Source organism: Manis pentadactyla, chromosome 11 (genome assembly GCF_030020395.1).
Source record: "Manis pentadactyla isolate mManPen7 chromosome 11, mManPen7.hap1, whole genome shotgun sequence".
Classification (NCBI taxonomy): domain Eukaryota; kingdom Metazoa; phylum Chordata; class Mammalia; order Pholidota; family Manidae; genus Manis; species Manis pentadactyla.
Genome location: NC_080029.1, coordinates 26,203 through 87,150, shown reverse-complemented (window position 1 = coordinate 87,150; position 60,948 = coordinate 26,203). Strand labels below are relative to the sequence as shown.

The 60,948-nt window shown below is 47.4% G+C and overlaps 1 long non-coding RNA gene across 1 annotated transcript; it reads right to left on the bottom strand.

Moving 5' to 3' along the window:
* Positions 1–11,143: 11,143 nt before the first annotated feature.
* Positions 11,144–15,285, bottom strand: LOC130679420 (uncharacterized). Its single transcript, XR_008992367.1, has 3 exons — positions 15,162–15,285; positions 11,699–11,786; positions 11,144–11,185 (listed from the first exon to the last, which is right to left on the bottom strand). It is a non-coding gene; the product is annotated as an uncharacterized LOC130679420 (long non-coding RNA).
* Positions 15,286–60,948: the final 45,663 nt, after the last annotated feature.

Genomic DNA, 60,948 nt, shown 5'->3' with positions numbered 1-60,948 from the left:
AAAACAACTAGTGGTGGTGAAAGGGATAAGAAGGAAAGTGAGCCTAGGGTCAGAGCCTAGGTTTATCTGTGCACTGTGGTCAGGGGGTGACTCAAAAGTGAGCCCAGGAGGGTCTGCAGCACCCGACGCTGGCCCAACCTGTGTGTGTTGCCACACACACACACACCCTGTGCTAGTCAGGGGCTCCTCCAGAGGGCTCTGCACTGACACTGATGGTAATGCCCACCATGGTCCCCTGAGCTTCCTCGGGATTCCTTCCCATCCTGATGACCACCCAGGGTCTTTTATGCCTCCTTGGGGGACACACTACATTTGGTGCAAAGGAGAGCATGAGCTCAAATCAACAGGAAAACAAGAAAACCTTCTGTCCTGCAAGATGTCAGGAGTGAGCAAAGGAACATAAATATGCAGAAGTTCCCTGGGGGAGCTGCCACGTGGAGAGGAAGCCCGGACCCTGACAGGAAGCCACCCTGAGCCTCCCTGTGCACCTGCTCCTGGGGCTGCGTCCCTCTGACGGTGGGTCCTCAGCGCCCCCTGGTGTCCTGAGCCCCTGCAGCCCAGCCACTACTGTGTCCTCCAGGGAGGTTGGTGTCTGGACTCTCAAGGACTTTGCCTCACTGTGTCTTTGGCACAGAAATAAAGGGCTGAATTCTCGTCTCCCAGGCGGTCCATTTGCAGATCCACTGTGTTCTTGGCATTGTCCCTGGAGATGGTGAACCGGCCTTTCACGGAGTCAGTGTAGTATTTGCTGCCTCCACCACTACTAATACCTGAAACCCACTGAAGCCCCTTCCCTGGAGCCTGGCGGACCCAGCTCATGTCATAGTTTCTGAAGGTGAATTAGGTGAATTCAGAGGCTAGACAGGTGAGTCTCAGCGACCGCCCAGGCTGCACCAAGCCTCCACCAGACTCCACCAGCTGCACCTCACACTGCACACCTGCAAACACAGAGACGTCCTGGACAGGCAACTGTCACAAGTTCACTGCTTCCCCCACTCACACGCAGGAACAAACACAATGTCTCCTGTTCCCCATCCATCACCTCCTAGAAGAGCAGCAAGGAGAACCCAGCTCAGCCTAGACCCCATGGTGAGCGTGTGTGTTGAGTCCTGATGACCGACCTGGGACACCTGGGACTCCCTGGGCTGGGGCTCCTCTCCCAGCACTGCAGGGTCAGGGCTGGTCTGCTTTTCATCAGCACAGGGAGGGCCCCATTTGCATGAGCTCTGACTCTGTAGCAGCCCTGGGGCTGGATATCTGCAGAGTGGGTAGAGACCCCATGCAGGGGTGTGTGTTAGAGATGCTTAACACATTAAAATGCTTTCATAGTATATGAATTTTCATTGTGTGTTAGTGTATTGATAGAAATGAGTGGCTATTATATACTTGTGCAAAAATTAGTGTCATTTGTGTGGACATTCGTATGGACATTAGAATGTACATTCATTTATTTAAATAAAAAAATTGCATAAAGACTGCAAATGGGTGCTGGAAGGTTTCCCTGAGACCGTGTCTGGTGGAATGACCCCCAGGGTGTGGGCCTGTGTTTCTCCCCAGTCGCTCAGGCTGCTCCCAAATCCACCTCCATGGAAGAGCTGCCACATTCCCAGTGATTTTCATGCCCTTCCTGCATGGGAATGCGGGATTTGCTGCATTGCAGTCCTACCAAGAACACCAAGGAAGCCAGGCTCACACACCTGTGCTCAGGGCTCTAACATTTCCCGGGTCCTTATCTACCACTCCAGCCCTCCTGGTCCACTGATAATCACGGTTCCCCACCCCACCTTGCTGAGGTGCAGTGCCCAGGAAATGCACATCATTACACTTACATCAATGTCTGTGATGAAGGTGTTCCTGTGCACCAACATCACTACAACTCGAGGAGAGAAAGGCTTCCCACAGAATGTGTCCTTGTGTCCCTGGGATTCCTCCCCACCCACCCCCCCGACCCCTTCCCTCCTCCTCACCCAGGTGACCAGGATCTTTATGGGGCTTCACAGGTGATCTCATTTTCAAGAATGCACATGAATGGATGCCCAGAGGGAGCTTTAATGCTGAGGGGCCAGTGAGCCTGGGCGAGGAGCTATCAGGGTAGTTTTCGCAATTCCTACAGGGGAAACCAAGACTGGGCTGTGAGTTTGAGGAAAGTGAAGGAATAAGGCATTTGGAATGAATGTTTGTAGACCTCAAGGCTGCCTGTGTTTCTCATCTAAGTGAGTAGAAAACCCATTTTTTCTCAAATAAACCCATGGATGCTGTGCTGGCCTGAGGCTGCCATGCACGTGGCTCCTGGTGGGACACACTGGCCATGCTCCCCACAGTGGTGCCCGGACACCCACCCTCTGCTCCTGCTGAAGCTGTCAGTGCTGCCATCTGTCCCTGGGAGTGATTGCACATTCTGGGAGATGAACGGTGGTCTCTGAAGGGACACTTTGGTCAAAGACAACCCCTTGAATTTATGGGACCTTCCCTGGACTGCAGGACAGTGTCAGAAAACCCCTCCCTTCACAGCCTCTGCCCATCCATCTGGGTCAGAGGAGCTGCCACCTCTCAGTACCACCCCTCTCCCTGCCCTCTTCCTTCACAAAGCTGATGCCCAAATTAAAAATCCAGGGAAGTTCAATCCAGTCATTATGACTGTTTTAGGGGACATGGAATAAAAGGGAAAAACAGCCCAGTGATTGATAGAGACCTGCTTCTATGGGCAGGTGTCATATAAACTGACCACAGCCGTGCTCAAAGCTGGGCCACCAAGCTGGCTTGTCCCCTCCAGTACTTGTCTCCAACAGTCACCCACAGTCCCTGTAAGGGGGTCTGCAGATGTCATGAAAGTCCACCACTTCATTGCCCTGAGACTTGGGGAGTGTCCTAGAAAATCGGTGTGTCCCAGGTTTGGTCAGAGCAGGGCTGAGGGACACAATGTGCTCAGGGGACAGAAACCTCTGCTGTGACTCAGGAGGGACAGTGTGGCCCTGTGGGGGCAGTGGTGCCCAGCCTGCCCGACGTCCCAGCCCCTGAGCCCTCAGTCACCACCCTTCCCCACCCTCCAATCCCACAGTGAGCGTGGCCTCTGCAGGACAGCTGAGCCTCATGGGACCTGCACCCACAACCCAGGTACTGATGCAGCCTCACCCCTGGGCCTCTAACACCAACTGTCTTTCCGCTGGGTCCACGTGTGGAGGGAGCAGGCACGTCCTGGGCAAGGGTGGTGAGGATGTCCCATAGGCCTTTTATAGTGCTGAGGGTATCCCAGCCTAAGTCACAGCTGAGGCTCATGTTCACCCCTGAAGCCACATCAGGGAGCAGGAGACAGAGATGTGTCACACAGTTTAGCAAAGAAAGACACTAATTACCCCCAAATGGGGCAATGTGAGCAGGGCTCAGCCTGACCCAGACACTTTCTGAAGAGGAGGGTCAGATGTCAACCCCACCAGGTCCTCAGGCCACAGGCCCCAGACTGGATGCCTTGTGCTCTCACCCCAATCCTCAGAATGCCCTTGGTGGTTTCGTATGATTTCTGCCCTGAGTCTGATTGGAAAACTACCCCCCACCAGGGCCCTTAGCATCCTCGAGCCTCTGCTTTGGGACCCCTGCATCCATTGCTGCCTCCATAGGTGAACCCCTGTGTTTGGTGCATGTGATAAAGTGACCACACATCACAACAAAATCTCCTAAGCCAGAAATGCCCAGTTCCCAAGGCATGAGGAGCACAGAGGGTTTCCATAGGAAGCAGTTAGATTCAGAAGAACCCACAAACTCTGGCAGGAAGCAGCCTCCCTGTGCACCTGCTCCTGGGGCTGCTCTCTGTGCTGTGGGTGGTCAGTGCCCTCTCTGGAGTCCCGATGTCCCCTAGTGCATCCTGCATGTCCCAGGGTGTCATGAACACATGCACAGGGTATATCCTGAGCACCCCTGGGTGTGATCGGTGCCCCAGAGTCCTGAGATTCCTCCAGTGGTCCTGAGAGCCCCTGAGAGCCACTGTGGGACCTGGGAATGTGGGCAGAGCTGCTCTGGGCTGAGGGGAAGAGGCCCCCACCCCCACATCCATGTGGGTCTGTAAGTGCCCAGGTGGTCCAGGGCCTTAGCTGGACAGACATACATGAAGGGCCCATCCTGCCTCCAGGAGGTGGGGGCACCTGGATGGACAGGTTTCATTGTACTCACAGAGGAGAGAATAGGGTAGATGTGCCTTTGTTCATGGGGGTGCTGTTGGGTTGTAAGTGTAGCTCAGCCCCAGGAAGGGAGAAACAGGTATGTGGGGCTCTGAGGTGCTTTTGACATTTGTGGACATTATTCATGGTGATTGTGGCTGGACACAAGGTCATGTTACAATAGTAAGATGATGAAAGAAGAAAAATTACATAGAAATAAAAAGACAAAGGGTAGCCTGGAAAAGAGATGACATTGAAGGTCCCCAGTGATGAGCACACTGAGGGGATCAGCCACCATGACCTGGGGTGACTTAGAGGGGCAGGTGGCTCTCATGCTGGGGAGATGGGACCCTCCCCCTGATGCCTTGTGTCCCCTGGAGAGGGCTCAGAGGATGGACTGGGAGCAGAGTCTGGTCTCAGCACAGGGGGGCCTCACGTCTGCAGAGCAGAGTCTGTGGCACTTTGTGAACAACCGTGTGACAATGTGCACAGGGAGATGGCACTGCTGCTTGTGTGTGTTTGCTTCAGGTGAGTTTCTGCTGCTGAATCAGTAAAAAAATTCACCATCACCATTTTTCTTTGTTTTAGTTTTATTATTCATGTATTCTTGGAAGTTCAGTTGCAGACACTGGAAATAAAGAAGAAACTTAACTATGATAATAAATTTTTGGCTTAGCATCCATATGCACTTGGAAGTAATTAAGGTTAGGTTAAGGGAATCTTGCTCATGACAACCTGGAGGCTGATCTCTAATGAGATGGACACAGGTTAACGGAAACCATCAGTGATGACGAGAGCCTCAGTTCTCTGAGCCATTTTTGGAAAACCACCGGATCAGGCAAATACCCCCATTAAAGGATCTGATGGCTCTAGCTGTACATGAACATAGGTCCACCTCACGGTGCAGCCTCACGACCCCCCAGGCACCTGTCCCCATGCACGTGTGACAGCTCTCAGTCTGGGGTCACACCCCTGGTTCTTCAGAAGCTCACTTTGGGGAAATCCCCTCCTTTCCCCTGTTCCTTCTCATGCCTGCATGTGACTTTCGGAACCATTTTGTCAGGTCCGTGCATGGTGGGGGTCAGAGCCCCTGAAGGTGACACAGACATTGAGTTGAATAAAGAGAATGGTGTCTTCCCACGTGGAGAATCTGCAATCTCACAGCTCTGTGGTGGCACCAGAGGGCTTCCAATGAATGTTAGATAAATGCCTCTGTTTCTCTGCACTATGTGGTGTGGACAAACTGGTTCCTAAATCCCATACTTGTGAGGACACTTTACAAAGACATCGGAGGTCATTCCTGATCATGTGACACCAGGAACATAAAAAACCTGGGAAATCTGTCCGGAGGGACATGGCCAGCACCTGGTTCTCAAGGGCCCTCTGCACACGTACATGCACTTTGTTCAGCATCCACCTGCTGTGAATTTGAATATGTTTTATTTGTTCTGTATTTTCTCCTTGTCCTGAAGCGACTCCTTGACAAAAATCTACATCCCTTCATGTCCCTAACGCCGTGCGTGAGTTCACGTTTCCAGCGTGCAGTGGACCTGCTGTTACATCCAGTAACGGAGGTGCACACCTTCCAGCCTCATCATACACCAGTCCTGCAAGGCGTCATTACGTCTCAAATGCCACTCTCCCCACATCCACAGTTTTCAGGGAATGTTGAGAAAATAATATTCTCTAACAAAACTATCCAAACTTTCACAGACCCTTGAGTTCTTGTGTGCTAAGGTGTTCCCATTGGGCATGAGGGCATCAGGTTCCTCTCCCTATGGACACACTCATGACCCCCTGTGACATGGTCCCAGGGACGACCATGCACTTAGGCATGATTGCTCCCTTAGCAGCCTTGGCCCTAATGTATTTGGACACTGTAAAATATTTTAAAGAATTCGTGTACTGTACCTGCTCACATCACCAACATATGATGGCTGCCTCCCACTCCATCATTCCCCAGACTCTTACAGGAGGCAACCCATTTATTCTATCTATTGGGAGAAACATCACATAAAATCATCCTTCAATCACACTGAAGGGATCTTAACAGGAACTTTTATAATAAATGTCACTGTACAACTCCAGAGAGTCAGTGTTTGGGTTCATGGCTCACCAATACCTCCCTCTCCTCTGGGTGCTGTAATGAAGGTCCATGGACTGGGTGGCTTATGAACGACAGGAATTTATTCCTCATGGCTGTGGGGTCTGGGAATCTGGGATCAGGTGCCAGCAGGTTGGGTGACTGGGAAGAACCTCCTCCCTGGGGGGCTGTCTCTCTTGTGACCTCCATAGAGAAAGGGGTAGGGGACCCTCCTCAGTGCTGCTTCATGAGGGTGCTGACCCTATCCCTGAGGCTCCCCCTCCTGACCTCAGTGCCCCCAGAGTGCCCTCCTTCTACTCCATTACAGTGGGTATGAGGTTTCAACATGTGAAATTCTTGGGGACACAAACCTTCAGCCCATATCAGTCACTAAAGCATCACGTTAACATTCCAAACAGCTGGACATCTGCTGCAGCAGAGCCCCTCAAGCTGAGGAATCCAAAGCCTCTAACCTTTGAATGAACATGGCTGATTCAGGACCTTGAGAACAAGCTCATGACCGTGAGTAATAGACAGCTTCCTCCTGAGACTGGGTCACACCCCTTGCTAATTCCATTATTTACATCATTTTGTTATTATAATTCCTTGATTACTTATGAACTTTGTTCTATATTCAGTAGACCCAGGTTGTTGTCTACACATAATGACCTCTTTTCTCCTCCCTATATTTTATACTTTTCAGTTTAATACATCCTCAGGCTCTGTTTTGATGTCTGTCTGCTGACACCTCAAGGCTCATTCCCTCCACCCTCTCTGCCCACACGTGGAAATACGATAGAAAGCACAGCTCCCCTCCCTGGATGCCAGTGGGAGACAGAAAGGACAGAAGCCCTCCTGGAGCAGGACCCTCAACCCTTCCCCCTGACCCACATTAACCCTCTGGGGAGTTTCCTTTCCCGTCATTCTCCATGTTTCCTGATCAGACTGGACGTCCCCCTGAAGCTCCTGTGGGTGCCCTGCCCTGCACGGTGCACACTCCAGCCAGCGATGCCCACATGGAGCCAAGACCATAAGCACCCTGCCAGGGTTTCTCCTTTGGCTTTGGGTTCATGAGGCTTCTGCAGCGTGATGCCTATCAGGCACTTCCTGAGCTGCTGGTATAGTGCAGGTCCCTGAGTATCTCTGGGCTGCACTGGGCAGGCCAGCTGACCTCTCTGATTTTGCAAGCTGACTGATATAAATTGGATAATTAACTGGTTTTCAGGGACATGAGAAGACTGCCTTTTGTGTATGTGAGTATGTTTCCTCCTATTACAGTGACCCCTGCTTATTCAAAGACTGAAGTGGGAAGTGCACAATCATGACTCCAGAGGGGTTCTTTGCAGAGAAAAAATATATGCACAGGAAGCCCCCGTGCTGACCGGAAGCCAGCCCTGAACTCCACCTGCATCAGCAGCAGGGACGGATCCTGCTCTGTGGCTCCTGGGCGCCCCCTGGTGTCCTGAGCCGCCTGTACCCGGCCTGCCCTGCCTCCCTGAAGGCAGGTTGGTGTCTTGGATCACATGAACCCCCCACTCTTTGTCGTGCACAGTGACGCCTGGCCAGGGGCGGCTCTGGGAGGAAGGGTGTCCCCACCTGGATCAAATCAAGTTCTCTATGAATGTGATGAGACCAAAGGAAAACAAGGGTGAGAGGATGTGGAAAAGTCTTTTATTTCTCATATCTCAGCCTCTCTACCAGTGCCCTCCACCCCCCTCACCCCTCCCTGCTCCCCAGCTCTCTCCCTTTCCCGCTGTAATGGGCTCCCTTCCCCCTGCTGACCCCTGCCTCACGGTGTAACCCCGTGGGCAGGTCCCTGGAGACTGGCAGGCTCCTAACCAATTACAGATCTGGAGCGGAAGGAGGAGAAATGGCTGCTACTTTCCATCCTTACTGCAGACCAGCTGTCGTGTGATGACTGGCAGCTCTGCCATGGGAATATTAATACGCAAACAGGGCCTTATATGCATATCACTATGAGGGCCAGACAGATATTCTGGTTGAAAACTTCCATTTACCCAACAACCCACCCTTCCAGAATTCTCACTTCAAAAACGACATGTCCCCAATCTTCTGCAATAGCCCCTGTGTGAGAATCCTAGACCGCTATAACCAGATCAACAATATACAAATAACAACAGAAACTATGATACAGAAACAGTAAAACCATGACAACCCGCATCCCTGACGACCCAGGGGTTCAAAATCGTACTCAGATTGAGCCCAGAACTCAAAGGTTCCATGGGAGGCCAGCAGCTGAACCAGCAGGGGTCAACAGGCATGCTCAGGGTGGAACAGCTGTTGCTAGAGGGAGTGCCTGACTCACAAAGACTGCAGAAGAGAAATCATTAAGGGCAATAAGACACATGTTTTGATGATAGCAACACAATAAAATCTTGTCCCTCAGGTAAGATGCATGCAAAAGAGTGGTACTGTGATAGGACAGTGGCAGGAATGGGGTTCCATCCTGGTCTCGGACACCAGACCTTCACCCCTCTCCCTTTGGGAGTGGCAGATGGGTTGATATGTAAGGCTGTGGGAGGTATACTCACTAGCTGCAGTGATAAGACAAAACTCCCCATAAAGTATTCTTATTTTCTGGCTGTTTTGGGTACACTTCCATGATTTTGGGGGGACACTCTGGTCTTATTCCAGGAAAACAGAGAAAGCCAGCTTCCAGGCCTTTTCCCCAAATGACAGAATGGCTAGCCATCACTGGTCCCTGTGTCAAAATGTCTGAGGCTATGCATTCTCCAGGTTGCTGTTGGAGTGAGTCACATGGTGTTTTCCTGCTGGGCTCTATTGACTTCTCCAAATGCTCCATGCAGACCTCACTGATGGGCTACAGCTCATATTGTCTTCTGCACTGGACCAAATTGTCTGCTTCATCATTCTCTTGGGATGCAAGAGAAAATGACATGCAAGCCACTGCCCCTCAGTCACAGCTGTCTCCAGGCACATGATCATCCAGCTCACAGGTCCTTGATGGGTTGGTCTCATGACCTCCATTGCCCTGACTGTTCATTTTGCAGCTGTGGAGGTAAATGTACATGTTTTACCCCAGCCCTACCTGATGCTCTTGCATGCCAAGAGGCATGAGAGTCTCAGAATTTGTGCCAAGTGTGGGATAAACACTCTCTAGTAACCTACAAAAGCCAAAATCTCTTGCAATAATGCCATATTTATATGCATGAGAATCAGAAGTGAGAATAATATTGTACACAATGTTAGATTCCCTATTCTCAAGGGAAATCAGGCTGGTTCGACTCTGACAGCTGTACCCCTGCAACCATTTATAACAGTGGGGTGCCAGGAAACCACTCAAGGTCACAATAAATCAGGGGGTATTCTGCTTCTGTGTTCACTAGAGCCAGGAAACACTACACATTCACTGGGGAGTAATAATTTACTAAATTACTCAACATGTGGCCTCTGGTGCAAGATGCCCAGTAAGTCCTCCATGGCAGGTGCCTTGATCCTCCCCTAAGTCAAAACATAATATTCAACCATCCTCCAGCAAGGGTCCAGGCACGGTCTGCATGTCCTCCCCCAGGAAGTCCTGCAGTCACGCTGGCCAGACATGCAGCTTTGCTTCTGAATTCCATTTCTTAGAACTCTGTGGCTTGAACAACTGTTCTGGCTTTATTGCCACAGCTCTAGCAAAATATTATTGGGATGTCCACCAAGTTTCACTTTTACTCCCCCCACCTTTATCAAATCAACTCACATGTGGGTTCTTAAGACCTTCATGGGGCCCTTGAAACCTCCACTCTCAGTGGCAGACCTTATCTCCTTCCATGCTCTCTTTGTCTCAACCGCTCCCAGCTCTGCTATAGTATGAGTAAAGTCTGGCCTGGTGTCCTCTGCCTAGCCCAGGGCTCCCACACCCACCTTCAGGGCTTGGAATGAGCCAATGCCATCCAGGTCTGTCAGGCCACAGCGAGCCAGCCACAGCACCTGCAAGTGGCCCAGGGAGGTGCCCAGGTCCTTGCAGAGGGCAGGGGCAGCTGGTCAATGCTGGCCTGGCAGAGTGGCCTTGAAGGCCTTTTCCATGCCCCATGCCCGGATGCCAGCCACTTCTGGCTCTCTCCATGTACAGGGGCAGATGAGACTGTGGCTGCTGGCAGCCTCCAAGGGGAGGAAGGGCCCCCAGCTCTCCCTGCCTTCCCTCTTTGCTGCAGCCCCCTGGTCTCCAGCATGGGCAGAATGTCCTCCACCTTCTCCATCTGCTGGAGGGCCTGGACCTGGCCTCTGGCAGCTGCCCTTGTGCTGGACCCCTCAGCACAGCCTCACCTGCTGCCCGCGGCCATGAAGCTAGGCCAGCCAGCGGCTCGCCCTCTCTCCCCTCTGCTCCCCGTTGCTGACTTCCAGAGTTACAGCCCCTATCACAGCCCAGCTGCATCTCTGAAGGCTCCCGCATCCTCTGCCAAGGGCCAATCCCAACCCAGGCCCTGGACTTGTCCCTGCCACCCTCCCTATGCAGATGGCCAGGCCAGCCCCCCCATCTGACAACTGTGGGGGCAATCCTTCTACTCCCTGACTTCTCTGGGCCCCACCTCTGCCAGTAGGGCCTTCTTGGCCTGGGTGCCCCACAAATCCTGACAGGGCATGGGACCACCACCCATAACCCTGTCAGTTGGCCTCTGCGATGTTCTTGATCTCATTTTGCTTGTATTTTCTCTCACCCTGTGCCAATCTGCAGCTCTACGACTGCCCTGTGTGTCCTCTGGACATGACTCTTGTTTTCTGCCTTCTCTCTCCCATTTCCATCTCTTTGTCTTTTCTCCTGCTTTCTGGGAGATTTCCTTATCAACCAACATTGCTGTTAGTGTTCTTACATTGACCATAACGTCTCATTCCTAACATTTGGCACTGTTCTCTCATCCTCAGTGCACAGAGCCCAGGCAGCTGCCATTCAGCTTCAGGTGCCTGAGATTGGGTAGGTGCACCCCTGTGGGGCCATGGGAGGGGAAGGTTGGCGGCAGGGCCCACCCTGGCCCAAATATGCACCATCCAGAGTCACCAGGGCCCCTCAGACACCATTGCCCATGGCTGCTCAGAGCCCCAGTGGTGACCTCAGAGCTACCATGGCTGCCACAAAGCCGCTGGACTCAAGGAGTCAGCCTGGAGGAGTGGAGTCTGGATGGCATGGGCAGGGCTGCCACAGCTCGGGTCCTGTCCCCAGCCACCTCCCACGGCCTGCCATGGGCACCCAAGGGATACCCAGACCACAGCCTCCATCAGCCTGCAGAACTGGTGCCAAAGGACAGGAATCCCAGCCAGTGTTCCTGTGCTACCCAAAGCCCCTGGGAAAGGGTCTCAGGGACTGACTCTCTCGAAGAACAGGCCACTGACCTTGCAAGACAGGTCACTGGTCCCTGAAAAGAAGGGTACAGGGAGAGCCTGTGGGATACAGGGCAGGTCTGCAGGGTGCAGTGTGGGGTGGACAGGTAGGGGCTCTCACCAAAGATCCCCAGGCTGTTGTCATGGATATTCACACACATCTCCAGCATGCTCACCAGTCAGAGGTCATCTACCTGGGCCAGGGCCTGCTGCAGGAACCATGGGGAGTCAGCCCTCGACTGGGCAGTGGTCACTCTCTCCCAGTGACACCCTTTTTTTGGCTTGGTACTAGAGCAAGTGGCAGACATCTGCCATGGGTGGCTTTGGCTGGTGGAGTATGAGGGAATGTGACATGGGCAGAGGTTACTGCTTGACTGGTGGGGCCCCTGCCAGAGAAGGGCCTGCGCTGATGAGTGTGGTCCCCAAGGAACAGACCCAAAATAGCCCAGAGTTTGAAGTCCCACTCTGCTGAACCACAGCCAGCCTTAAACCTGTGGACAAGTACATTTATGCTGCAAGCTGCTGAGTTTAGGGGTTCTGTGTTATACAGCATGACTGCAGCAATAGTTGACTCATACAAAACTTAGTGCCTAGATGCAGTTCCAATTGCTACCACAGCAAACACAACTAAATGATATGATGTTGGATTTGGGGTGTGAGTGTCACTGGATCTGGAAAGATGGAGACCTTTATCCCGTGACAATAGAATTTGGTAACATGGTCTCCTGTGGTCCCTGGCAGAAGGTTCATGCAATGAATTTGTGACACTGGGCAGAGAGGCCCACCCACATTGAAGGCAGTGAGCTGGCCCTGCACTTGACAAGCTACTGGGATAGGCACAATTCAGAGTGTGGGAAGAGAGGCCAGGCACTTTGAAACTTGTGGGCTTGAAAAATGAAATGGTGTCTCAACTCCAGTCAGGAAAAGATAAAGCTGAGGAGGGAATGGAGTGGTAATGACCCAGAAAGAGTCAGCCTTGGGGACACCCAGGCCACCTCGCGTCTACTGCAGCCTCCAGGAAGCCCAAGACCCCTGGGTCATGGTGACCGGGTCTGGGGGAAGGAGTCTGGAAGAAATCACAGGTGTGGCTTTTCATACCTAACATCACCCAGGCTCAGATGTGTTAGAAGCACAAAGGGCTTTGGACTGGCCTGGTCTGGGTTGGCTGTGACTGTCTGAAACAATGGTGCTCAGACCATGTGCACAAAGGCAGGTTCTCTCTCCAGCCAGGGGCCAAGTGAAGAAGGAAGAGGGCCCAGGGTGGACAGGAGCCAGGCCTGGGCCACAGGGCCTCAAGGCATGTCCCTGGCACAGGGGCCCTGCAAATATTCACCCAGAGCCCAGTGACCACCAGACAGCTCAGCTCCCTTCCTGCCTTATCCAGTGGGAGGAGCTGTTGAGTTCTCCCTCATGCCCCAACTCTGCAGGCTAGCTTTTGGTGTCCACAGTGGTCTTTTGCTGAATGGGGTCCCCAGGACCAGTCCTTTAGATGCAGGCAATGCAAACATTTCCTCCCAGGATGCTGGACCCCCTTGACATGTCATTAGTGTGGAGACTTGGAAGGGGAGGTTCTGAATGTGGAGCAGCTGGGTTACTGCTCCCCCTCATCACTCCCTCTCTGAATTAGAACTGTGCTCCCACTTGCCATCCAGAGACAATACAGACCCCAGAGCACATGGCCCATATATGCTGAACTTGACCAAGGGAGCTCTCAAGTGGGCACCTGTGGCTCACCCCCACTATTTATCATGAGAAGGGCAGCTCCATGTGTTCCCTTCCACCAGGGTCCTAGTGGGAGCCCAGTGAATGGCCTGGAGCAGAGTGGCCTACAGACCCCCAAGCCTCAGCAGAAGCTGGGTGCCTTGTGGTCAGCACCATGTGGCCATGGAAAGCAGATACAGAGACCTGCTGGGCCCAAGCTTCGGGGGAGCAAGCCCACCAGGGCTTCTGCAAGCACTTTATAGTCAACAAGACACACCCAGAAGATGTCTGAGGTGGGCAGGGCCCTGAGGATAAGTGTCCACGTGGGTCTGAGGACAGAGCTTCATGACACCATTTGCCAGTCTGCACCCCAACTGGGTCTGATTTTGGGAACCCCAGGCTGCACAAAGCCTTCTGTGTGGCTGGGACATCTCTCAGGGGAAGAGGACCCCACTGTTTATCTGAGTAGGATGCAGTGACTGCTGGCCTGAGTGCCCCTGTCTCATCCTGCCAAGTTCTCTGCTGGCCACTGTCCCTCACGAATGGACACAGACACTCCAGCAGGCGTCAGGGACACCTGAAGCTATGCCCTGAGCCTGGGTCTTGTCTCCTAAGCTTTGGCCTGTGTGAGCTCAACTCTAGCCCTGAGGGTTCCTGGGGAGGCCTTCCTCCATCTGCCCTGCCTGGCCTGGTGCATCAGGCTCCCAGTGCATGGTGCTGGGTGGGAGACGAGGACTGGACCAACCAGCATGTGGAGGAGGTCACTGCTTGCCAGTTATGGTCCTGGTGCTCTCTGGAGTGGTCGGGCTGGACCCAGTTCCACCCTGTCCTGTTGTCTGGGGCAGGGCCTGAGAAGGACAGGACCTCTGTGCCTGGGGCTCTACTCCAGGCCAGCTGCTCTGTCCGCCATGACTCCAGCCTGTGCAGAGCCCCATCAGAGTCAGGCTGTTTCAGTGCATTCTGGTCTCCCTGTGGCCACAGGAAGGCTTGAGGCAGGACCACCACCCAGGACCCCATGAACATCAGCTCCTTCAATGCCTCTCTCTACCTGCTGTCTGAGCACCCAGACTTCATAAGCACTGAGGGCTGCAGGACCCCAGAACTGGCCCATTTGAAGAGGCCTATAGCTGACAGGCTGTCTCTGTTACCTAGGGACTATCCAGGAACCACAGGTGGGACCCATCCTGATGTGACGGTTCCATGCTGGACCAGGGCACTGGGGAGCTGTGGGCACTGCAGGAATGAGGCGTGGCAGGGAGGGAGTGTCCCTCCACCGTCAGTGACCGGTCATCAGAGAACCTTCTCTGAGTTGGTCTGGAAGATGGGCGGGGACCTCCGGCTGCCAGGCTTCCTTCTGCCGTGTGTTAGTGGGCGCACCTCCCTGGGGTGTCCAAGAAACCCCTCCACGTGGGCATCACAGGTGCAAGCCTGTGTGCAAGGGTAGGGGTGCTGTGGGAGAGTCGGGGAGGGGCCTGCGCCATGGGGTCTGCCCCCTCTGTATGGCCAATGGCGGTCAAGGGGCGTGGCCAGGAAGGGATGCGGGGCTGGAGCTGGGAGGGGATTAGCTCCCAGCTGGGTACCCGGAACCTACTCTTAGGAGAGCTCTGCAGATCCTGCTCTGCCTCAGAGTGAGGGTGCAGGCGACAGCAAACCCCACCCCAGATTTGGGAGAAAGTCTTCACCAGCTGCCCTGGTGTGGCAGAGAGACCCCAGAATGGCCCCACCTGACTAGCCCATTCCGGTGCCTGGGTTCCCTTCCTCTACCCACCACTTATTTCCAGCATGGTCAGGACAGCTGGGGACAGAGGGCAGGCTGGACATTGGCCTGGGAAGTCACCCTATACAAGCCCCTGTGGCCAGGGCCCCCAGCCCCCAGCACTCACCAGCAGGGCAGGTGACAGGTACTCCACCAGTGGCTCGCAGTGACTGCCCCCATGGCTGCCCCAGTCCATGCTCTGTGGGCAGGGATTGTGCAGGTCCTGCCAGCTCAGCTCCCACACTAGGACACTGGCCATGCTGGGCCAAGGCCCACAGGCTCTGTCCCAGGCATGGTCCATTCACACCTGACCTGCTGGGGATAGGCAGAGGGAAAAGCCATCAAGCCTTCCTTTTTCTGTTCTGCAGCCTGGCTGAGACCCCCACACAGCCCTCAACACATCTCCGTACACAGAAAGCCCCTGTGTTCATGAGAGGTGTGCAACTCCAGGCCTCCTTGTCTGAGGCCCCATGTAGACTGTGAGCCACAGGTGGAGCGGAGGACAGGCCACATGTCAAGCTTGCTCATCTGCTGTCCAAGACCAGCAGCAAGCTCTGTGCTGTGCATCCTTCTCCACCTATTATCTCTGAGCCTGGAAGGACCAGGACCAGGATCTCAGGCACTCCCACACTGTCCCTGTGCCCACTGAACTCCCTTACCTGGAGGCAGCTGCCTTTTCCCACTGTGGGTCAAACATCCAGGCAAGGGGGTGGCATGTGGCCCCAGGCAGCACCTGCAAGGGCATCATGCCCAGGGGACTCAGGACAGGCTGGGCCAAGATCAGAGGCCCAGAAGCAGGTGCAGAGGTGGCAGAGGCTAGGTCTTGCCCTTTGGTCCTTTCAACCATCCTCACAGGGGACCAGGCCCAGCTAAAGAGGAAGACAGCAAGGTGGGTGACTGACTCCATCCTCTCTCAAAAAGGGGTCCCAAGTCTGTGCTCTGGACCATCTCCCATGGGTTGGCCTCCTGAGCCCCAAATCCAGGCCTTATGGGAGGCTGCCAGTGTGTCCCTAGACCACCTGCAGCAGCTTACCTGGCATTGCTCTGCAAAGACTTAGGTGCCTGTGCCCTCCCCAAACCCTGGAGCATCTCAGTGTGTAGAGCTAGAAGTCTGCCCTGAATGTCCTGGCCTCCTCCCTCCATCTTGGGTTGAGGCCTCACTGACTCCCCTCTCCTGTGTGCCCTCCTGCTCTTCCCAGATCTACGTTCCCACTGAGGCTGACCCTGCTACAGCACTCTGTGTTTTTTGACTCACTCTCTGCCCCAGGACAATGTGGGCCCTGTGCCAGCAGGACGCTTGACTGTGAGTCCACAGTGTGCGGAAGAGGGGCCCTAAAGTAGTTGCCCCTGTGGAATTGGCCCCCAGTGCACACTCAAGATTCTTCCTCCCCACTGGGGCTAGAGACATGCACACTCCACCCCCAGGCAGGAGTGTGGTCTTCTGGGCTTTGACAGAGGCCAAGGGCAGAAGTGCTGGGCCCTGGGATAGGCTCCATGCCCAGTGTGTCTGGAAAGTGACCTAGCCACCAAGGATCTGGGGTAAGGCTGTGGCGGTGAGCCCCAGAATGGACCCTCATTGGGTTTCTGGACAGGACTTCTTTCCAAAAGTTCCTCTGCTGTCTGCCTTCCTCCTGCTGGGGAAGGGCCCCAAGCCTTGCAGGACTCCACCACCATGCCCCCTGCAAGGCTGGTGCCCATTCTCACACAAGAGGCCTGCCAGCCCCAGGCCATGGGGAGAGTGAGCTGGCCCTGCTGGGGCCCTGGACACCCGTGGGCGGCATCCAGGGCTGAGCTGCTGCCTTCCTCCCTCTGGGCCTGAGAGCCGCTGACCTGAGGTCCTGCCCACAGCTAGGCCCAGAGTATCCATCTAGTCCAGCCCAAGAGTCTTGGGGTCCAAGGAGCACGAGCAGGGCCTGGGAGGGAGGCTGTAGCTCCCAACTGGTCACTGTCCCTCCCGTTCCTATCCTCTTGGCCTACATGGACCTGCTCCCACCCTGCCCTGCCAGTTTACAGGCCACACCTACCCCAAGCAGGAACCCTGCAGGCTGTGAGTCTCCGAAGCCCAGGCGAGTGCCAGCCCCTGGCCTGGCTCCTCGGCTCCCTGGGTCCTCCACCCCTCCATGCCTTCTGCACAGCCGGCGGGGTTCTGAGGGCAGGGCCTGCTCCGCTCCTACTCCCCACCGTGGAAGCTCCTAGAGCAGAGTCAGGGTCCTTGCTTCTGTCTCTCCTCCCAGGGGCAGGGCTTGGGGCCCATCCTGTCTCAGTGACTGGGACCCCCTCAGAGCATGGCCAGTGGTCATGGGCTGGTTCCCCAGGGGAACATATTTGACACCTGGGACACCACTGAATCCCCAGCTGGCTTTGTTGCTTCATCCTCACACCTGCCCCTCAGCCTCTCATTTCCCCCTGGCACCAGCGAGACAGTGAGGCCTGCAGCCTTGGACCCAATGGCCTGCTCATCCCTCACCTGAGGGGTCGGCCCCGGGGATGAAGCCCTGGGGCTAGGCCCTGGGCGCCCTCCTCTCAGAGCCTTTTCTCAGACTCCGGGTGGTTCTTCCAGCTGTGGGGCTGCGTGGCCTGGGTGCCATGGCAACGGGGGCGGGGCTTATTGAATGCCTAAATACTCCAGAGCTGCGGGATCTCCCAGGTTCCTCGGGCCGAGCCACGCCCCCATAGCGACTGTTACTAGGGCAGGACAGTGGGGGCTCCCTGGTTGTGCACTGCACGTGCGTGGGTGTCCCTCCGCCCAGAGGGAAGCTCTGGCATTCACGGGAATGTGCAGGACCCCAGCCTAGGTGGCAAGCAGGGTGACTCGCTCCCACCCTACCCAGATCCCTGGGGTGGGGCCATGCTGGGTTGACCCCACCAGCCAGTGTGGCCCACGCCTCTACAGAAGGAAACACCCTGGGAAAGGACCCTCTGAGCCCATGAGGTTGCAGACTCTAGCACCCGCAGCAGCTCCCCGAGAGTCCTCCCGCCGCCGCCTGTCTACCTGTCCTTCGCACCCCCTCGCAGTGGCTCAACTCGGGTTGGGGTGTCGTCAAGGCGCCTTTCAGGGTGGCCGGGGGCGGCAGGGGACAGGGTGGCCCCACGGGCCGAACCTGCAGTGCGTGAGATCTGGGTCGGTACCGCACCCGCAAGCTTGGGCTGTGCATACCGCACCGCTCTTCCTTGCGAGGTAAGGAGGGTGCATTAATGCGCTACTTTGAAAATTCAGAGACGCTAATAAAACACGTGTTTTTGAGAAGAGATAATGTGTGTGTTTGTGCTTGCAATTGGAGGTCTTCAGTTCACCCGCCTATGGGGAATTTTGGGTTGGATTTGCTGGTACTGTTTGTTAATGGGGCTTCAGTGAGCTTTTGCAGGACTGGAACCTTGAGTTTGTGGGTGCTGTGTGAGCCAGTGGTCTGCAGTCTGCCCAAGTAGGAGGAGACTGGTGGTGAGGGGTGATGCGGGGGTGAGGGACAGCGGTCTCGGAGCCCCACGTGGGGGCTTGCTAGGTAAGTAGGAAGCAGGATCCCCATACGGGGTAAAAGGCTGAGCACCTCATGGCCTGGGGCACACCCGCCGAAGTTGCCAGGCGCCTGGGAGGGGCTGCACCCATCTTGGAGCCAACTGTGGGGACGGAGGTGCGGGGCAGCAGGGCCCAGGACACAGAGGGCCCAGGTTCTTGGCTCAGCCTGGGCCTGCTACGATTGCCTGACCCTCTACCCGGCGACCCTCCTGCTTTCTCCAGCCATAAGCCCGGGGGTCGTCCTGGGTGCTGACCCTGAGCACCCTGAGGCTCCACCCCTGGCTGTTCCTTCCATGCTGGGGACCCTCGGTGGGCTGCGCGGCAAGGCGCAGCTCAGAGAAGGCACATATGGGGGGAGCGTGGGCACTGCTGTTGAGACAGGGACCGTGGGTGTAGTCAGAGTAGGGTGAGGGCCTCCGGAAAAAGCAAGGCAGGATATTTGCAGTTAGAACAATGTAACTACATGCAAGGAAACCCCCTATCAAAACTGTGTTAAATCTTCAGCTCTAGAGTCATTCTTCAGTGAGATCAGTTGGTGTACCCCAGATAACGAAGAGTAGCACATGTTTATTTTATGCTAATTATTTATAATCATGTATAAGATTCACTTTAACAGGCTAAAAGGCCTAGGCCTATGTGCTGTCTTTCCTTCTTCAGATCTAATGAGGTGATTTTGCAAACTGGGCAAACTAATTTAGCATGCAAGCCCAGCCATAACACAGTAAAAGGCAAGAGTCTGTACCACTGTCCATGGTTCAGGGGGCAGCATGTGTGAAGTAGATTGGAGATGGGAAAGGGGCAAAGGAGTCCAGTCTGCCTCCTGTGCTTGGCCAGCCTGAGGGATCCTGCCCTGGGGAGCCCTTCCTGCTGTATAACTCGCGCCTCCTTCTCTGGAGGGTGGGGCTGAACCCTTGGCCCTCGGGAGGAGCTTGGCTGCTCCCTCGTTCTTCTCCAGGAAGAGGAGCAGAAAGGGGCCATTTATATTGAATGCAGGGTGACAGGCTCGCCCTGCCAAGTGCTATCCAGCAGATAACTCATGTTTCAATATAGAAACTACTTACTATAATAGAAATTAAAATCAGTGTTCGTATAACCCACCAGGGAATGCTCTGGTTATTGGTATCCCAGCAACTATTGAAAAGAGAGAAGGAAAACCCCATTACCACCTACTCCATCTGTAAACCACGTGGTATGTGGACTGTGGACTCACCCCCTGCAAGGCGCTGCCCTCTCCCTGCGAGGGAGTCACCTCCATTTGTGCATATCCAGGCTGCTGGTGCCACTTGTTCAACGGTAAGAGCATAACTACTCTGCATTTACAGGTCTTGGCACAACCGCCCCCATCGAGATGGACTCACTGTATTCTCTCCATGATGGCTTGGGGAGTGGGGACACCAAAGCACATGGCAGCCACACCCAGGGAGCCGGCACAGCTCCTTATTGCTGCAGCAGAGAGCAAATCTAGGGACGTTTCTCCTGAACCCCAGTTCTCTCACTTTCCGAGGTCTGAATATACATATGGAGTGACATTTAAGATGTCTGTGCAGCAGAAGAAGCCAGCACAGCTAGAAACATCTGTCCAGAAGGCACCATCTTTAGCTGCCTAAAGGGCTGGAGGGTCTCCAACATTCCCTCTGTTGTCAAATCCAGCAGTGGGGGACAGCAACCCCTCCCAACCAGGAGAGAAACCCACCCTCGACCCCAGCTGGAGCTGGTGTTGCCAATAGGATGTGAAGCCCTTGGGAACCTAACCGTGACCCTAACCCTGACCCGAACGCTGATCCTAACCTTAACCCTAATCCCAACTCTAACCCTAACCCTGATCCTAACCCTGACCCTGACCAGAACCGTGACCCTGACCCGAACCTGAACCCGAACTCTGACCCTGACCCTGACCTTAACCCCGACCCCAACCCCAACCCTTCCAGCCGATGCTCTCTGAGCCTGCCAGTGTGAGCCATTCTAAGGCTGGAAGAACCGCCACAGTCAGCCCAAACGGCCGCACACAGAAGCACACCACATGAACACACCGTGATTACCCAAGTCCCCATTCCGGGTGGATCGGTACTGGTACTGGGTGACTTCCAGCCCTGACATCCCCTCCCACAGTACTCACGGTGGGCATGCTTGGTGCCTGGGTGGGGCCGTCACCAGCTCTGTGCCCTGTCTTCACTGTATTCTGCATGTAGGACCCAGGCAGAGGTGGAGAACCATTCAGAGAGCTTCCCTCCTACCTTTTCAGCCCACCTTCGAAATTTCACCCTCACCTTTGGCTCAGCAAACACTGTGTGTATTTTGCCCGGCTCCCTGTGTGAATACTGCTCCCCTCACTTAAGACCCAGATTCCCGTGATTAAATCTGCCTGGTTTATCCCACTTCCCATTCTGCAGCAAGACTTGCCAGATCCCTTCTCTCCAAACACTCCGACCCAGGGACCATCCTCCCCACGGCACTCAGAGCCACTTATTTGCTGCTGGCCTGGCCGCACCTGCAGACACCGACCAGGCGGGAGGAACTGCGCGGCCCTGCCAGCTCCAAAGGCAGAGGCATGGGCGCGACACTCACCCCATGTCCTCTACGGAGAGCCTGGTGGCAACCCACGCCCCCATGCAGATGGTAGGGACACCTGCAGAAAGACACCCGGTCATCCACAGCCCCGGCTGGTCACCGGAGGCAGACCGGCAGGGACGATGCAGCTGTGCGTTTTGTCGGCCGGGCCGTCTGAGACCAGGGCTCTCTGATGATGACATTAAACAGAACCACCTCATAAACAGATGCCAGCTCATGCCCGGGCTTCATTAAGGTGTGAAGATGAGTGTGTCTGAACACTGAGCGCCCACTGTGCGTCAGGAGCACTTGTTCAAGTGCAGGGCAGCTGTGCTCCCGCTATGGGGCACCCCGCCCCTCACAGTGGATGGGCTTCCTTCTCTGTCTCCCCTACACCCTTCTTCCCACCTGTCCCCCCTTTGGGCACACTCCAGGAATGTGAGCACAGTGCAGTTTTAAACCAGCTTACTGGTTTAAAGATCCACTCTTAAAAGGGATTGCTGCTTTTAATCATTAAATTTGCTTAGGAGTCCTGAAGTAAATTGCTGCTTTTAATCATTAAATTTACTTAGGAGTCCTGAAGAAATGGTAATGTGTTGGCTGTTGGAGTCTCCTAGAAAAGCTCGCCCCAGTGTGACCTGAGTGCACCCTACAGGGGGAGCAGGGGTTCTCAGAGCTGAAAAATACCTCCCAGGTCAGCAGGGAGGGGTCAGGTCAGGGGTGGGAGGGTGCTGGGAAGCTCACCACATCCAATCAGGAGGTAGGCTGTGAAGCGGCAGCTGGGGAGCATGGCCACCAGGAGGGCATGCAGGTGCAGCCCCTCGGCCAGCAGCCAGTAGAAGTTGGACATGATGCAGTCCTGGAAGAGCACCAGACTCAGCTTGTAGCCAACCTGCAGGGTCACACACTAGCACGGGCATGGCCCTGAGCACAGCACATGGCAGGCCAAGCTGCCCCCTAGCACCACACCCATGCTGCTGTGAGGAGAGGAGAGAAAGTGGGGAGCTGGTGTGTACAGCCCCCACAGGTGCTGGCACCTCAGACAGCCCCCAGAGCTGTGCTCAGGGCTCCCACCTCCCTCCCCACTCCCCATTCTCCACTCAACTCTCCTCCCTCTGTTCTTCCTAAGATTCTCTCTTAAAAGGGATGAAAAAATAAAGGGAAAAGAAAGATAAACCAGCAATTATTTCCCCAGAAGTTGTGGGTTTTCTCTGGGGAGAAAATTACACAGGATATAAAGCATATATATTTAAATACAACCTCTCAGGCCTTCATCTCAGGCCTTCACATTATAAATGAACCAGGTGTTCGAACTTCATATGCAAACACTAAACTGCTGCTTTTAATCATTAAATTTACTTAGGAGTCCTGAAAAAAAGGACTTTAATTTTTGTTCTCTGTCTCTCAGCCTCCCCCTAAAATTACCGTGTGGCTGTGCTTCTATACATCCATATATGTGGACACACTTTCACATTTATGTGGATACACTGATGTGTACATGTGGGCATGGACACATGTGGGATGGATATGCTTACATAATGCAGACACATGGTGTGGATATGCTCACATGTGCATGGGCACCCATGTGGGGCAGATGTAGATACTTTTATATGGCATGTGGATGTATGTTTATATCCACTTACATACATACTTGTGGGGTGCTTAAAGGGACTCTGTTGGGCTGCAAGGACGTTGGCTGACAGTCCTCAGCCCTCCAGCCTGCCCGCCTCCCACCCCAGGCCTCTGAGGAGCAGCAGAGGGAAGGGGCACTGCTTACTGTGCTGGGACCCTGAGTCCTACCGCCAGGGCCTCATGGACATAGAAATTCATGTGATAACAGCAACAGACATGGGAAATTCACTCCATAGCCTGTCAGTGGGGCAGGCACGTAGTTGGGCTAGGTGTGGATGGGGAAGCATGCCCTGCCAGACCAGCACAGGCTGCAGCTGTGAGTGGCGGGTAGAGCTGCCAGCTCTCTGGCCTTTAGGAAAGTGACCCAGTTCTCAGCGTGAGTGTTCACTGCACTGCTTTCCTGCAGAGCTCCATCTGACAGAGACGAGGCGCTGCACGTGAAGATGTGTGTGCCAGCAGGAACCACAACAGTGAGGCTGTGCCTGCTTGGTGCGATGTCACAGCCACATGCTGGGCTGCAGTGCCAGTCAAAGGAAACACTGACACCCCCTGGGCTTGGAGGATTTCCACAACATCCTGTTGAATGAGGAAGAGGATGCAGAAAAATGGTCTTTAAGATGATTCCATTTTCTTGGGAAAACTGCAAATACTGTGTCTGCAAGTGGTCCATTTTCTCATTCAACATCACCACACTCGAGGACTGCAGGGGCCAGGGTGTGACGCTCCCAGATAGCCTCATCATCAGGGGCTACAAACCACACCCCTCAGGGTTCTCAATGGCATCCCAAAGACATGGAGGCAGAGCCTGCCCAGGCCAGTGGCGAAAGCAGCAGTCCTGACCTGCCCAGCCCTGGTCTGCAAGCCCCACATGCATGCACCAGGGTGGAGGGAAGGCGCCCACCTTGGCTAGGGCTGCCACCACAGGTCAGCTTCCAGTACGGTTGTTCATGCTCTCTGGAGTGTGGTTTTCCAGGGCAGTTGGATAAAAACCAGACAAACCAGAGCAGAGGATCAAGCCCAAGTTCGTTCAGGGTTGGTGACCCTGGGAAATGGCAATCTCCAGCTCCCTTTGTGATACAAGAGGCCTAAGTCCATGAAAGGAGCAGGAAAAGCCACGTGTCTCCTGGGCTGCTGCAGTTAAGGTTTGCTGTCACACCTGGATGTATGTGTCTGCCCCAGGCCCTATGGGAATGTAAGGCGGTTCTCTGGTCCCTGGTAGCCTGGTGACATCTGTAGTTGCTGATTATGAGCAAGCAAAACAGGATATTTTTTTGAATGTGTGAAATACCATTCAGACAGCAATGGAGCCAGCACAGAAAGTGGGCTTTGGCGTGGGGGTGTGCCTGAGACCCGGAGCCCCTGCTGCCCTCAGCCTGGGGCAGAGTTGTGTGTCTGTGGTGATGCCCGCAGGGTGGTTTCCTGGATCCTGTTCACAGCTGCTCTGCACTTGAGGATATAGGGCTCCTGCAGCACCATGCAAACCTCAGGCAGGTGGTCCTTCCAGGCACACATGCAAACACAGGAACTGAATCTGAAGGGCACATGCAGTGGGCACCTAACCCTCTGTGCCCCTTTGCTCACTTCCCTTCCTCTTAACCCCTCTTTCCTTTGGGCTGTGGCCAATGTGTCAGTTCGGTGGGCCCAGGACACTCACCCAGCCTCCAGCCTGGCCCTGTGATGCACATGCTCTTCCCAGGCCAGGGGTGTGGCCAGCTCAGAGCTGGGGACTCGGGCCTTCAGGGATGGCCTTGGAAGCCTGGGCAGGGGCTCAGAGCAACCCCAGGGGCCCCACATGCTGTGTGCTCTGGTCTCAGTGAGAATGACCTGTGTGTCCCATGCACACCCTCTCGCAGCTGGGCGATCCCAGACCACCCCGGGCTCAGAGGCGGTCATGGCATAGGCCATGCAGGCGGAAGTGGGGGGGCGCTGGGGGCTTCTGAAGAGGAACAGGCTTCTTCATGCCTCGGCCCATCTGCACACCCTGAGGGAAGACAGCCATGCCTCATTGGGGGACCTGCCCCAGGGGCTCCGCTTGGGGGAATGTGTTTGGCTGAACCCAGCTGGGAACAGAAGTGTCCAAAAAGCGTAGATGAAAGAAAGGTTCCTTCTTCCCATCCACACGTGGGGAACAAGTGTCCCGGCTGATGTACTCACTCAGGGCTCTGCACCCATGAAGGGACGACGACAGGGAAGAGCCCTTCTTCTCCCCGGGCCCCGCTCTCCCCGCCTCATGTTCTGCCCTGTTTCCCTACTGCCCCCACTCTCCCTTCCTCTCCTGGCACAGGAATCTTGGTGGCATCTGGTGTCCTCCCCTCTGCTTCATGCTTTGGGGATGGTGAGGAGAGGCACCCCTGCCCACTCCGACCCAGACAGCGGTCCTCAGAGATGCTGGGACAGCCCGAGTGGCCCAGCAGGCATCTCAGCTGGGCTGTGGGCCTGCAGTTGGCCAGAGCACAGCCTGAGCCCAGTCAGCAGTGACACGCCATGGGTAGCTGGGCTTCCCTCAGCCCCACATCCTCATTAACCAACCAAATGGGCGAATTGCTCTTTTGGAGGTCACTGGGCACCATCGACAGGGTCCACAGGCAAAGCCCAGCACAGGAAGGGGCTCCAGCCATGGTGGGAATGGTCCCATCCACAGAGGTGGCAGAGGGCTGGTGGGGTGCCAGCAGGGTGGGTCACCCTTGGCTTGCCCCCCCAGGTGCCATCCTTCCCCCATCCCTTGGCAAGGAGCTGGTCAGGACTGTCCACATGGCAGGAGAGGGTTGAGAAGCTGCTCGTCAGAGGCCTGGTGTTTGTGGCTCCATGATGGTCAGTGGAGGTGGCGGGCTCCTCAGAGCTTTGAGGTCATCCAGGGAAACGCTGGCAGTTCCTCAGGGGAGGCCAGCCCTTGTCATACACGGAGACTCCCCAACTTCCTGGGGTGGGATTTGTGGGCTCCTGGGCATGACAAGAGTGCCCGTAGGCTGTGAGCTGATTATTCCCCAGATGTGTTCACCTGCAGCCTGATGGTACAGCTGATGTTCTGTGGTGTGGAAAGGGGTTCACTGTCTTAAAACCAAATCAGTACACATCTGTCCATTGCAGAGCAACCGTGTGGCAAAGCCATCCAGCCTGAACACAAGGCGGGCCAGCATCCTGGCTCCTTGCGGGTGAGAGGAGCCGACCTCAGGAGGCGCGACCACATCAGGGGCAAGGCACCAGGTCCCAAATGCCTGCCAGCATCCAGAGGACACTGGCGCCATGCAGCAGAGATGAGTGAGGAGGCGGCCTGTGCAAGAGGAGCTTGCTTGATAAGCGCAACGCTGCAATGGGCTTGGTGGTGACGACCATCTCGCGTGCTCCCTGAGCCTGGTGGCCAGAGTACTTCAGGGTGGCGGTGTCACTCCACTGCCTCTGTGGGAGCCAGTGACTAACGCGGGTGCCCTTGTGCCTAAGGGCTGAGCCCACACTCGCTCACAGATGTGCAGCTGGGCTCCCAGTGGGCGCAGGGGACTGATGGGAGCATCTCCCACACAGAATTGGGGAGATCTGGGGACAGAACGATGGCTCTGTGCTCGTCCCTCCGTGTCAGGGTTTTCCAGCCCAGAACCACTGCTGACAAGCCCCGGCAGTGGGGTAGGGGGGCCCAGCCAGCCACCTGCTGGTGTCACCCCCTTGTCTCACCTGCAGAGCTGGGCCTACTCTGGGCCCCCACCCTATGACCAGGCCCGTTTCTCAGGCCTGAACGTGACCTCTTGGAGCCTGTGCACCAGCTGCAGGACTTCATCACAGGAAGTGGGGATTAGAGGAGGGGTGGGTCGCTGAGCAGGGAGTTTGGCGGCTGCACTACCTACAGGCCACACCCCTGCATCAAGAGGACTCTTTCAAGTTTTAAAATTTCCACTTGATTTTTGTAATCAGTTCCATTTGCTAATAAAAGCCTCTATCTCTTCATCAAATTACCCAAGTATGTTAATCACGACCTCAAAGTGGGCAGGGATTTGGACAGCAGCCAAGCAGCGGAGACGGGAAGGACTGGGACCCGGGGAAGGAAAACGAGTCCATGCCTGCCCCCTTGCTGTCTCTCAGGCTGTTTGTCTCAGGGCTTAGGGACCATCTAGGGAGCAAAAGCCCTGAGCCTGTCACAGTGTCACTGCAAGGGATGGCAGCAGAGTAAGGGGCTTTCAGGGTAACTGGTGAGGAGCTGCAGTTCTGGAGAAAAGGAAAACAGAGTCCAGGGCTCAGCAGGTGATTACCTAAGGTCTCACACTCATTTGGGTCCCAAGTTCACGTGCTGGGTGAAATGAAGTGAAACCCAGGGGCTAAGAAAGTGACATGCTTGGAATAGCAACTTCATGTAGCAAATTCAAGGTCTGTTGGGTAGAGCTACTCCCAGACTTTCACTGGAAACTCTAAAGAGCTGTGACCCAGAAACAGTGATGAACCAGAAAGAAGCCCATCTTCATAAAGCCTGAAATACAGCCTCAGATTCAACTCGATCCTGACTGGTGCTCTGCCTATCTTGCTAGAAAACCTCTCTGCAGTGGGATATCTAAAGCCTCTGTAATTTAACTAGTTGTAATTTCAATAGAAATAACTAGGTATGCCAGAAACAGGAACAAATGATCAACTGTCAAGTTAAAAAGAAAAAATAAATAAAAGACAATTTTAGAAAGATGTTCAGAACCTTGCATTTTAATACACAGAGTGTATTAAGTATACACTGATTAATATACTCGGGTAAATTGATGAAGAGATAGAGGCTTTTATTAGCAAATGGAACTGATTACAAAAATCAAGTGGAAATTTTAAAACTTAAAAAAAAAGCCCCAAATTAGGAATTTAAAAGCAGGGTCTAACATTAGATTAGACATAGTAAATGAGAGTATGACGAATTGAAAATAGTCCAGAAGAATATGTCTAGAATAGAGAGAAACAAAATAATGGAAAGTGGAGAGAATCAGTAGGAAATATATAGGAGGTGGTGAAAAAACTGATCATATGTGAAAACAGAATTTCAGAAGGAGAGAAGAGAATAAAGTACAAGCAATATTTTAATAACTACTTGACAAGAATTTTTTGAAACTGTTAAATATAGTAATAGATTAAAGAAGCCCCATTAATCCCCAAAGGAGAAATACAAGAAAGCCACAGTGAGTCCCATGATAGAGCAGCTGTGAAAACCAAAGACAAAGAAAAAAACATCTCAAAGCACCTGAGAAAAAAGACACGTTCCTTCAGTGGAACAATGGTGAGACTGGCAGCTGAGTTTTCAAAAGAAATAATGAAGTACATCTTTAATGTGATGGAAGAAAATAACTGTCAATAAAGAGTTCAACACTCTCAAAACTACCCTAAAATGAAGGCAAAATTAAGATGATTTCAGATAATCAAGGACAATGAGAACTCATTACTGGTAGGATGGTGCTGAAAGAAACACTACAGGTGGTCCTCAGGCAGCAGGAGGGTGAACCGGGATGGAAATGCGGAGACCCGGGGGGCCAAGGAGCACCGAGAAAGACAGATACATGGGTGCCCTAAATAAATACGAACTTTAAAACAACAGTTGTGTCTTATAGTATTTAAAATACATATAGAATTAAAACACATAACAATAGCACCTAAAGCATGGAGTAAATGGAGTTGTATGTAAAGTCCTTAAATCACTGGAAAGTGGTGAAATGGTAACTGGAGGCTACCTCCTATGAGGCAGAGGTACATGTTGTAAATTTGGGGTGACAACTAGAAGAAGAATAATAGAAGGTATGACTAATGCTCTAAAAAGGGAAAACTTGCATAATAGAAATATTTGATAAATGAAAAAGAAACACAGAACAAGTGCAAAAGCAGCAAAGAGCAGTTGAGACAGCAGAGAGCAAAGAGATGCAGGCGGGTTGGAACTGCAGGTTGTTAGTAAGTAGTGTAAATATGGGTGTAAAGATGCTGCATGTAAAAATAAAAATAGGGTGGTAATAAAAAGCGAATCCCATGGAGATTAGAAGAAACACAAATTAAATAAAAAACAGGAAAGTTCAAAATAAAAGCATAGAAACAATATGCTTTGCAAGTATCAAGTGAAAGAAAGCTAACATAACTGTATTAATATCAGGTAAAGTAGATTTTTAAGGCAAGGGGCACTACTAAGTATGGATGATTTAATAGGATAAAATATTAAATTAGTGTGCCCCTAATAACATGACCTTAAAATACATAAAGCAAGTAGTGTAAGTTAAATAAAAAGAGAGAAACAAGTCCACAATAATAGCTGGAGATTTTAAAACAGTAACTGATAGAACAAGCAGTTAAAACAATCAGTAATGGTTTTGGAATATTTAAATAATGTGACTACAAACTTGATGTAAATGGTATACAAACCACTAAGTGCAGAATTCACACTTTTTTTCAATTGAAAAGGAAACTTTTACTAAAATGGGCCACACTCTGGGTCATATGCAAGCCTCAACAAATTTCAGAGGACCAAATTCATGCAGTATACTGATCAACATGAATTAAGCTAGAAATCCTTAATAAAAGCTGAATAAAAAATTAGTAACTGATTGGAAATTAAGTTGTAGATTTCTACAGCCTATGAAATTAAAAATAACCACAAGAAAAGTTTAGAAAAATTAGAACTAAATGATAATGGGAAACACACACATCTTAAAACTTGGAAGGTGGAACTACAGCAGGACTGAGAGGGGGTTTGCAGACACAGATGATGTACTGTTGGAAAACAGCACTGTTGGTGTGAGCATCTGTCTCCAGAAGCTAGAAGAAGAGCACTAAGGTAAAACCAGAGAAAGCAGAATTAAAGAAATAATAAAAATAGGAGGCTAAGTTAGTAAATCAACAAACGCACAAGAAAGGAATGAACAAAGTCAAAATGCTGTGCCTGGAAAACACTGATAAAATTGATAAGAGCTTTAAAACAGGATAAAAACAAGGAAAACACAAATTACCAACACCAGTAAGGAAAAAGGAGATATCAGTATAGCTCTTACATACATTAAATGTATAATAAAAGAATATAGAAAATGTACATTAAAAGGACAGATTCCCTGAAAAAAAAACTTATAATTAACTTAAGAAATAGAGAATCTGAATCATCATGTGTCTAGTTTAAAAACTTGAATGTAGAAATTAAACCTTCCCCCATTCTCAGCCCAGATGGCTTCCTTGGTGAATTCTACAACCTTTAAGGAAGAAATACCACCTTATCTGACCCAAACTATTCCACAGACTAGAAGACAGAGAACACTTTCTTATTCACCAATGGGTGAGTGTAACTGTCATATGAGAGCCTAATTTCATAAAAAAGAATATAAAAGATCAAATTCACAAATGTAGGTACAAATTCCTCAACAAAATATTAGCAAATTAAACCCAGCTATATCATAAAAGGATAATACAACACAACCAAGTAAGGCAAACTTAAGGAATGAAAGAAAAGTATATTCAATATTAGAAAATGTATCTGTGCAGTTTTTCACACTAAATGAACAAATGATAAAAACCATCTACTCATCTCAATATACATAGAAAAATCATAAAATTCAACACCTATTCATGATTAAAGACTAAAATATCTGGGAATTGAAACCAAAACTAAATGGGCCTTGACCCCTGCCTCATACCACACACAATAAGCTATAGGTGTATCGTAAACCTCCACATAAGAAGTTAAACGATAAAATATCTAGATGGTAACAAAGGGGAATATGGCAAAGATTTCTTAAATAGGCCTCAGGAGGCACTGACCAAAAACACAGATGACAAATGGACTTCATTAAAATTAAGAACTTTTGTTGATCAAAGGCTCACCAAGAGAGTGTAAAGTCTGGAGATAAAGCCTAGATAACCTCAGAGGTAGAGATAAAATTTGTAATACTAGGTACCTGACAAGAAACTCCCCTCTATGACTCTTAAAAATCAATTTGAAGGGAGATAGCAGAACAGAAAGATGAACAAATACATGAAACAACACCTCAAAAAAAGTTCAGATGACCTCATCAGCCATCAGGAAATGCAAATTAAGAACATCATTCTGTATTATTATAAATCCAACTGCATGTCTAAATTTTAAAAAGCTAATGATAAGTGGTGACAATGATACAGAGCTATTGTCAGACCCCTGCATGGCTGGCGGGTTCCTGCAGGGTGCAAACACTCTGGAAAATGGTGGCAATTCCTAGAAAGACTATGCATAGCCTATGGCTGGTAAGTGTAAAGTAAATGTCTGTACAAATGTAAATGTGCACACAGACACACAGACACATGTCTCAGGAAGCATGTACTTATATGCAGGAGGCACAGAAGGGTCTTCACAGCAGCTCTTTGTGGACCCAAATCTAGAGTCACCATACATGAACAGTGAGGGGCAAGTGAATACTATTGTGCTCAGTGAATGGACTCCTTCATACAATAAAAGAGAACAGAATGACTTCATCAACAAAAGGGATGACTTGCCCTGTGAAAGACTGGATGACGGAACTGAACCCGAGACAGAAGCCTTCCTCTGTGTGATTCTAAGATGGCGTTTTCAAAAATGGCAAAAGCAATGTTGGTGTCAGAAATCTGGATAATGGCCACTTTCAAGGACACAGAGCAGATGTGGGGTTGACTTCTGGGGCTGATAATGTCCTTAATCTTTATATGGGTGTTTGTTCATTTGAAGACATGCATCGGTGGCAATGGAAGACTTACTAGCTTCCCTGAACATGTACTTCATTAGTAGACATTTATTTTAACATATTTAACAGCACTGCCTTAGAAAGTGAGGACATTAAATGGGCTGTAAAATGTCCTTGGTGTCTAGGTGTCTAGGGGGCTGTGGAATAAACTGCTGTGGGACCGCTGGACTGCAGTTGTAGACACTGCCTGCTGGCTTCTCGTGGCGGCTGCATTCATGTCTCCAAATCGCCTTTTCTTTCTTTTCCTCTTTCCTTTTTCTCCTTCCCTCCCTCCCACCCACACCTCTCCACTGCAGAGATCGGGATCTATTGCCATGACTCAGAGATGACATGCCATCCAGGGAGTCACGTTTACTGGGTGTCTTAGCTAAGCTCATCATGCATCGCTCATTTTAAAATTTACTTCTGAGTGAGGCTCAGCAAAAGGGCGCTGGATGTGACTGCAGGTGCAGGTTCTGATAAGCCAGGCTGGAGTTGCTCATGGTGATGGCCGGACACAGCCTTTGGAGAACATGCCCCAGGGGACTGGAGGCCTGGGCGGTCGTGAATCAGGGCTCTGCCTCTCCAGCTCAGCGACGTGGAATGTGGGGCACCTCTCTGGGCCTCCTTTCTCTAACTGCAAAACTGGACAGAGGCAGCATTGGTGGAGATGCTGTAGGGACAAAATAAAGTCTTACAGAAGGCATGGCGTGCTGTATGTGGCAGTCACGGCTGTGATTCCTGGGCTTGCGAGGACTAGAGTGGCTTTGCCTGGGCCAGGACCCCATATACCCTGCAGGACGGCAGCTGCGGGGCCCAAGCTAGGTCGTGTGTGTTACCCCAGCCTGCAGTGCTCGGGTACTTCGTCGAGGACGGGAGCTACTCCATTCCTCGGCAACAGTTCCTAAATGCTTTCTTAGCTTACGCAGCTGTTCCAGACAATAAATGTTCAATGCCAGCAATGAATCCCGTGTCCTGGCTGTGATTATGGAGATGGTGGAGATGTTATGTTTATAATACAGATTTTAGAGTCGCCTCCCTCACCACTCTCCCAGGAAGGGGCATCGGATGAACAAACACATCTGACCCCTGGAGGCAGGAAGCATTTCTGTGGCCAAGAGGAAGGCACAGCTGGGAACCTTACACCAACTCTGGGCTCTGGGTGACGCTTCCAGCAACCGTCACATGTTGAGCCAGCAGACGTGTCCTTTTCTAACTAAGAAGTATCACTGGCAAGTGACTAATGACTTCTGACACAGGATGGCAGAGATGCGAGACAGACAGAACCTGGCCTTGATGATTCTGAGTCAGCTGCCCCTCAAGCCCTCATGCCTCCAGCTTTCCTCATATATGAGGCAGCAGGTGCCCTTATTGCTTAAACCATCTTGATTCCTGTTTCTGTCACTCGCAGCAGAAAGGATCCTGGTCCCTTAGCCCCACCTAAGAGGTTAAGCCAGTTGCTCTGTATCACATTAGTAGTGTGACTAAAATTGGAACCAGAATCCCAGTCTCCTATCAGCCAGGTCATCTTTCCCTCACCAGCCACTGTTAATTGAATGAAATTATTTTACCCATTTTGGCTTGATGAATATCAGCCAAATACTCAAAATGCCATTTTTTTGTTGTTGTGCAAAGATGAAAACCTGAGCCAATTTAAAGCAAAAATCCAGGAAAATAAATGTCTGTTGAATATGACAGTGCATAATATAGATGCTTGCTTTATTATTATTATTATTATTATTATTATTATTATTATTATTTTAATTTTGGTATCATTAATCTACAATTACATGAGGAACATTATGTTTACTAGACTCCCCCATCACCAAGTCTCCCCCACAAACCCCATTATAGTCACTGTCCATCAGCGTACTAAGATGCTATAGAATCACTACTTGTCTTCTCTGTGTTGCACAGCCCTCCCTGTGCCCCCCCCCACATTATACATGCTAATTGTAATGCCCCCTTTCTCCCCCCACCCTTATCCCTCCCTTCCCACTCATCCTACCCAGCCCCATCCCCTTTGGTAACTGTTAGTCCATTCTTGGGTTCTACTATTCTGCTGCTGTTCTGTTCCTTCAGTTTTTTCTTTGTTCTTATACTCCACATATGAGTGAAATCATTTGATACTTGTCTTTCTCCACATGGCTTATTTCACTGAGCATAATACCCTCTAGCTCCATCCATGTTGTTGCAAATGGTAGGGTTTGTTTTCTTCTTATGGCTGAATAATATTCCAATGGGTATATGTACCACATCTTTTTTTTTTGTAGATAATTATTTTTTATTGAAGGGTAGTTGACACACAGTATTACATTAGTTTCAGGTGTGCAACACAGTGATTCAACATTTATATACATGACAATTCTAGCTACCAGCTATCACCATACAAAGTTGTTACAATATTTTGACTATATTCCTTATGCTATACATTAAATTCTGGTTACTTATTTATTTTACAATTGGAAGTGTGTACCACATCTTCTTTATCCATTCATCTAGTGATGGACACTTAGGTTGCTTCCATTTCTTGGCTATTGTAAATAGAGCTGTGATAAACATACAGGTGCATATGTCTTTTTGAAACTGGGCTGCTGCATTCTTAGGATAAATTCCTAGAAGTGGAATTCCTGGGTCAAATGGTATTTCTATTTTGAGGATTTTGAGGAACCTCCATACTGCTTTCCACAATGGTTGAACTAGTTTACATTCCCACTAACAGTGTAGGAGGGTTCCCCTTTCTCCACAACCTCGCAAACACTTTGTTGTTTGTCTTTGGATGGTGATGATCCTTACTGGTGTGAGGTGATATCTCATTGTGGTTCTAATTTGCATTTCTCTGATGACTAGCAATGTGGAGCATCTTTTCATGTGTCTGTTGGCCATCTGAATTTCTTCTCTGGAGAACTGTCTGTTCAGCTCCTCTGGCAATTTTTTTATTGGATTACTTGCTTTTTGTTTGTTGAGGTGCATGAGCTGTTTATATATTTTGGATGTCAACTCTTTATTGTATCTGTCATTTATGAATATATTCTCCCATACTGTAGTATACCTTTTTGTTTTATTGGTGGTGTCCTTTGCTGTACAGAAGCTTATCAGCTTGATGTAGTCCCACTTGTTCATTTTGGCTTTTGTTTCCCTTGCCTAGGGAGATATATTCATGAAGAAATCACTCATGTTTATATCCAAGAGATTTTGGCCTATGTTTTTTTCTAAGAGTCTTGTGATTTCATGACTTACATTCAGGTCTTTTATCCATTTAGAATTTACTTTTGTGTATGGGGTTAGACAGTGATCCAGTTTCATTCTGTTACTTGTAGCTGTCCACTTTTTCTAACACCATCTGTTGAAGAGGCTGTTGTTTCCTCATTGTATGCCCATGGCTCCTTTATCATATATTAACTGACCTTATATGTTTGGGTTAGTATCTGGGGTCTCTATTCTGTTCCACTGGTCTGTGGCTGTGTTCATTTTACTTTTTTCTTATTAGTTTTATTTTGGTATCATTAATCTACAATTACATGAAGGACATTATGTTTACTAGGCTCTCCCCTTCACCAAGTCCCCCCCACATACCTGTTCACAGTCACAGTCCATCAACATAGTATGATGCTGTAAAATCACTACATGTCTTCTGTGTTGCACAGCCCTCCCCGTGCCCCCCAACACTATACATGTTAATCATAAAGCCCCTTTCCTTTTTTCTCACCCTTATCCCTCCCTTCCTACCCATCCTCCCCAGTCCCTTTCCCTTTGGTAACTGTTAGTCCATTCTTGGGTTCTGTGCTTCTGCTGCTGTTTTGTTCCTTCAGTTTTCCTTTGTTCTTATACTCCACATATGAGTGAAATCATTTGGTACTTGTGTTTCTCCGCCTGGCTTATTTCACTGAGCATAATACCCTCTAGCTCCATCCATGTTGTTGCAAATGGTAGGATCTGTTTTTTCTTATAGCTGAGTAATATTCCATTGTGTATATGTACCACATCTTCTTTATCCATTCATCTACTGATGGACATTTAGGTTGCTTCCATATCTTGTCTAATGTAAATAGTGCAGCAATAAACATAGGGGTGCATCTGTCTTTTTCAAACTATAGTGCTGCATTCTTGGGGTAAATTCCTAGAAGTGGAATTCCTGGGTCAAATGGTATTTCTATTTTGAGCATTTTGATGAACCTCAATACTGCTTTTCACAATGGTTGAACTAATTTACATTCCCACCAGCAGTGTAGGAGGGTTCCCCTTTCTCCACAACCTCACCAACATTTGTTGTTGTTTGTCTTTTGGAAGGTAGCCATCCTTACTGGTGTGAGATGATATCTCATTGTGGTTTTAATTTGCATTTCTCTGATGACAAGCGATGTGGAGCATCTTTTCATGTGTCTGTTGGCAATCTGAATTTCTTCTTTAGAGAACTGTCTATTCAGCTCCTCTGCCAATTTTTTAATTGGATTATTTGCTTTTTGTTTGTTGAGGTGTGTGAGCTCTTTATATATTTTGAATGTCAACACTTTATCGGATCTGTCATTTACGAATATATTCTCCCATACTGTAGGATTCCTTTTTGTTCTATTGATAGTGTCCTGTGCTGTACAGGAGCTTTTCAGCTTGATATAGTCCCATTTGTTCATTTTTGCATTTGTTTCCCTTGCCCAGGGAGATATGTTCAAGAAGAGGTCATTCATGTTTATGTCTAAGAGATTTTTGCCTATTTTTTTTCTAAGAGTTTTATGGTTTCATGACTTACATTCAAGTCTTTGACCCATTTCGAATTTACTTTTGTGTATGGGGTTCGACAGTGATCCAGTTTCATTCTCTTACATGTAGCTGTCCAGTTTTGCCAGCACTATCTGTTGAAGAGACTGTAATTTCCCCATTGTATGTCCATGGCCCCTTTATCAAATATTAGTTGACCATATATGTCTGGGTTAATGTTTGGAGTCTCTATGTTGTTCCATTGGTCTGTGGCTCTGTTCTTGTGCCAGTACCAAATTGTCTTGATTACTGTGGCTTTGTAATAGAGCTTGAAGTTGGTTAGTGAGATCTTCCCCACTTTATTCTTCCTTCTCAGGATTGCTTTAGCTATTCAGGGTCTTTGGTGTTTCCATATGAATTTTTTAACTGTTTGTTCCAGGTCATTGAAGAATGCTGTTGGTAGTTTGATAGGGATTGCATCGAATCTGTATATTGCTTTGGGCAGGAAGGCCATTTTGATGATATTAATTCTTCCTAGCCACGAGCATGGGATGAGTTTCCATTTATTAGTGACCTCTTTAATTTCTCTTAAGAGTGTCTTATAGTTTTCAGGGTATAGGTCTTTCACTTCCTTGGTTAGGTTTATTCCTAGGTATTTTATTCTTTTTGATGCTATTGTGAGTGGAATTGTCTTCCTGATTTCTCTTTCTATTAGTTTATTGTTAGTGTATAGGAAAGCCACAGATTTCTGTGTGTTAATTTTGTATCCTGCAACTTTGCTGAATTCCAATATTATCTCTAGTAGTTTCAGAGTGGAGTCTTTAGGGTTTTTTATGTATAATATGTCATCTGCAAATAGTGACAGTTTAACTTCTTCTTTACCAATCTGGATTCCTTGTATTTCTTTGTTTTGTCTAATTGTCATGGTTAGGACCTCCAGTACTGTGTTGAAAAACAGTGGGGAGAGTGGGCATCCCTGTCTTGTTCCCGATTGCAGAGGAAAAGCTTTCAGCTTCTCACTGTTTAGTATGATGTTGGCTGTGGGTTTATCATATATGGCCTTTATTATGTTGAGGTACTTGCCCTCTATACCCATTTTGTTGAGAGTTTTTATCATGAGTGGATGTTGAATTTTGTCGAATGCTTTTTCAGCATCTATGGAGATGATCATGTGGTTTTTGTCTTTCTTTTTGTTGATGTGGTGGATGATGTTAATGGATTTTCGAATGTTGTACCATGCTTGCATCCCTAGGATGAATCCCACTTGGTCATGGTGTATGATCCTTTTGATGTATTTTTGAATTTGGTTTGCTAATATTTTGTTGAGTATTTTTGCATCTATGTTCATCAGGGATATTGGTCTGTAGTTTTCTTTTCTGGTGGGTTCTTTGTCTGGTTTTGATATTAGGGTCATGTTGGCTTCGTGGAATGAGTTTGGGAGTATTCCCTCCTCTTCTATTTTTTGGAAAACTTTAAGAAGAATGGGTATTATGTCTTCTCTGTATGTCTGATAAAATTCCCAGGTAAATCCATCTGGCCCGGGGATTTTGTTCTTGGGTAGTTTTTTGATTACTGCTTCAATTTCATTGCTGGTAATTGATCTGTTTAGATTTTCTGTTTCTTTCTGGGTCAGTCTTGGAAGATTGTATTTTTCTGGGAAGTTGTCCATTTCTCCTAGGTTTCCCAGCTCATTAGCATATAGGTTTTCATAGTACTCTCTAATAATTCTTTGTATTTCTGTGGGGTCCGTTGTGATTTTTCCTTTCTCCTTTCTGATTCTGTTGATGTGTGTTGACTCTATTTTCCTCTTAATAAGTCTGGCTAGAGGCTTATCTATTTTGTTTATTTTCTCAAAGAACCAGCTCTTGGTTTCATTGATTTTTTTCTGTTGTTTTGTTCTTCTCAATTTTGTTTATTTCTTCTCTAATCTTTATTATGTCCCTCCTTCTGCTGACCTTAGGCCTCGTTTTATATACTTTCCTCTTAAGACTGCTTTTGCTGTTTCCCACAGTAGTTGGGGCTTTGTGTTGTTGTTGTCGTTTGTTTCCTTATATTGCTGGATCTCCATTTTAATTTGGTCATTGATCCATTGATTATTTTGAAACATGTTGTTAAGCCTCCCTGTGTTTGTGAACCTTTTTGCTTTCTTTGTACAATTTATTTCTAGTTTTATGCCTTTGTTGTTTGAAAAGTTGGTTGTTAGGATTTCAATCTTTTGGAATTTATTGAAGCTCTTTTCATGGCCTAGTATGTGATCTGTTCTGGAAAATGTTCCATGTGCACTTGAGAAGAATGTGTATCCTGTTGCTTTTGGATGTAGAGTTCTATAGATGTCAGTTAGGTCCATCTGTTCTAGTGTGTTGTTCAGTGCCTCTATGTCCTTATTTATTTTCTGTCTGGTGGATCTGTCCTTTGGAGTGAGTGGTGTGTTGAAGTCTCCCAAACTGAATGCATTGCATTCTATTTCCTCCTTTAATTCTGTTAGTATTTGTTTCATATATGTTGGTGCTCCTGTATTGGGTGCATATATATTTATAATGGTTATATCCTCTTGTTGGACTGAGCCCTTTATAATTATGTAATGTCCTTCTTTATCTTTTGTTACTTTCTTTATTTTGAAGTCTATTTTGTGTGATACTAGTATTGAAACACCTGCTTTTTTCTGTCTGTTCTTTGCATGAAATATCTTTTTCCATCCCTTGACTTTAAGTCTGTGCATGTCTTTGGGTTTGAGGTGAATCTCCTTTAAGCAGCTTACAGATGGGTCTTGCTTTTTCATCCATTCTATTACTCTGTGTCTTTTGATTGGTGCATTCAGTCCATTTACATTTAGGGTGATTATTGAAAGGTATGAACTTATTGCCATTGCAGGCTTTAAGTTTGTGGTTACCAAATGTTCAAGTTTAGCTTCTTTACTATCTTACTGTCTAACTTAACTCTCTTATTGAGGTATTGTAAACGTGGTGTAATGATTCTTTATTTCTCTCCCTTCTTATTCCTCCTCCTCCGTTCTTCATATGTTGGGTGTTTTGTTCTGTGGTCTTTTTAGGAGTGCTCCCATCTAGAGCTGTCCCTGTAAGATGCCCTGTAGAGGTGGTTTGTGGGAGGCAAATTCCCTCAGCTTTTGCTTGTCTGGGAATTGTTTAATCCCTCCTTCTTATTTAAATGATAATTGTGCTGGTTACAGTAATCTTGGTTCGAGGCTCTTCTGTTTCATTGCATTAAGTATATCATGCCATTCTCTTCTGGCCTGTAGGGTTTCTGTTGAGATGTCTGATGATAACCTGATGGGTTTTCCTTTGTAGGTGACCTTTTTTTTTCTCTCTGGCTGCCTTTAATACTTTGTCCTTGTCTTTGATCTTTGTCTTTTTAATTATTATGTGTCTTGGTGTTGCCCTCCTTGGATCCCTTGTCATGGGAGTTCTGTGTACTTCTGTGGTCTGAGAGGCCATTTCCTCCCCTAGTTTGGGGAAGTTTTCAGCAATTATTTCTTCAAATACTCTTTCTATCCCTTTTTCTCTCTCTTCTTCTTCTGGTACCCCTATAATGCAGATATTATTCTGTTTTGATTGGTCACACAGTTCTCTTAAAAGTCTTTCATTCCTGGAGATCCTTTTATCTCTCTCTGCATCAGCTTCTCTGCGTTCCTGTTCTGTTTTCTAGTCCATTAATGGTCTCTTGCATCTCATCCATTCTGTTTTGAAGTCCTTCCAGAGATTGTTTTATTTCTGTATTCTCCCTCCTTAGTTTTTGCATATTTCTCTGCAAGTCCATCAGCATGGCTATGACTTTTGTTTTGAACTCTTTTTCAAGAAGATTGGTTAAATCTATCTCCCCATTTTCCTTCTCAGGGTAAGACGTAGAAGATGTTGAAGCTGTCTGGGTTAGTCTTGTCTGGTCAAATTTTTTTGCCTTTTCATGTTGATAGGTTCAGTGGTGTGCTATTGACTGTCTGTCAGCTGGGAGAGCCAAGATTCTTTCCACTTGGCTCCTGGCCTTTCTTTATTGGGACAACTGTGACCCTTAGTGGCTTGTGTTGGACAATTGCGTGTAGATTGGGTCTCTGTGTCTTGCCTGGCTGGTATGTAGGAAGCTCCCTTCTTGTGGGCATGGCCAGCCTCAGGCTTCTGCTCTGCTGTGGCGGGGCTCCGGAGGGGTAATGAGTGGGGGCTGTTTGCATGTTTACCTCCATGGGGGGTCTCAGAGCTGTTGCCCATGGTATTAGTGTGCCCAGAGTTCCCTGGAATTTCCAGCTGCTGGACTGTGACCTGAGATGCTTCTGTCCAGCTGTGGGGTCCCTGTCCCTTTAAGACTTTCAAAATGCACTCTCTTTTCTTTGTCACAGGGGCGCCGGCTTCAGGACCCACTCACAGGTCTTACTGTCTTGCTTCCCTAGTTTCCAGCACCCCACTCATGCACTGTGTTTCTGCGCTCTGATGCGGATGGCTAGGGCTGGGTGTTTAGAGGTCTTGGGCTCCCTCTCCCTCCCAGCTCTGACTCCTCTCCTCCCGCTGGGAGCTGGGGTGAGGGGCCTCAGGTCCCGCTGGGCTTTGGCTTGTATCTTACCCCTTTCACCAGGTGCTGAGTTCTCGCAAGTGTGGATGTGGTCTGGCTGTTGTCCTGTGTCTTCTGGTCTCTCTTTTAGGGATAGTTGTATTTGTTGTATTTTCAAAAATATATGTTTTTGGGAGGAGATTCCCACTGTCCTACTCATGCTGCCATCTTGGCTCTGCCCCTAGATAGTCCCCAGACATTCTTAACACAGATTCTTCATTAAATTTTGTATTCCTTGGACACTCTCATATCCTAACTGACTTAATTTGAATAGATTATGATTTAATTGTTAGGCTCTAAGGATCTATGGGTTTAGACAAATGCATGGTGGCCAGTGTCCCTCACTGGAGGGTCCCATGGGACACTCCAGACTCCCCACCATGACCCATTTACCACCTCTGTAGCTGTGTCTTGTCCAGAGTGTCATGTACACGGGGTCCCACAGTGTGTGGCCTCTTCAGGTTGGCTCCTGTCACTTAGCATCATGCACTCAGACTCACCCACATCTCTGCATGGGTTGGTGGTTCCTTCCTTTCTGTTGCTGAATAGTTTCCATTCCTGTTTAAGGGAGGCAGAATATCACCCCTAACCTTCTCAGTTTCTCCCTGAGCAGCTGCTCCTCCTGCCCACAATAAAGAATGCTCAACAGGAGAAAAGCAGACAGAAATGTTATGTCATGTATACTTCCCGTGTGCACGGGAGATGCCCAGGAACACTGAGTAGCTCCCCAAAACAACCCAAGTTACCACCTTAGAAGATATCTTCAGCTAAGTACAATAAAGGTGTTAGGGAAGGAGGGAAGCTAGGTTACTGGGAGGTTATGAGGCAAAATAGGATAAACACAAGTGCATGGTTGTCATGCAAATTTGAGCTGAGACCAAACTCCACTGATAAAAGTTTCTAGAGATCTGGTTATCCTTCCATTCCTAGTACACAGGGAGGCACACTTACACATGTGGATTTCCTGCATAAAAGCAAATGCTCCTCATAACAGGGCAACTTTTCAATTTCCAGAGATTATCCTCTGCTTTTAAAAATAGTTAATCAGCTGAACATAATCCTGTGCCAAAGAGGCATAGTCTGCTCCCCTTCCCGTGGGTGTACCACAATTTGCGTATCCATTCATCTACTGGAGAACATTCTGATATCTCTAAGTTTTTAGCCATTGTGCTGCTGCATAAAATTGCATGATGGTTATGGCTGGGATAGTGTTTCAAAGCAGTTGTCTAAATATGGGAGGTGCACCTCTTGGATCCTAAGGTGAGAATTTTTTTCTAATGGTAAAATGTTTTTTAATGGTTCTTTTTTGTTTTATGGATTTCTGTATATCTTGAGTACGAATCCTTTATCAAATATCTATTTTGTAAATATTTTCTCCCAGTTTGTCTCTTGACTTTGGGTTCTCTGAACAAGGTCTTTTAGAGTAGAAAATTTTAATTATATAAAGCCCACGTGATTAGTTATTTTTCTTTTGTGAATAGGCTTTTGGTGTTGACTGTTGAAAGTCATCAGCAAGATTGTGTAGGTTTTGTAGCTTTTAACTAAAATTTTTATAATTTTACATCTAAAATTTGTCTATGGACAATTCTGAGTGAGTTTTGGTGTAAGCTGTAAAGCCTGTGTCTACCTTCATTTCATTCCGTATGGTCTCCAACGAATTGGAGAAGACATGGAACATTCCTGCCCATTGGGAGTTTGAATTAACAAAGATTTGTGGTTCTTCCGTTTAACCACGAGGCGGTGCCTCTGCCCCTATTTTTGGACACGCGCAGCACACCCGCGGTCAGGCCCCGGGACTTTGCTGCTCTCCTAATGGGAGCCGGGATTCCTTGGGCTCTGCTGTGGTCCTGGGATGCCGCTGGCTGCGTCTGCAGTGACAGCTTGGTTTCCTTGGGAGCCGTGGGACAGAAAGGTGAGGAGAGGCTTCTCGTGCACTGCCTGCCAAGCGCTCCCCTACAGGGGCCGGGGGAGGAAAGGCTTGCAGCGGGGAACAGGGTCTTCACGGAGTTTCATGGCACGGCGGGCGCGGGTGATTTCGGGCTGCAGGCGTGGCGGGCGGTGCTCGGGGAGAGTTCGGGGCGCGGGTGAGTTTGGGGTTGGGCACGGCAGGGCCGAGGCCGGTGCGCGGCGCCCAGCACGTCCCCAGGAGCCTGTGTCTCCGCGCCACGCGCCCCGGGCCCTGTGCGGCGGGTGGATTGGCCGCACCTGCGGGACACCCTTGGGCTCCAGGCGTCCTTCCTAACGAGGCTCTGAGACGGGAGCGGGGTCAGGGAACTTGGCTGCTGAGGCGGCCTGTTTACCAGGGCCGCAGCTCTTGCTGTGCGCTGAGCACACCAGGCAGTTTCCTGGGAAGGGCCCCCGGGGAGGGGGCCGCCTGGGAGACCCCCGAGGCACATTGAGGCGCTGACCCAGCCTGGCTTCCCAAGGGCGGCCCCTACCCACGGCCTGGGACCAGGGCGTCATGGTCAGCTCCTCAGGTAGAGCGGGTTTTGGGGGGCTGAGGGTGCCCAGTGCCTGTTTCCACACCCGTGTCTGCCTCGGCACCACCCGGGGTCTCAGTTGCTGCAGCACTGCAGTGTAGTGGGAATTCTGGGCGCGACGCCCCACCTCTGCTTTCTGAGGATGGTTGTGGGGATGGGGTCCTGTGAGGTTCCATCCAGCCTGTAAGGTGGCTGCTTCTGTGAGAAGTGCGATGGAATTTCGGTGGGGGAGGCACGGATTCTGCACGTTGCTGTGGACAGAGGAGACTTGTCATAATCTAACTCTTCCCGTCCACGTCCACGGCGTCCACAGTTTTCAGAGTTCAGGCCTCCCACGTCCTTGGTTAAGTTTCTTCTTAGGTACTTGTAACTCCAGGGAAATTTCTGGGGCAAAATACCTTTGAACCGAAATCAGTCAAAGGGAGAAATAAAGTGGGAGAAACCAGTTTATTACTTACTAGCAGCCATACACTACTGCTCACCAGTGTCTCTCACAACCTGGCTGCAGAAGAAGGGGCCCCACCCAAATTCTCCAGTCCAGATATGCCCTCCCTCACCCTTGTAATTACCTGTTGATATGGAGATGGACTACTTCTCTCCACCCCTTGGAAACCACCTATTGATGAGATGCACTGAGGCCAGGCAAGAGATTCTGGAAATACTGCAATTTTACCCACAGCACTTTATGCTTTATGATGCAGTTTTAAAGGGCATTGCTTTCTTAATCTCTCTGATGGTTGGTTATTAGTGAATACAAGCAACCGATTTTTTTATGCTGGTTTCGTATATTAGAAGTTTATTGAATTCATTTTTAGTTCTAATAAGGTCTTTGGTGGAGTGGTGTGGGAAACTGGAATTCTAAAATCCCACTGTTTGTACAGCAGGTCATCCCAATGCCTAAGGCCCAGTGGCTACAGGGGATCCTCTAATGACTCGTGGACCCCTGTAAGGTGAGTAGCACCCCCTTCGGGTGAACTGGATGAGGAGGGCTTGGCCCCTGTTGACGCGGTGTGATGCTTTTCTCATGGTTGTTTTGCAAAGTAAATTAATTTCCAGCAATTTCAAGCATACAGAAAACTTGCAGTGTCAGTACAAATTCTCTTTATACTGAATTCCCCAGCGCCTCACTTTACCACAGTTGCCACTTCACACAAAATGCTGGAGCGCCTACCCCAAACAGGGACACATTCCCAGGGAACCACCACCTGAACCCAAATGAGGGAAGTCTTAGGGTCTCCACATGATAATCCAATGCACAGAACCACCGCAGATGTCACCATGCGCCCCAGCTGTGTGCACAAGTCTTTCTATCCTGAGGCAGTTTCCATTTTCTGGAACTGTTCCCGATACTTTACCTCAGTAGGGCTTTCCAGGACCTCACATAAGTGGGATCACATAATATTTGTTCTTCTTTGAGGGGTGCATTTCACTAAGCATAATGGTTTTAGGGTCCATCTGTGTAGCATGTTCTAGGACTCCTTGTTTACTTTGCTGTGTAGAGACCATATTTTTCTCATGTGTCTCTGGACAGCCAGGTTGTCTCCACCTTTTGGCTGTTGTGAGTCATGCAGCTATGAACATGGGTGTGTAAATATCTAAGTCCCTGCTTTCATGTCATTTGAGCAAATGCTCAGAAATGGAATTGCTAATCGTATGTTAATTCTGTGCTCGAGTTTCTGGGGATGCCCCCCCACTGTTTTAATTAATTAATTAATTAATTTTTATTAAGGCATGATTGATATACACTCTTATGAAGGCATGAAAAAAACCAATATGGTTACTACATTTACCCATATTATCAAGTCCCCACACATACCCCAATGCAGTCATTGTCCATCAGTGTAGTAAGACGCCACAGATCCACTATGTGCTTTCTCTGTGCTACATTGTTCTCCCCGTGACCCCCACACCATGTGTACTAAACATAATACCCCTCAATCCCATTCTCCCTCCTTCCCCACCCGCCCTCCCACACCCCTCCCCTTTGGTCACCACTAGTTCAATCTTGGAGTCTCCGAGTCTGCTGCTATTTTGTCCTTTCAGTTTTGCTTCATTGTTATACACCATAAATGAGGGAAATCATTTGGCATTTGTCTTTCTCTGACTGACTTATTTCACTGAGCATAATGTACTCCAGCTCCATCCATGTTGTTGCAAATGGTACCCACACACCGTTTTCAAAGCAGCCTTGGACCATTTTTCTTTATTTCTATATTTGGCAGAATAATGCAGTTTATGGATCAACCCTGTTTAGTTCATCCATTCACCCCTTGAAGGGCATTTGAGTTGTTTCTACCTTTATGCTGTGGTGAGCAGTGCTGCCAAGAACTCATGGGCCAGTTTCTGTTTGAACAGTTTTTTCATTTCTTTGGGGTATTTATCTAGGAGTGGGTGTTTACCCACAATTAGGTAATTGTATTATATATTATGAGGAAATGCCAAGCTGTTGTACACAAGCTGCATGTTTTATATTTCCACAAGTAAGGGTTAGGGGCTCCAATTCTTCTACATTCTTGGCAACATGTGATTTTGAATATTCCTGAGTATGGCCACTGCTGTGTGCTTGCAGAGGGTGGTTATTGTGGTTTAATTTGCATTTCCATAGCAAGTAATGCTGTGCTCATGTGCTTGTTGAACGTTTGTATGTCTTGCTTAGAATTTTTCATCCGCTTTAAACATTTGGGTGTTGTCCTGTTGCCTTGTACAAGTTTGTGGTGTTTTCTGGGTTACAGGATCTTGTCAGATGTACAATGTGGAGATATTTTCTTCCATTCTGTGGCTGTTTTTCACTTTCTGGTTGGTGACTTTGATGCAGAAAAGTTTTTAATTTGGGGAAACTCTAATTTATGCTTTCTTCCATTGCTTGTTCTTTGGTGTCAGATCTGAGAAACCACGGCTAAATCCAAGGTCATGAACGTTTATCCTCATGTTTTTTTCTAGAAAACTTTTACCTATTATGTAAGCCCTTTGTTTTGAGTTAATTTTTGTATGTGACATGAGTTAAGGGTTCAGTTTCATCCCTCCGTACATGGACAGTCACTTGCCCAGCACCGTTTGCTGTAAAGACCATTTCTTCCCTAATTTAATGTTGTCCACCCTTGTTAGAAAGCAATTGACTGTAGATGGTTGGGGTCACTTCTGGGTTTTCCACTCAGTTTTGTTGATCTATACATACAGTTGACCTTTGACAACATGGGGTTTTGTGTAGCTGACATCCCACAGAGTCAGAATCCACATAAAATATCTTACTCCCCCAAACTTAAGTATTATCCTAAATCTGATTGCCTATTTTGACTGAAAGAGTTACCAATAATGTAAACAGTCAATTAACACATATTTTGTACATGATACATGTTTTGTGCTGTGTTCTAACAGTAAGGTAAGCTAGAAAAAAAGCAAATGTTTCAAATCATCTTAAGCCTTTAAACACTTTTCTATATATTTGTGGAAAAAAATCCCCTCAAGTGGACCTGGGCAGTTCACACCCTTGCTGTCCATGGGCCAACTGTGTATGTTTATGCTAGTGTCACAGTGTTTTATTTACTGTTACTTTGTATTAAGATTAGATCTTGGGGGCCATGAGTCTTCAGCTTCGATTTTCTTTGTCAAGATTGTTTTCAAGGGCTCTTTGAGTTCCCTTGAAATTCCACATGTCAGGATCAGCTGGTACATTAAAGTCCGTGAATTTTCAAAGAAATCACGTTGACTCTGTAGGTTGCATTTGTGTCATTGCCACCTTAACAGTATTTAAGTCTTTCCATCAACATGAGTAGACCTTACATGTATTAAATCTTTCTTAGTTTTTAAATTATCAATGTTTTATAATTTTCAATGTACAAGATTTGCACCTTAAGTCTATTCTCAGTATTTTATTAATGTTCACATTATTTAATGTGGAATTTAAAAAAAGACAGGCTTCTCCTCTGAGCACAAGGCTCTTTCCATCCCCCCAGGGGAGGGGCCTTCACTCTCCACCCAGAGCTGCAAACAGACAGTTAGAGACACAGCCTGTCAGGCCCTCAAATAGCCATGGAAGCTAATACTTGTCACTATAGCTAAATCGGCCTTTCAGTTGGAATCTCAGTCTGTACATCTTGGGGTCACACATTATACGTTATATTTTTTGTATAACTCAATTTAGTTTCTGTTTTAAATCCTCCTCCTCCTGGGATAGTGGAAACACAACTTGCCAACCCTCTCCCTGGGATGTGCTACCGTGAACATGGAAGTACAGTAGAAAAAATGTATGTTGGTCTGCGCCTCAATCCTGACACTGGGCTCCTAAAGCTCTGGGGATTTCCTGAGTAATAGAGACATTTTCGTTCTAAGTAGGTGGTTCTGGGTGGGTTCTTCTGGGTGTCTGACAGGCAGAAAGCCCAAGCCATGATTAGATGCTTGAGATTTTCAGTCTCACCCCTCCATTCTCCAGAGAAAGGGGAGGGGATAAAAATGGAGTTAATAATACGTGATAATAGTGTCTCAAAATATGGATATGGAGAGCTTCCAGGTTGGCAAACACATCCATGTTGTGTACTGGGAGGGCGATGCGTTCCAACTCCTCAGGGAAGAATGAAGCCTTCTGCTGGCCCAAGGCCGATGCCTTCATAATCCCAAAGAAGCTGTTAGAAACCATTTCACATGCGGGGTACACCTGTGACCTCCAGTGATCAAGACACCAGCTTCACTGGGCAAATCACTGTACAGTTCACTGTACAAGTTGTAGTGAAATGTAGTGGATGTACCCCAATTTGCCAAAGCATTCATCTGCTGAAACCCATACTGATTTCTTTACATTTTTAGCCTTTATGAATAGAGCTATTGTGTAAAATTGCATGGTGGCATTTTTGTGGCATAGTTTTTCAAAGCAGTTGTCTAAATACAGGTGATGTAATTCTTGGATGTTAAGGTGAGACTTTTTAAAAATTGTAGAATATTTTTTTACTTTATTATATTTATTTATTATTTATTATTATTTTTTTTGAGAGGGCATCTCTCATATTTATTGATCAAATGGTTGCTAACAACAATAAAATTCTGTATAGGGGAATCAATGCAAAATCATTAATCAACCCCAAGCCTAATTCTCAACAGTCTCCAATCTTCTGAAGCATAACGAACAAGTTCTTACATGGTGAACTAGTTCTTACATAGTGAATAAGTTCTTACATGGTGAACAGTGCAAGGGCAGCCATCACAGAAACTTTCGGTTTTGATCACACATCATGAACTATAAACAATCAGGTCAAATATGATTATTCGTTTGATTTTTATACTTGATTTAAATGTGAATCCTACATTTCTCCCTTATTATTATTATTTAAAAAATGCTGAAGTGGTAGGTAGATGCAAGATAGAGGAAGAAAACATAGTTTAGTGTTGTAAGAGAGCAAATGTAGATGATCAGGTGTGTGCCTGTAGACTATGTGTTAATCCGAGCTAGACAAGGGCAATAAAACATCCACATATGCAGAAGATTTCTCTCTGAACAGGGGGGTGAGGTTCTAAGCCTCACCTCTGTTGATCCCCAATTTCTCACCTGATGACCGCCCTGCAACTGTGCCTCTCTTAGGTTGTTCCTCCCTTGAGGAATCTGACCCGTCTCTGGCTAACCAGTCATCTTCCAGGGCCATACAGGGAAATGTAAAGTTGGTAAGTGAGAGAGAAGAAATATTCTTTGAAAAGGTTAGCTTTCTTACTTCTTTGCAGATTTATGCCCTGTGGGTTCTATGCCCAGCATTTGTCTTGAGGTATCTTTACCACTTGGAAGAATTATGATACTCGGTAATTACTATATGAGGCACAAATTCGACTGAAGGGTTGTAATTAGGAAGGAAGAAGAAAAGCTATAGAAGTAGCAGGCGGAAGAAAACATGGGAAAATTGATTATTTCTTTGACATATCTTCTTGTTGAGTGACTTCAGCATGTATAGGTTTTAAGCTACTACTTAAATTGCACACACACATTAACATAATAGGAGTATAGTTACATAACCAAAGCATACCTGTAATTACCAGCCATCTCCAGTGAAACCAAGAAAACCAGTTAGGCACCTTAGGCATTTGTGAAAACTTATCTATGATATAGTGGATATTATCCAAGTGAACTTGAACAGTCTGAGAGAAATCAGACAAATTAAAACAACCCATTCCTGGGGAATGTTCACATCCCTTATGTTCTTTTAATAGTAAATAGTCTGTAGTTGTAAGATTTTGGAGCGCTACAATTTGCACTTCTCCTAATTCTTGGTTGAGTTCCAACAGTATAGATCCAGTCAAATTTGTTGTTTTACTGTATGCACAGGCCAGCTTAGATATCTCCTTCTTCATTCCCATGGCAAGTCCAGGAACTGGTGGGATGAGTGCATCTACAGCTGTAGCAGTGCGTGGATCTTTGTTGGGGTTTTTTGATGATCATCTTCTGGCATGAGTCTTCCATAGAGTGCTGATGTTGGAAGTTCTTTTTCATATCGTATCTTAGTTGATTTTCGGGGTAGCTCAATTAGGCTTTGATCCTCTGTATAAACACAAACAGACCCTTTGCCTACACTTTTATATGCCCTTTATACCCTTGTGTAGAACACATTGGAGGTTACCACACAAGAAATGCCTTTTTTTTTGGTATCACTAATCTACATTTACATGATGAAAATTATGTTTACTAGGCTCTCCCCTATACCAGGTCACCCCTATAAACCCCTTTACAGTCACTGTCCATCAGCATAGCAAAATGTTGTAGAATCACTACTTGCCTTCTCTGTGTTGTACAGCCCTCCCTTTTCTCCTAACCCCCATGCATGCTAATCTTAATACCCCCTTGCTTCTCCCCCACCTTATCCCTCCTTACCCTCCCATCCTCCCCAGTCCCTTTCCTTTTTTTACCTGTTAGTCCATTCTTGAGTTCTGTGATTCTGCTGCTGTTTTGTTCCTTCAGTTTTTCCTTTGCTCTTATATTCCACAGATAAGTGAAATCATTTGGTATTTCTCTTTCTCCGCTTGGCTTGTTTCACTGAGCATAATACCCTCCAGCTCCATCCATGTTGCTGCAAATGGTAGGATTTGCCCTTTTCTTATGGCTGAGTAGTATTCCATTGTGTATATGTACCACATCTTCTTTATCCATTCATCTATCGATGGACATTTAGGTTGCTTCCAATTCTTGGCTATTGTAAATAGTGCTGCGATAAACATAGAGGTGCACTGATCTTTCTCATACTTGATTGCTTCATTCTTAGGGTAAATAACTAGGAGTGCAATTCCTGGGTCAAATGGTAAGTCTGTTTTGTGCATTTTGATGTACCTCCATACTGCTTTCCACAATGGTTGAACTAACTTACATTCCCACCAGCAGTGTAGGAGGGTTGCCTTTTCTGCACAGCCTCGCCAATATTTGTTGTTGTTTGTCTTTTGGATAGCAGCCATCCTTACTGGTGCGAGGTGATATCTCATTGTAGTTTTAATTTGCATTTCTCTGATAATTAGCGATGTGGAGCATCTTTTCATGTGTCTCTTGGCCATCTGTATTTCTTTTTTGGAGAACTGTCTGTTCAGTTCCTCTGCCCATTTTTTAATTGGGTTATTTGTGTTTTGTTTGTTGAGGCGTGTGAGCTCTTTATATATTCTGGACATCAAGCCTTTATCGGATGTGTCATTTTCAAATATATTCTCCAATACTGTAGGGTTCCTTTTTGTTCTACTGATGGTGTCTTTTGCTGTACAGAAGCTTTTCAGCTTAATATAGTCCCACTTACTCATTTTTGCTGTTGTTTTCCTTGCCCGGGGAGATATGTTCAAGAAGAGGTCACTCATGTTTATGTCTAAGAGGTTTTTGCCTATGTTTTCTTCCAAGAGCTTAACGGTTTCATGACTTACATTCAGGTCTTTGATCCATTTTGAGTATACTTTTGTATATGGGGTTAGACAATGGTCCAGTTTCATTCTCCTGCATGTAGCTGTCCAGTTTTGACAGCACCATCTGTTGAAGAGACTGTCATTTCGCCATTGTATGTCCATGGCTCCTTTATCAAATATTAATTGACCATATATGTTTGGGTTAATGTCTGGATTTTCTAGTCTGTTCCATTGGTCTGTGGCTCTGTTCTTGTGCCAGTACCAAATTGTCTTGATTACTATGGCTTTATAGTAGAGCTTGAAGTTGGGGAGTGAGATCCCCCCTACTTTATTCTTCTTTCTCAGGATTGCTTTGGCTATTCGGGGTCTTTGGTGTTTCCACATGAATTTTTGAATTATTTGTTCCAGTTCATTGAAGAATGTTGCTGGTAGTTTCATAGGGATTGCATCAAATCTGTATATTGCTTTGGGCAGGATGGTCATTTTGACGATATAAATTCTTCCTAGCCACGAGCATGGGATGAGTTTCCATCTGTTAGTGTCCCCTTTAATTTCTCTTAAGATTGACTTGTAGTTTTCAGAGTATAAGTCTTTCACTTCTTTGGTTAGGTTTATTCCTAGGTATTGTATTTTTTTTGATGCAATTGTGAATGGAGTTGTTTTCCTGATTTCTCTTTCTGTTGGTTCATTGTCAGTGTATAAGAAAGCCACAGATTTCTGTGTGTTGATTTTGTATCCTGCAACTTTGCTGTATTCCGATATCAGTTCTAGTAGTTTTGGGGTGGAGTCTTTAGGTTTTTTTATGTACAGTATCATGTCATCTGCAAATAGTGACAGTTTAACTTCGTCTTTTCCAGTCTGGATTCCTTGTATTTCTTTGTTTTGTCTGATTGCCATGGCTAGGACCTCCAGTACTATGTTAAATAACAGTGGAGAGAGTGGTCATCCCTGTCTAGTTCCCGATATCAGAGGAAATGCTTTCAGCTTCTCGCTGTTTAGTATGATGTTGGCTGTGGGTTTATCATAGATGGCCTTTATTATGTTGAGGTACTTGCCCTCTATTCCCATTTTGCTGAGAGTTTTTATCATGAATGGATGTTGAACTTTGTCAAATGCTTTCTCAGCATCTATGGAGATGATCATGTGGTTTTTGTTTTTCTTTTTCTTGATGTGGTGGATGATGTTGATGGACTTCCGAATGTTGTACCATCCTTGCATCCCTGGGATGAATCCCACTTGGTCATGGGGTATGATCCTTTTGATGTATTTTTGAATTCGGTTTGCTAATATTTTGTTGAGTATTTTTGCATCTATGTTCATCAGGGATATTGGTCTGTAGTTTTCTTTTTTGGTGGGATCTTTGCCTGGTTTTGGTATTAGGGTGATGTTAGCTTCATAGAATGAGTTTGGGAGTATCCCCTCCTCCTCTATGTTTTGGAAAACTTTAAGGAGAATGGGTATTATGTCTTCCCTGTATGTCTGATAAAAATCCGAGGTAAATCCATCTGGACCGGGGATTTTGTTCTTTGGTAGTTTTTTGATTACTGCTTCAATTTCATTGCTGGTAATTGATCTATTTAGATTTTCTGGGTCAGTCTTTGAAGGTTGTATTTTTCTAGGAAGTTGTCCATTTCTCCTAGGTTTCCCAGCTCATTAGCGTATAGGTTTTCTAATAATTCTTTGTATTTCTGTGGGGTCCATCATGATTTTTCCTTTCTCGTTTCTTATACCGTTGATTTGTGTTGACTCTCTTTTCTTCTTAATAAGTCTTTCTAGAGGCTTATCTATTTTGTTTATTTTCTCGAAGAACCAGCTCTTGGTTTCATTGATTTTTGCTATTGTTTTATGCTTCTCAATTTTATTTATTTCTTCTCTGATCTTTATTATGTCCCTCCTTCTGATGACCTTAGGCCTCATTTGTTCTTCTTTTTCCAATTTCGATAATTGTGACATTAACCCATTCATTTGGGATTGTTCTTCCTTTTTTAAGTATGCTTGGATTGCTATATTCTTTCCTCTTAAGACTGCTTTTGCTGTGTCCCACAGAAGTTGGGGCTTAGTGTTGTTGTTGTCGTTTCTTTCCATATATTGCTGGATCTCCATTTTGATTTGGTCATTGATCCATTGATTATTCAGTAGCGTGTTTTTAAGCCTCCATGTGTTTGTGAGCCTTTTTGCTTTCTTTTTACAGTTTATTTCTAGTTTTATGCCTTTGTGGTCTGAAAAGTTGGTTGGTAGGATTTCAATCTTTTGGAATTCGCTGAGGCTCTTTTTGTGGCCTAGTATGTGGTCTATTCTGGAGAATGTTCCATGTGCACTTGAGAAGAATGTGTATCCTGTTGCTTTTGGATGCAGAGTTCTGTAGATGTCCATTAGGTCCATCTGCCCTATTGTGTTGTTCCGTGCTTCCGTGTCCTTACTTATTTTCTGCCCGGTGGATCTATCCTTTGGGGTGAGTGGTGTGTTGAAGTCTCCTAGTATGAATGCATTGCAGTCTATTTCCCCCTTTAGTTCTGTTAGTATTTGTTTCATACATGCTGGTGCTCCTGTGTTGGGTGCATATATATTTATAATGGTTATATCCTCTTGTTGGACCGAGCCCTTTATCATTATGTAGTGTCCTTTTTATCTCTTGTTATTTTCTTTGTTTTGAAGTCTATTTTGTCTGATATTAGTACTGCAACCCCTGCTTTCTTCTCGGTGTTGTTTGCCTGAAATATGTTTTTCCATCCCTTTACTTTTAGTCTGTACATGTCTTTGGGTTTGAGGTGAGTTTCTTGTAAGCAGCATATAGATGGATCTTGCTTTTTTATCCATTCTATTACTCTGTGTCTTTTGATTGGTGCATTCAGTCCATTAACATTTAGGGTGACTATTGAAAGATATGTACTTATTGCCATTGCAGGCTTTAGATTTGTAGTTACCAAAGGTTCAAGTTTAGCCTCTTTAGTATCTTACTGTTAACTTAGCTCACTTATTGAGCTGTTATATCCACTGTCTGGAGATTCTTTTCTTCTCTCCCTTCTTATTCCTCCTCCTCCATTCTTTATTTGTTGGGTGTTTTGTTCTGTGCTCTTTCTAGGAGTGCTCCCATCTAGAGCAGTCCCTGTACGATGTCCTTTAGAGGTGGTTTGTGGGAAGGAAATTCCCTCAGCTTTTGTTTGTCTGGGAATTGTTTAATCCCACCATCATATTTGAATGATAGTCGTGCTGGACACGGTATCCTTGGGTCAAGGCACTTCTGTTTCATTGCATTAAATATATCATGCCATTCTCTTCTGGCCTTTATTGTTTCTGTTGAGAAGTCTGATGTTAGCCTGATGGGTTTTCCTTTATAGGTGACCTTTTTCTCTCTAGCTGCCTTTAAAACTCTTTCCTTGTACTTGATCTTTGCCATTCTAATTATTATGTGTCTTGGTGTTGTCCTCCTTGGATCCTTTCCCCATGGGGGTTCTGTGTATTTCTGAGATCTGTTTGATTATTTCCTCCCCCAGTTTGGGGAAGTTTTCAGAAATTATTTCTTCCAAAATCCTTTCTATCTCTTTCTCTCTCTTCTTCTTCTGGAACCCATAATACAGAAATTGTTCCTTTTGTATTGGTCACACAGTTCTCTTAACATTGTTTCATTCCTGGAGATCCTTTTATCTCTCTCTATGTCAGCTTCTATGCGTTCCTGTTCTCTGGTTTCAATTCCACCAATATCCTCTTGCATCCTATCCATTCTGCTTATAAACCCTTCCAGAGTTTGTTTCATTTCTGCAATCTCCTTTCTGGCATCTGTGATCTCACCGGACTTCATCCCATTTCTCTTGTGTATTTCTCTGCATCTCTGTCAGAATGTTTATGATTCTTATTTTGAATTCTTTTCAGGAAGACTAGTTATGTCTGTCTCCTTCTCTGTTGTTGTCTCTGTGATCTTTGCCTGTAGCTTTGCCTTTTCATGGTGATAGGAATAGTTTGCAGAGCTGGGACGAGTGACGGCTGGAAGAACTTCCCTTCTTGTTGGTTATTGGCCCTCCTCTCCTGGGAGAACAGCGACCTCTAGTGGCCTGTGCTGGGTAGCTGCATGCAGACAGGGCTTCTGCTTCCTGCCCGGCTGCTATGGTGTTTATCTCCACTGTTGCTGTGGGCGTGGCCTGGTTTGGTCTCCTGCTCCAAAGTGGTGGAGTCGCATTGGAGGGAGAGCGTCCGGGAGGCTATTTATCTCCGTAAGGGGCCTCCCTGCTCCCTGTAGCCAGGGGATTAGGGTTCCCAGAGATCCCCGGATTCCCTACCTCTGGATTAAGTGTCCTGCCCTGCCCCTTTAAGACTTCCAAAAAGCACCCACCGAAACAAAACAATGACCACACACACAAAAAAATTTTCTTTAATTAAAAATATAAAAATAAATAAAAAATGGCCGCTCGTTTTTCTTTATTCTCCGGCTCCATCCTCAGGCATCTGCTCCCCGGTCGTGCTGCCCTGTTTCCCTAGTATTGGGGTCCCTATCCCTTTAAGACTTCCAAAAAGCACTCGCTAAAACAAAACAGCAAAAAAACAAAAAAAAATGGCCGTTTGCTTTTCTTATGTCCTCCGGCGCCAGGCCTCCGTTACCCTCTCACCATTCTTGCTGCCCTGTTTCCCTAGTATCCAGGGCCCCCCGGGCACATACTGTGTCTGCGCTCTGGCCCGGATGGCTGGGGCTGGGTGTTCGGCAGTCCTGTGCTCCGTCTCCCTCCCGCTCTGCCTGCTCTTCTCCCGCCGGGAGCTGCGGGGAGGGGCGCTCGGGTCCCGCCGGGCCGGGGCTTGTATCTTACCCCCTTTACGAGGCACTGGGTTCTCGCAGGTGTGGATGTGGTCTGGATGTTGTCCTGTGTCCTCTGGTCTTTATTCTAGGAAGAGTTGTCTTTGTTATATTTTCATAGATATATGTGGTTTTGGGATGAGATTTCCGCTGCTCTACTCACGCCACCATCTTGGCTCCTCTTTTCTTGTCTGGGAATTGTTTAATCCCTCCATCATAGTTAAATGATAATCGTGCTGGATACAGTATCCTTGGTTCAAGGCCCTTCTGTTTCATTGCATTAAATATATTATGCCATTTTCTCTGGCCTGTAAGGTTTCTGTCCAGAAGTCTGATGATAGCCTGATGGGTTTTCCTTTATAGGTGACCTTTTTCTCTCTATCTGCTTTTAAAACTCTTTCCTTGTCCATGATCTTTGCCATTTTAATTATTATGTGTGTTGGTGTTGTCCTCCTTGGGTCCTTTCTGTTGGGAGTTCTGTGTATTTCCATGATCTGTTTGATTATTTCGCGAGGAATGGCATTTTAATCCACACACCCGTAAGGGTCCTCTACCAATGGAGATAGATCATTTGTTCTATGTTTTATAACCTTCTTCCCAATGGAGAGAAAGAAGCTAAATAAATTTCAATCTTAGAAGTTAATTAGAAATGACATATCAGGGCAATGGTAAAGCACAGTTTACTGTTTGGTGCCAGCTCTCATAAATACAATTGAGAAGCATGTCTGGATGATTGTAAACAGATTTCAATTTATTCTGTTTTCTGTTTGGAGCCTGGTATTTCTTGTAACTAATTACATTTACATGATCTGTTTGTTAATTGTTCAGAGGCAGCTGGTCCAAAATAAATGGAGAAAATGATAGTAATTTGTATTTTTTAAATTATAATTAAGGTTACAGTAACAAGTTTGAGTCCTTACAATATAGGACAGTTATGTAACACTCTATTTCGCTTAATGTGTTCATGGAAAGTAAGGAATGTTGACACATTGGATTTGTTCAATTGTCTAGAACCCTGAAGTTAACTGGAGTTGTCAACACTTCATTGTGGAAAAAAAAGGAAATCATTAGAAAACATTGACAACTGACTTACTAAAACCCAAACAAAACTTCTTTTTTGAAGCAGTACACATTCAGTTTTAATCTCTTAGAATTAAAGAGGCACTTGGGCCTGTAAATCAAAAAATGTTCAGTTTTAATAGTATAAGGATGGACGAGTCATGTTTAAAAGATTTCAGCATCAGAATGAAAACTAAAAGTCCTCTGGCATTGAGTTAACTAGAGAAATCAGTCTTGATAGCCTTAAAATCCAATTATGCAAATAAGTTGGGGTTTGTTTTTATTTAAAGTAAAGCCAATTGTATTGTTACTGACAATATGAGCCACCACACATTGAATATTATCACATGCTTTGGTCATTGTGTAAACTCTTCAGTTCTCACAGTGGCGCTGTGGGCTAGTTCCCTAGGGCTGCCGTAACCACGTACCGCAGACTGGGCAGCTAGAGCAGCAGGCTTGTTCCTTCACAGCTCTGGGGTCGAATGCCCAGGTCAAGGTGCTGACAGTGATGGTTGGCTCTTCCTGAGGGCTGTGAGGGAGGCGCCACCCCAGGCCCCTTTCCTTGGCTTGTAGATGCCGTCTTCCCCCTGTGTGTTCATACCAGCTTCCTCTGTCCATGCCTGTGTCCACATTTCCCTCTTAAAAGACACCAGTCCCATTACCTAAGGCCCATCCTAATGAGCTTACATAAAGTTAATCATCTCTTTAGAGATCCTATCTCCAAATATGGTCACATTCTGGAGATCCTAACTCTATGGATTTGAGGGTTAGGACTTCAACATGGGAATTTTGAGAGAGGACCATGGAAGTCAACCAATGGAAGATCTATATTTCCCATTTTACAGCTGAGAAAATAGGCCTCAAAAGATTGTGACTCATCCTCCACCTCCAGATAGTGGTGGCAGAGTCTAGACTAATCAGATGTGTTGCCCATAATCACAGTCAGATGGGTCTTTTCCTGTCATTGTCCCACCCAATTTCGGGCTTCCACACTCCCAGGGGGTTTATTACCTTACACCCACTACTCCTCCCGTTAGAGTAGGTAGACAGCACACGTAAGCAGGCAGGGGGAGGGGATGTCTGTCCAGTGCTCACATTCTGCACATTTCCTTGTGAGCTGTTCTTGTGGGATGAGGGCAGTGAGGGTATAGATAACAGACCAGCTGAAAATGGCTGGTTCCAACATGGAGAAGTTGACCTAAACCTCACCCAAAAATCATGCCCTCATTAATGGTAAAAATTGCACCTACCTGTACCATGACAGTCCCAGTATGAACCAAATATAACCAAAACTCCCCTGGATGTGAGGGTAGAGCAAGTCCAAACCCCAAAAAGACCTCACCTGTTCCCTCTGAAACCTGAGCCCACTTAGTGAATGTTCATCTCCCTTTACATAACAAAGGCCCTTATTGTTTCCTCAGTGCTACTTCCTCTGATATGCCCTCACCACCTCGCAGGTCTGTATGTTCTCCTTTCTCTGAACTCCTAGTGCTCAGCTGCCTTTTGTGTCTGTTCTTGAGTTCTTCCTCACCGGAGGCCAAGGACCCATCTCTGGTAAAACTCTGGTCTCTAGTTTTCTCCCCATCTGCAGCCTCCACCTCCCCTTTTTCCATCACACTGATCCCCACCTTCCAAAACTCACATGAAACACCATGGCTTCCTCTGAATCATTTACACTGTATCTCATAAAGGCACTTGGAGCTTCCTGGGTATTGAACCCCCACCCAATAAGTTAGACCAAGCAATGAGCTCGTGGGGAGCCTTGAAGAGGCCTCCAGGGTGATGTGTGCTCATGCCTGCCTGCATCTGCCTCACAGCTCAACTCCTTGGTGAGCGGTTCCCAGCCCCTCTGAGCCCCCAGCAGCTCACAGCTCCACAGGCCCAGGTGGACTTTTATCAGACACCAGAAATGCCTTATCATTGGCATTTATTGTCATATCTGCATCTCCACCAGACGGTAAGGTAGAAACGGTGTTTTATCATCTCTGAATCCCCAGGGCTTAGCATTTTGCATCGTAGTTACTGGTGAGCATTTATTAATTGCCTGAATGAATGAATGATTTCCTGCCCTGTACATAAAAGTACTTTCTCCACCCAGCTGAACGGTGCATACAATTTTAATAGATATTATAATATGATATTTTTTTCTTTTGGTTCAAGAATTGGTGCTTATTAATGGATGAAGGCTCTTCAGATGTTTAAGCCTTAGGGGAGATGTATGGATGTTAGGAGAGATGATTGCTTAGGGGCCTAATAATGGGTAAAGGAAGGGGAAGGTGCAGAAAGGTAATCAAAAGATGAAAGGCACTTTCCTCCACTTTCTTCTGAGCAGCAGCTCATTGCCATAGCAACAGCAGCCATTTGTGGTACTTCTTCCAGCTTCCTTCCTGCTGGTGAGGAGGAACTGAGAGCCACAACCTCTTCACACAGCAGGGCATTCTCCTGGAATCTCAGAGTGGAGCTGGGGTCAGACTTGGGGAGACGCAGCTTGAGCTGGTCCAGCACGGGCAGCCAAGGGAAAAAGCTGAGCTGCCAGGAGGTGAAGTGAAGGCTGCTGGGAGGTGGAGGCTGCCAGAAGGTGGAGGCCAACTCTCAGCCCGAGTTTCACAGGAGTTGAGGAATCAGCTGCCATGTTGGCAAATAATCACAGTTGTTCAACAGCCCTCAGAGGAGATTCCCCAGAGATCTTCTGACTTAATTGATTCTATATGACCTCCTGACTGCAAAATTGGGAGCTTCCAACAGAAATGGCAGTTTTCAAATGGGAGCTGCTGACTCCAGTGGACACCCCACACAGCATTGTTTGCCAGAGCTTCCAATGACTTATTCTTGTCAACAGGGCCAGAGAATACTGTTCTAAACAGGAAATGAGAAGAACGCCAGATCTGTGAATAGGAAATTATGCATGAGGAGGAGTCTTTGTCTCTATAGTGTGGAATTTGTAGTTCTCCTAATCATATCAACAGCTTTATTGCAAGATATGCCTATTTCTGTAGCAGAAATATGACTTAAAAATGCCAAAAACCGGTTATCATCTTTTTATTGTGTCCTTTCTGCTTATTCTAAACCATCTTGAACCAACAGTCCTTTATTTGAAAGGATTGAGGAAAGGCAGGAATTGGGGTAATCCTGAATTACATTTGATAGATTTATTAATCAATTTTACTTATTTATTGAAGTGTAACAAACAACTGGAATTGAAGACATAAGGAAATTGTGAATTCACAAATGGAACTTATAAAAGTTTTCTGTTAAAGAGAGTTATCTGTTCTATTAACACCAAAGGAAAACTTCTCCAAACAATTCCTGGAGCTGATCATGGCTCCCTGAGGAGCAGCACAGCAGGAACCTGTAATTCCATGGCAGCTCCCACCAAGTGCAGCCTCTCATTTTCAGCAGAAAGCCAAGGAATCTACTGAGCAGCCTGCTGTTGGCATTCTCACATCTGCTTCTCCAAGTATGATGCATTTAATAAACATGTTTATAAGCCAGTAATTTGTTTCTGGCACTATTTTTGCTTCTTTTTACACCAAAATTCATTCTTGAAGAGGAGATATGTTAATTGTCTCATTGTTAAGTGACCTTTCTTACTATGTTGTTATGAGATTTTACAGAGCATGTGAAAAAGCATGGTCTAAGAAATCAAGCTGTAGGTTGGCATTTTAAACCACAACAGTCAGAAGTGAAGCATCCAGCCGAGGGGGTGGGAGGGAGACCCCCCTCAGAGCATTCTATAAGGACATCCCAGAGTTAAATAGCATCAGGAAATTGCTCTGAGTGTCTCATGACCTCTAGATGACAATGTGGTGTTTCATTTTAAGACTATGTATTAAGGTGGAAAACCAAATAGAGCTAGTTCGATTTGGTTTATAAAATAGTCTATGAGTGAGGGGGGAGAAAAAGGAGGGAGGATGAGAGGGAGACAGGTAGAGAGGACAAAGTCTCTCGAGACCAGGCTGGAGCACCCCTCTGGCTCACCCACCACACTCTCTCACCTGCCCTTTTCATGGGGTGTCTTGAGTAATAGATGAGGTGGTCTCTGTGTAGAATTCATACAACAGCTCATGAAATGTCCTGAAGCAGATAGATGGTGTAATAAAAGGACTGCCGCCGAGCCCTGTCTTGGTGCTGTCCTTCATAAGATGCAGACT